Source organism: Diplotaxodon limnothrissa, linkage group LG23 (assembly GCF_057381915.1).
Source record: "Diplotaxodon limnothrissa isolate DT_005_m linkage group LG23, D_limnothrissa_male_GT1.1, whole genome shotgun sequence".
Classification (NCBI taxonomy): Eukaryota; Metazoa; Chordata; class Actinopteri; order Cichliformes; family Cichlidae; genus Diplotaxodon; species Diplotaxodon limnothrissa.
Window position 1 is genome coordinate 89,884 of NC_140617.1, and position 60,117 is coordinate 150,000.

The 60,117-nt window shown below is 42.6% G+C and overlaps 6 protein-coding genes across 6 annotated transcripts in view; 3 read left to right on the forward strand and 3 right to left on the reverse strand.

Moving 5' to 3' along the window:
- Window positions 1–4,387: 4,387 nt before the first annotated feature.
- Window positions 4,388–17,736, forward strand: mfn1b (mitofusin 1b). Its single transcript, XM_085347495.1, has 18 exons — window positions 4,388–4,519; window positions 4,946–5,103; window positions 5,217–5,352; window positions 6,012–6,174; window positions 7,560–7,684; window positions 7,766–7,874; window positions 9,866–9,973; window positions 10,083–10,236; window positions 10,472–10,539; window positions 11,964–12,085; window positions 12,340–12,466; window positions 13,674–13,778; window positions 14,158–14,260; window positions 14,857–15,083; window positions 15,164–15,334; window positions 16,036–16,232; window positions 16,474–16,608; window positions 16,833–17,736. Exons 2-18 carry the CDS (start codon window positions 4,956–4,958, stop codon window positions 16,900–16,902), a joined length of 2,268 nt encoding a protein of 755 aa, XP_085203621.1. The 5' UTR covers window positions 4,388–4,519; window positions 4,946–4,955; the 3' UTR covers window positions 16,903–17,736.
- A 1,002-nt stretch (window positions 17,737–18,738) lies between these two features.
- LOC146607119 (guanine nucleotide-binding protein subunit beta-4) lies at window positions 18,739–34,767 on the reverse strand. The gene is made up of 10 exons (XM_085348731.1): window positions 34,586–34,767; window positions 30,187–30,361; window positions 29,857–29,895; window positions 29,401–29,507; window positions 26,210–26,273; window positions 25,699–25,861; window positions 24,852–24,918; window positions 24,423–24,624; window positions 23,578–23,794; window positions 18,739–23,049 (listed from the first exon to the last, which is right to left on the reverse strand). The coding sequence occupies exons 2-10, from the start codon at window positions 30,241–30,243 to the stop codon at window positions 22,943–22,945; spliced, it is 1,023 nt and encodes a 340-aa protein (XP_085204857.1). The 5' UTR covers window positions 30,244–30,361; window positions 34,586–34,767; the 3' UTR covers window positions 18,739–22,942.
- Window positions 34,768–41,775: 7,008 nt separating this feature from the next.
- aldh7a1 (aldehyde dehydrogenase 7 family, member A1) lies at window positions 41,776–45,779 on the reverse strand. The gene is made up of 2 exons (XM_085347933.1): window positions 45,714–45,779; window positions 41,776–44,268 (listed from the first exon to the last, which is right to left on the reverse strand). Exon 2 carries the CDS (start codon window positions 44,261–44,263, stop codon window positions 42,635–42,637), a length of 1,629 nt encoding a protein of 542 aa, XP_085204059.1. The 5' UTR covers window positions 44,264–44,268; window positions 45,714–45,779; the 3' UTR covers window positions 41,776–42,634.
- A 95-nt stretch (window positions 45,780–45,874) lies between these two features.
- actl6a (actin-like 6A) lies at window positions 45,875–55,150 on the forward strand. The gene is made up of 14 exons (XM_085347325.1): window positions 45,875–45,996; window positions 48,835–48,911; window positions 49,572–49,746; window positions 51,646–51,746; window positions 51,967–52,064; window positions 52,204–52,298; window positions 53,021–53,127; window positions 53,289–53,378; window positions 53,452–53,513; window positions 53,666–53,780; window positions 53,901–53,981; window positions 54,110–54,205; window positions 54,365–54,451; window positions 54,545–55,150. The coding sequence occupies exons 1-14, from the start codon at window positions 45,972–45,974 to the stop codon at window positions 54,623–54,625; spliced, it is 1,290 nt and encodes a 429-aa protein (XP_085203451.1). The 5' UTR covers window positions 45,875–45,971; the 3' UTR covers window positions 54,626–55,150.
- Window positions 55,151–55,241: 91 nt separating this feature from the next.
- On the reverse strand, window positions 55,242–58,358 carry mrpl47 (mitochondrial ribosomal protein L47). Its single transcript, XM_085348166.1, has 7 exons — window positions 58,204–58,358; window positions 57,447–57,595; window positions 57,123–57,183; window positions 56,946–57,042; window positions 56,741–56,871; window positions 55,613–55,708; window positions 55,242–55,527 (listed from the first exon to the last, which is right to left on the reverse strand). Exons 1-7 carry the CDS (start codon window positions 58,356–58,358, stop codon window positions 55,416–55,418), a joined length of 801 nt encoding a protein of 266 aa, XP_085204292.1. The 3' UTR covers window positions 55,242–55,415.
- A 222-nt stretch (window positions 58,359–58,580) lies between these two features.
- ndufb5 (NADH:ubiquinone oxidoreductase subunit B5) overlaps window positions 58,581–60,117 on the forward strand; it is a 9,965-nt gene continuing 8,428 nt past the window's right edge. The window contains exon 1 of the mRNA XM_085347584.1: window positions 58,581–58,720. Within this exon, the coding sequence (XP_085203710.1) occupies window positions 58,603–58,720 (118 nt within the window). The 5' untranslated portion in view covers window positions 58,581–58,602. The remainder of the gene's footprint in view (window positions 58,721–60,117) is intronic.

The following is a 60,117-nucleotide window of genomic DNA, read 5'->3' on the forward strand; positions in this document are numbered from 1 at the left end:
ACATCCAGAAATGCATATACTATTATATATTGTACATATATTTATTAGTTTCAGATGTAGCCATTCTTGTATTTTGCTTGTTTACATTATTGTATTTTGCACAACTCTGTTGCTTGTGAAGCTCGCACACAAGAATTTCACTCACATGTGCTGTACCAATGTACCTGCACATGTGATGTGACAATAAAAGTGATTTGATTTGATTTGAACCGATCAGTATCTGGTGTGACCACCATTTGCCTCATGCAGTGCAACACATCGTCGCATGGAGTCTATCAGATTGTCAATTGTGGCCTGTGGAATGTTGGTCCACTCCACTTCAATGGCTGTGCGAGGTTGTTGGATATTCGTGGGAACTGGTACACGCTGTCGTATACGCCGGTCAAGCACATCCCGAACATGCTCAATGGGTGACATGTCCGGTGAGTATGCTGGCCATGCAAGAACTGGGACATTCTCAGCTGCCATCTGCCCTGAACAATGTGAACCATGATTCATCCGTGAAGCGCACACCTCTCCAACGTGCCAGACGCCATCGGATGTGAGCATTTGCCCACACAAGTCTGTTACGGCGACGAGCTGGAGTCAGGTCAAGACCCCGATGAGGACGACGGGCATGCAGTTGAGCGTCCCTGAGACGGTTTCTGACAGTTTGTGCAGAAATTGTTTGGTTGTGCAAACCAATTGTTCCAGCAGCTGTCTGGGTGGCTGGTCTCAGACGATCTTGGAGGTGAACCTGCTGGATGTGGAGGTCCTGGGCTGGTGTGGTTACACGAGGTCTGCGGTTGTGAGGCCGGTTGGATGTGCTGCCATATTCTCTGAAACGCCTATGGAGACGGCTTATGGTTGAGAAATGAACATTCAATGCACGGGCGACAGATCTGGTTGACATTCCTGCTGTCAGCATGCCAATTGCATGCGTCCTCATTGCTTGTGGCATCTGTGGCATTTGCTGTGAGACAAAACTGCACATTCCAGGGTGGCCTTTTGTTGTGGGCAGTCTGAGGTACACCTGTGCACTACTCATGATGTCAGATCAGCATCCTGATGTGGCACACCTGTGAGGTGGGATGGATTATCTCAATATAGCAGATGTGCCCACTACCACACATTTGGACTGATTTGTGACCACTGTTTGGGAGGGATGGTTATATTGTGTATCTGGAATGAATTTTAGGTCTCTACGTCCATCCCATGGGGAATGGGAGCAAAAACAAAAGTGTTGCGTTTATATTTTTGTTCAGTGTAGTACCTTTTTATCCCTTAATTTTATTATTTATTTGTAATTCCTAGTTTTATATCTCTTGGAGATATATCCTTTATATATGTATAAATGCACCATGGGGGGCTTAGGGTGAAACAGCATTGCGGTACACTGTATACTGTGTATACTACTGTATTGACAATAAAGCTCTTGAATCTTTACTTTAGTAACCAAACTGCTGCTGGGATTACCAGTTTGGCTGTATACAGTACTGTAAAAAAGTCGTTAACTCTTACTTTTGTAAATCGTAAATTAACTGTGATTAACGACTTTTTTGTGTGTTTGTTTGGAAAGCTGAATTTAATGTCACTATTCACACTCAGGCCTGATTACTGGCAGATATAATGAATCAAAAAATCAATAAAACAGATCCTGTCTGACAAAGTGAAGCTGGCAAGAAGACCTCAAAAATCAGCACATCATGCCACGGTCTAAAGAAACTCAACAGATGAGAAACAAAGTCATTGACATCTATCAGTCTGGAAGGGTTAGGGTCATTTCTAAAGCTTTTCTAAAGACTCCAGTGAACAACAGTGAGAAAACCTGGGATAGTGACGAACCTTCCCGACCAAAATTGCAAGAGGACAGTAACGACTTATTCAAAAGGTCACAAAAGAACCCAGAACATCTAAAGACCTGCAGGCCTCACTTGCCCTAGTTAAGGTCAGATTTCATGATTCAACAATAAGAAAGAGACTGGAAAAATGGCATCCATGAGAGAGCTCTAAAGAGGAAACCACTGCTGACCAAAAGGAACATAAAGGCTTGACTGCCAAAATTTGCCAAAAAAACATCTTGACGATCCTCAAGAGTTTTAGGAAACTATTCTGTGGATTGATGAGACAAAAGCTGAAGCTTTTCCATAAAGGAACATCATACTAACAATCAAACATGGTGGTGGTAGTGTGATGGTCTGGTGGTGCTTTACTGCTTCAGGACTTGGACAACTTCCAGTAAGTGATGAAACCATGAATTCTGCTTTCTACCAGAAAATACAGACAAAGTATGTCCGCCCCGTTCGTTCCCTGAATTTGGCTGATTTAAAAATGTTCTGCAAAGAAGGTAGGCAAAAATTTCTCCACACTGATGTGAAAGACTCATTGCCAATTACCAAAATGATTGCTTGATTATAGGTCTTGCTGCCAAGACTGGCACAACCAGTTATTAGGTTTCAAATGACCTTTTTCACATAGAGCCAAGCGTGGATAGCTTTTTTCCCCACTCTTGATCATGATCTAAAAAGTGCATTTTGTATTTACTCTGGTTATCTTTGTCTAATGCTAAAATTTGTTTGATGATCTGAAAAAGATCTGAAAGTGTGACAAATAAACACACACAGAAGAAAAAGAAAACAGAAAGGGCAAATACTTGTTCACAGCACTGTATGTATTCTAAAAATGGTGTGTAACCTCTATCAAACTGGGATAGGGCACAAACATCAACCTGGGTTGAGTTGCTGTCTTATTTTCATTTTTCAAAGGTTTTTACCTTTGGTTTCGTTTTAAATTTGATTTTAGTTTAATTTGGTTTTAATAACAGGTTTACCGGGTTTAGTGCTTATTTTTTTCAGTTTCACTGGGTGTTTTTTTTTGTTTGTTTTACTTTCACTTCACTTTCACTAAATGCTTAGACGTTTTTTGCAGAAACATGTGCAGAGAGTCTGTTTTTTAAATCGTATATCCTGGACAGGCGTTTACAGTAAAGGAGAGCTCCGGGTCGGACACATTCTTTGCTCATTGTTTGGCTGTTTCCGGACAACCGTTTCGTCACTTATCTCCGCCCCCTGTCCTGAGACTGGAGCTGACGCTGGCGGGGGCTGCGTCAAATGGAAGAACAGGAAGACTAGACACTTAAAGTTTGAAAATAAAAGAACGGTCAGGACAATTGGCCGCTAAAGCGGTTTCAAAGAGAAAAAATATATAGAGTCGATATTGTTTCTCAAGGGTGACACGTTTAAGTTCTAAAAACAATGGCAGCGGTAAAACAGTAAAACACACATAGTTTAACAGCAATTAAACTAAAGCGACATCAGTTAGCAGCGGTCACATTTACAGTACTGTACTTTCTAGTAGGGGTGGGTTTTGATAATCGATTTATCGATTAAAATCGATTCTGGCTTGGATAACGTGATATCGATTCATTAAAATTTATTTTGCCCGAAACGCCAGAATCTCAGGTTAAACCTCACAAAATTTCAAGAACCCCCAAACAGCTAAAACAGTAAATGAGAGCAGGAACACAGATTCTGCACAAAGATGTAAACACAAAGCTCGGACCCGCCGACGGATCAGAATCAGTGAGATGTTGCCTTTCTCTCACATGACGGCACGGACACGGTCGGGGCTGAAAGCTGACAGCTCGCTGATTCCGAAGTTTCGGCGGGTCTGCGCTTTGTGTTTACGCCCTTTTGCGGTGAAGCTAAAGCTGTTAGTTTGATCTCTCTCCAAACATTATTGACCAAACCAGCAGCAAAAGAAGATCCAAACTACGCTTCATAAAAACATCGTCATGAATTCCCTCTGACTTTTGCTGTTTTGCTTCCACCACACTTCATGCACATCTCTCTTTCTTTCTCTCTCTCTCAGTATACTTCAACAACAGTTTCCCGTCTAAAAATCTGTTTTCTGCATTATTCGCTTGCTTGTTACGCACAAGTCTACCGTTGTTTACAGCGCTGTCGGTCGCTGTTTAACTTCAGAGGTAATGTTCATATGTTGATTAATGGTTTTCTTTTGTTTCTGATGTACTGCAGAATATTTTTATAAAATTCCAGTCCAGGAAAATCCCCTTTATGTTTTTCTGTGTTTTATCTTCAGCTACTTTGACACAAAGGCATCTGCTGTGATGCTCACACCTTTGATAAAGTCTGGAAAGTGTCAGCTTCCTTTTTATAGATAGAAAAATATGTAAATGTAATGATCTGAATTATAATATTTCTGACTGTCTGAGGCAAAATTTCCCAGATTTAAATCGAATCGAATTGAATCGAATCGGAATCAAATCGATTCTTGAAATCAGTGAGATACCCAGCCCTACTTTCTAGTGTTTCTGTCAAAGCTGCATTTTATTTTGAAAAGTTGTTTCGGAAGCATACTTCTTCCTCTAACTAACTTGGCGCTGTGACATTACAGTGAACACACGGGCCAGTCTGACAGCAATCAATCTTCCAGTAAGCAAAGGAGATCTCTGCATTGTCCACCCGGGTCTATATTATTTGTGTTATGAGAAGAGGACGCGGGCTCTCTTTGGACAGCGGTGAGGAAAAAAAGTAGCACCGGGGCTAATGCTAGCTTACGGCTGCCTGTAACATGACCTAGCTTAATCGGTTAGCCTCCAGGACAGCACTCACCGTGAGAGATTTTCAAGTGTGACAGCTGCTAATAACTAACCAAGAAAAGCCGGACATATGTGTGTACAGCTACCTATCTGAACACCGTGTGTAGCAATGTGTAGGAAGATGCACGGCGTCACTGCTAACTCTTGTTCGATAACTTTGCTAAAACACTTTTAATAAACAATCCATCTTCCATCCACTGCAGTTTGATACTTTGATACTTAAGTTATGTAACTGTAATATTAAGATCAACAGAAGTGTTTCGGCTCGATCCAAACTGTGTTTGCGGTGTTGTTCGTGCCCGCTGATACGAGTGTGTTTGTCCTTGCTGACGCCTCCGGTTTCAGATTGACCAGCATGGCTGCGGCGCCTCCACTCAGACGGACAGACTCGGCCCGGGGCGAGTTTTCCCCTCTCAAGCACTTTGTTGTGGCCAAGAAGACGATAAGCGATGTGTTCGAGCAGCTACTCCACTACGTGAAGGAGACTTCAGAGTTTGTGGAAGGTGAGAGAAGTTTGCCTGGGAGCTTCTAACACCGACTTCTTGTCAATCAGGAGTGTTGGTGCAGGAGGCGCACAGCACTTGCTTTTCTTCATGCTGTGTTTTTGTGCTGACAGACATCAGCGGGAATAAAGTTTTGGAGAACATCGCAACTCAGGATCAGAAGGAGCAGATTAAGGCATATAGAGACAAACTGGCTGTCATCAAGGAGGTGCTGGCACGCAGGCACATGAAAGTGGCCTTTTTTGGCAGGTTAGTCTACCTGTTGACCAGATTTATTTTTATTTAATGACATTTTATTAATAAAAAGTTTTTATTATCGGTTTACTTCAGTTATGTGTTTGTGAGATTTAAGAAGATCAGAACAGGTATTACAATATAAACGGTGTAATGAGGTGTTTTCACATCCAGTTTTACTTTTTATGTTTACTTTCGTTGAACTATAATAACCATGATGCTTTACACATGCTCTACCAAAAGCGGTGCTATTCTTAAATGGTATTTTCCAGAGTGGGTTTTTTTTTTGTGACGCTCTCAGTCGTGGGAATGTAAAGCACTCTTTTCCCTGTTGTGTGGATAGGTGTGTCTTTACTTTCATTTTCTTTAACTATGAGTCACGTGCCTCGAGTAGTTACTTGACCGTGAAACTAATGTGTTACAGCAAAACAAGCATGTCCTATATTAAAGTAATTCAGTCAGATGGCAATAAATTGCACCATACAGCAGCTGGACTAGCTGAAAATAACAGGAACTTTGTACATAACACTTTCATTTCTTTATGAGTTTTTAAAATTATGAGCACACTGAGCAACAACAGGTCTCACTTGCAAATGAGACCTCGAGTGTCAGTGGGACCGCCTGTGTGAATAAAGGTTAAATAAGTAAGTAAAGAATCTGTTTGTTGATCTCAGGACCAGTAATGGTAAAAGCACAGTGATTAATGCCATGCTGAGGGATCGAGTGCTGCCAAGTGGTATCGGCCACACCACCAACTGCTTCTTGAGTGTGGAGGGCACCGATGACGATAAGGCCTACCTCAAGACAGACGGCTCAGATGAAAAGAAGAGTGTCAAGGTAAGTTTAATTCAGAGGCAGCAGAATGTTTTTGGAAGTTTGCGAGCTCTGTCTAGTAATTATGTGCAGCTGATCCCCTCCAGAGAAACCGAGGACAAAGTTTATGTGAACACACGCACCAGAATGCCACCGTGGTCGTTAATCAGAGCATCTGCTCACACTGCTTGCCGCTCTTTCTATCATACTATACATTCTTATTCTTGTTGGTTTTTCACAGTTGCAGATAAATGTAGAACTTGAGTAGCTAAATGGACTGGTTCTTCTATGGCGCTTTCACACCAGCACTTATTTCTGTGTAAGTGCTTTCTGTCTAACTTCACACACATTCATACTCCGATGTGTCTGCAAGCATGCAGAATGGAGCAGCCAGGGATTGAACCACAAACCTTTCAGGTAGTCGATGGCTTCAACATTATGCACTCCACACTGTATATAAATGCCACTTGTTCTGCACATATTCAACTCTGTATATTTTATATATTTTATTATTATTATTATTATTAATTTTTTTTTTTTTTTTTTTTTTACTATTTAATTTGTAAAAATGTGTATGTATACACACACACACACACACACACACACACACACACACACACACACACACACACACGTAGGAAAATATTTAGTATACACATCCAGAAATGCATACACTATTATATATTGTACATATATTTATTAGTTTCAGGTTGGCCATTCTTGTATTTTGCTCGTTTGTGTTGTTGTGTTTGCACATCTCTGTTGCTTGTGGGGCTCGCACACAAGAATTTCACTTGCATGTGCTGTGCCAGTGTGCCTGCACATGTGATGTGACAATAAAAGTGATTTGATTTGATTTGATTTGGCTTGCTCTACCTCGTGAGCTACAGCCACGTAAATAGTCAGTTGAATGCAAATTGAACTGGGCAAAGGCTGAACTTGTAGCCATGTAAGAACATGTGACATGAAGGCAGGCTGTTTACTGCAGTGTCAGGTGTCTGAAATTTAAAGGAGACCCTACAGTCTTGTTTACTGTGTGGAGCTGAGCGGCTTCGTCTCACCTTCCTAATAATCAGTCCGGTGTTTTTACGTGTTATAACTCAAGTGATTAAAGCTAGGTGGGTTTCCAAGTGGTAAATTTACTCATATTTATAAATAATGCGCTTCTACTCGAATCAAGCACTCAAAGCACTTTTCACTACAAGCCACTTTTCTTCCAGTCATACAGACCTAAGGTGCTTTGTTAACACTCTCTCACACTCTGATGGATTCTTGGGACAATTCAGCACCCTTCGGTGGTTTTTAACACATTTTGGTGGCTGCAAAATGTGCTATAATTTTCATTTGCATTACTATAAACTTTTTGTGTAAATATTCCTAAGATCAGTGGATTTCCTCCCTGTCTGCAGACCGTGAACCAGCTGGCTCACGCGCTTCTCATGGATGAAAGCCTGGATGCCGGCTGCCTAGTACGTGTCTTCTGGCCAAAGACAAAATGTGCTCTGCTGCGAGATGACCTGGTGCTTGTAGACAGGTAACAGGATCAGATCTTCGCATCTGAAAAGTCCACCTATCTCGTACATTTGGTGTATTTGACCTCCCTTCTGACTTCCAGCCCCGGAACAGACGTCACGTTAGAGCTGGACAGCTGGATAGACAAGTTTTGCCTGGATGCTGATGTTTTTGTGCTGGTGGCAAACTCGGAGTCTACACTCATGAACACGGTAAAGTGTCTCACACACATCAAACTCATGTTTGGCTGCTGTCCTGGTGTCACTCTGTTTCAATAATTAGTTGCAGCGGCACTTTCATGCGTAGATAGGGAATAACCCGAGCTGGGGAAAAGGCCGGATAACGTTTTAAATCATCGAAACAGCTCCATGGGTGAGCGCCACTCACTTAAGGATTGATCAAAGAAATTCCCTCATTGTTCCCGCTTGTAATTCAGCTCTGAATTTTGTCATCGTATTGCCAGCACCTGTCATCTTATCTGATCTGTCTAGTCAGCTTTTTTCAGATTGCCTATATGCTTGTGTCAGTCATTAAAACCATTATTAGGCTTGTTAGTTACTGATATTTTATCTGCTCTTTCTTTGTCAGTTACTTGTTTAAATGTATTCAAAGGAGCTTGCAAAGAAAATTTAAATGTATATTAATGCATATATTGATAGCTATTAGATGATAGGGTCGCTGTGTCCGTCGGCCCGTTGTCACCCGTCATTGCTCTATAAGCCTCTAAGTTTTTAATTTAAGTGGATGGTGTCCTCCAAAGGCCTATCTCCCCTCACCACACTCCCTGCCGGTAACTGATGCCCTCAGGGGTCGGTGCGTTGGTGGTTCTTGGTGTCCGGGGCTGGGCGCTCAGGCATGTACCAGCTCACTCCCGGTGACTACTTGGCGGGGCCTGGTGCCTGTTGGTCGGTCAGGTCTCTTCCGGGGCAAAGGGGGGCCTCCGGCCTCTGGGCCTGCGGCTCGGTTCACTCTGGCACAGCTGGCTGCCGGCAGAGCCGGCGGGCACGCCACCGCAGCCCCCTCTGGCTTCTGCTCCGTGGCTACTGGGTGACCCCTCATCTAGGGCTCTCCTCAGCTCTTCCCACACTCCAGTGGTCCTCCTTGGACTCTCGTACTCTGGGGCCTCTGGATGTCTGGGGCCTGGATCTCTTCCATGCCTGCTTCATGCCTTGGGGGACGGGGCTATGGCCCTCTACATCCTCTAGCAGACCGTTACATGGGGAAACCTTTTGAATACAAGCGCGCTGATCCACACAGGTGTGCATGCAGGTGTTCACTGTTCATAGACACAAACTACACCTCTATTGGCTGCTATTTCCAAGCACATTGTGCACTGTCGTTCCTATGTGCTGCACAACAACATTCAATATTTAGTATTTACTGCTGTTTACACTTGGCTAGATTAACGTGATGGTGTTGTGTTTAGTATGTTGCTTTTTTTTTTTTTTGCTTGTTTTCTCTTTTTCCTCTCAACAGGTGATCCGGGAGATTTTTTTTCTTCTTTCTCTTTTTAAGTGCCCTTTCTCACTGTCCCGCTTCCCTTCTGTTTTTCTTTTCCTTCATCTTTCTTTCTCCCTTTCCTATCCCTCAGTCATGTCTGTCCCATCTGTAACAACTGAAAATAAAATAAATAATAACAACAAAGGTCGATCAAATGGACCAATACGGCAAGGCCGTGATGATCCATTGGGCAAAGTAAATCCATTGGGTATCCTTGTTGGTCTTCAGACAACAATTCTGACGGCTAAAGAACTCCAAGTTTCCAGTTCTGTGAGTGCCAGAGGGGCCGTGTGGATGTTCTCTATGCTGAGCTGATAAGAGTGCAACCAGCCAGTGTTTATGCCTGACCACAAACAGACCCCACTCTTCTTTCTGTCTGCACATTCATGCAGCGTGAAGCTAAACACAGCCAGTCACAGAGATCTTTAGCGCAGCTGCAGTTCTTAAAGGCAAAGCAGACTTGCATTCCACTCTGGGCTTTTCTGTAGATATAAATCGAGGATTTATGTAAATAACTTTGATGGCTGAGTAGCAAACATAAAGCTACCATTTCTGCATAAGTGTGGAAACCATGAGGATTTTTACCCCTGCAGTCTGCACCCTGTCAAATCAAGCAGGAGCTTTGTTTTGGAAAGAAAGAAATGACTTCCTGTCTTTACTGTTCTGCACTACTCAGACTGTCCTTTAACTTCTTTGCTTCTAGGAAAAGCACTTTTTCCACAAAGTGAATGAGCGTCTTTCAAAGCCGAACATCTTCATCCTCAACAATCGCTGGGACGCCTCAGCAAATGAACCAGAATACATGGAGGACGTGAGTATGGGATTGCTGTGTCATCAGCCTCCAATGAAAGAGATTGTTACTTTGAGAATACATAATGTAAAAAACCTCATACGTGAAGGTGGCGTGTCTTCTTTTTCAGGTGAGGAAGCAGCACACAGACCGTTGTGTGAACTTCTTGGTGGATGAGCTCAAAGTTTTGGACAGTGATAAGGCACCCAACCACATTTTCTTTGTCTCTGCAAAGGAGGTGCTCAATTCCCGTATGCAGCGTGCACAAGGCATGCCTGAATCAGGTGAGGATACAGGGAAGGTCGGACTAACAAAGTGTACTACCCAGATTTCATACACGTGTGTTCACCAGTGTTACGCAGAAGCCTTGATATCAATATAAAGCAGAACTATGAATGAATATTAAATTAGAGGTTTAGATGTTTACATCCGATGTGAGTCAAAGTATTGTACGCGTGCATTTTTGCAGTCATGTTCAGAACTTTATGATCTTTCTAATGTGATTAAATTGTCCAACAGGTGGCGCTCTTGCTGAGGGCTTCCAGGAGAGACTGAAGGAGTTTCAGTGCTTTGAAAGGAGGTTTGAGGTGTGTTTGTGTGCGTTTAGGAAAACGAATACATTGAAGCGTATATTCCAATGTTTACTAACAAACTGAGTGTTGGATGGATGTTTCAGTCGTTACAAATATAGGATTCAAAGAAACGTTAGGTTGCATGGATGCCTGCTGAGAGCTGCAGTTAGCGCATCGTCAGAAATTACCGCTGAAGAAAGAAGGGAACTCACCGCTAAGCTAACTGAGATTGTTTCCTCATTCATTGTGAGCAGGAGAAGAAAAGAGTGGCTGCTCTACAAGAAGCAGAACTTAGCTTGTTGCATAAGTCTGCTAACATTTGTGGAACAAATAAGAAATCTTCAGATGTTCCTTTGCCAGCTCAAAGTAGTAGTAGTCTGTGTGTTTCGATGTTTAAAAAAAAAAAACCAAGAGTCGGCGTGAGTCTTCCCTCGAGCAGTAACAGCTGACAGAAGCAGCCAGCTGCTCAGACTTTGACTCCCGCAGAGCCGTCCACTCGCTGCGCCTTTTTTACATCAACCTGCGTCTTCATTGCTGAAATCTAGATTCACTTAGGTGAGGGCAGCCGTTTGTTTTATTCCACATTTTTTTCATTGAGTTTTCTATTGCTGCTTTTTTTATTTATTTTTTTTAATTTTGCATCTTATTGTGGTATTTTGTTTTTTGTTGTATTTTACTGTATAGATCCTGGGAATAAAAGCACATAGAATAAGAGACATTTGGCTTCACTGGCAGCTTGGTCTGGCTGTTGGGGTTGTTAGTGATGGATGCTGGAACATCAGATTACATCCAACATAGGAAAATGTTAAAGTAGGCAGTTAGCAAGTTAGCATACACTTCTCCTCCTCCTTTACACCTGAAATAGCCCAATAAAGGAGGAATTGTTTGGAAGAGAGCATATCAGACAAATCATCATACAGCTGGGAAAGGGGAAACAAAAAGTGCTCTGTGAGAAAAACAAAGAAAGCACAGTTCTGATGACGTAGATTTACTATATCGTTAGAGAGCTGCTTCTGTCAGGGTCAGGAATCTGTTTCCAGTAAGTCATCGCGATACTCTTTACTTAACTTAAAATGAAGAACAGCTACTTTAAATCCCAACATGACATAAATTCCTACTTATCTATGTTGCACTTCCTCCTTCATTCTGTTGCGTTTGTGTTTAAATTCACTTAATATGTTGATTTTTATTTCTTAATTTTGTTGTGAGATCACCAACACACTACTGTGACCAAATGTGGGCTGCGTGACACAAGATACGCACTCTGCTGCTGTCGTTTCCACACCTGTGTTTCCATTTCTTTTCTTCTTCTTTTAAGTCAAACGTAGCAGGTGTTTATCTTGTCCTACATTCGTCCCTGGTGGCGTGCAAGTTCCCGCACGGCGTCCAGCAGCAGCCACAGTAAATGTCACAGTAACTTGTGTGTTATGGCCTCGCAGGAGTGTATCTCGCAGTCAGCAGTGAAAACAAAGTTTGAGCAGCACACTATCAGGGCCAAGCAGATCACAGAACAAGTCAAGAGCATAATGGATGCCATCCACATCGAGGCCGCGGAGAAGAGGTGAGCGCCCACTACGTTTTCTTTACTTATAATGTCTGATCTTCCTCCAGCTGAAGGGTTTCTAGAGATAAAACATCAGCATGCTGAAAAATTATGTGATCATTTGAGTTGTCAACATGTGTTTTTTTTGTTTTTTGTTTTTTGTTTTGCTTCTTTCTGCTGTGCAGGTCTAATCAACGTTTTACTGTCAAGTTATTTACCTGCTAGTTTGCATGTGTGACAGCATTTCCTGTTTGGGGGGTGGGGGTCTTCAGAGTGGCGGCACTGGAGGACAGAGAGTATCAGATGGATCGGCTGGAGTTTGTCAAGAATCAACTCAACCTGCTAGTCGATGAAATTAAAAAGAAGATCAAGGCGATCAGTGAGGACGTGGAGTCCAAGGTAACACTGACAAAAGGAGAAATTGATTTTTTTCTACCCTGAAGGATCTCCAACCTCAGATATTTACTTTGTGATTACACCAACACATGCAGTGCTAATTATCTGCTGATCACTTAGGTGTTTCATCTCATCATAGTTTTTAAGGAGCCAGATAATACTATATATCAGCTAAGAGGTTTTTTTTCTGCTTATAAAACAGATTTCTCGTTTATTTATGAACTTGGTCACGCTGTCTGCTTTTATTAGCAAACACGTTGCCAACAGCAGATGGCAGGGTGCCCTCTGGTGGCCAAATTATGCATAATCAACACCTGATTGAAGGGTGTTTCACCTGTCTCTTCTTTAGATCAGCTGATAAATTTATCAGATGTTATAAATGCCAGTAGGTCAGCAAATAGCAAATATTATATCAATCAATCAATCAATCAATTTGTAAGCAACATTTAAAAACCACACATGTTGACCAAAGTGCTGTACATAGTAACAAAAGTAACAAGTAGAACAAACGCGCACAGAGAATAAAACACTCAGTCATGAGTAAAAGCTAGAGAGTAAAAATGTGTTTTGAGACAGGCTTTAAAAATGTCAAGTGTTGGAGAGATCCTAATCTGAAGAGGCAGACTGATCCAAAGTCTGCTCTGTGTGTAGCCTGCTGCTAGGGACAATCAGAAGCAACTTATCAGCTGACCTGAGAGATCTGTTTGCAGTATTTTTAGTTAAAAGGTCAGAGAGGTATGACAGAGCTAATCCATTTAGAGACTTAAAAACAAGCAATAACATCAATTCTACAATGCACTGGAAGCCAGTGTAAACGAGCCTGGAGAGATATGGTCATGTTTACGAGCGCCTGTCAGGAGTCGGACTGCAGCATCCTGAACTAGCTGAAGAGCAGAGCCTGGCTGGTACCGAAATAAAGACTATTACAGTCGTCAAGCCTGGATGAAATAAACGCATGGATCACTTTCTCAGAGTCAGCAGGTGACAAGCTGATTAACAGAGCTTTTGTCTGTTTCCTTTCTCCTTTAAATGAAAGTAACTTAATTACCTCTATATGCAAAAATAAAACTGTAATTGGTTTTTTTTTCTTCTTTATTTCGCTGATATTGAAATTGGAAAAACTTCTTGATGCCTGGACAGAAACCAGAGGAAGCTCCATTGTGTGTCACTGACTAGATCAACTTGAGCTCCCATGTTGCGTTTTATCCAGGTTTCCACCGCCATGGGGGAGGAGATCTGTCGCCTTCATTTAATTGTTGATGAGTTCCACTGTGACTTCCACCCCTCACCTCAGGTCCTCAAAATGTACAAGTCTGTAAGTAAAGGCAGCATAAAAACACCTCAGACGAAATAAAAGCCAATAAAATGATGTTCTGCTTAGCCGGCTGTAAGGGTCAACAATCGATGCTCATTAAAGTTGTCTGCTACACATTGAGTCACCAAGCAGATAAACTGCCTGTACATACTACTTGCTGAAGTTTCTCTCTGCTACACTGTGTACTACACACATTTAGTTTAACTTTATCTGACAGGCCTCTGAAAGCATTTAGCATCTGCTAGCTTTAGCACTACAGTGTTCCAGTTTCAGTTTTAGTGGAATAACAGATGCAAAGTCTGCATAAACACTGTGACAGTGCCATGCGTGCAAAGATCCTTTTTTCCATCTGACCTCTGACCCCTGTTGCTGTTGGCAGGAGCTGCTGGGTCACGTGGAGGAGGGGATGGGCAAGAATTTGGCTTTCCGCTGCTCCAATGCTGTCAACGCCTCTGTTCAGTCCACCCAGGAATACATGATAGGTAATTCACGTAACACGGATGCTAATGAATAAGAGCTCCTTTGCAATGTTGCAATATAAAAGCTGAAGTCGTTAACGCAATTTCTGAAAATGGTTTCATCTCTTAAGAAATGGGTATTTTTTATTAGAAAATGGCTTCAGGGCAGCATTTTTTCGCTCCGTCACTCATTCGCAGCATTGCTAAACTTGGTCAGAACCTTTTTGCCTTCAGGCTGATGTCTGCTACACCCTGATCACTGCTATATTTACCCTCCTCGCTGAATGCCGTCATTCCATGCCCCATTATGCGACAAATGCGTCACTGTCATGCACGCATGCAAGCTGTGCTCGGTGACAGTGATGTTGTAAAGGTGTTAATGTGCCCTCTGATGAAAAGACTTCCGGAGCTGTTCTATAAATCGGTTTCTCTTTTTCCTTGTAAGGAAAAGTGCAACACAAACGTGTCATATTTGGTTCTTAACTTTGAGCCCAGCAGGTCCCTAAAATTATACCAGCTCCAAATGTGTCCAAATGTGAATGTCCTCATTTTGAAGGGCTGCCCACTTAGTGTCCAAATATGCCTTCTCTTCATTTTATGCTGGGATTCTCCCTTTCCAGAGAGCATGCTCCCTCTGCTTCCCTCTTCAACCCAGAGCCAGGTGTCCATGCTGATGAACAGCAGGAAGTTTGACATGAGTTACGACCTAAACTGCGCCACACTTTGCAGCGACTTCCAGGAAGACATTGAGTTTAAGTTTTCGCTGGGCTGGAAAGCGTTAGTCCACCGCTTTCTGGGATCTGCCAATGCAGAGAGAGCTCTTAGACTGGTGGACCAGAACTTTCAGGTGCGCACCAATCAAGAATTATTATTGTAATGAGACTTTTTCACATCCTATTCTGAAAAACTCTGCTTGTCATTCCTTAGACACCTCTCCCAGCACTGCCTCAGACCCAAACACCCTCCTCCTCTGCGCCCCCCACGACCGTGGCAGTGCCCAACCAGCAGACAGCCCTCATGACCCAGGAGGACCTGATAGTAGCCATCGCTTCCCTCAATTCCCGCACTTCAATGGGCGTACTGGTCGTTGGAGGAGTGGTATGTTGTGTCTGAGGTCGTTTTTAATTCCAACATATGAAATATGGTGTGTGAGTAAGGAAGACAGTAAGTCCATTTTTTTTATCTAGCACATTTCAAACAAAAGTGATTTACAATAAAAAGAAGAAAGAAATAGAAGAAGCTGCTCTTAACCACAGCACTGGTTTCACTGTCAAAGATGTTTGAACCTGTTTTAATAAAAGGAGCCCGAGAACCCAGGTCTCATTTTAACCTCTCAGTTAATAGTGGACAGTCGAACAATATGAACTCTGATTGGACATATTTAACTGTAAGAAACTGTCTTGACATTGAGTTTTTATTTGTTGCACTCCCTGAGCTTTGTTATGGACCAGGGCGTTCCAGTATTCAGAAATCAAAAGTAATGTAAAGTTCAGCTAAATGTCCAAAACTGTGTGTCCAACGAAATTCAGGCCTTATGTTTGCCACCACTGAACTAACATGTACCATGTACTCCCAACTTTGTGATGTGCATTTTAGCCTGTTTAACATTTTCCTGTTAAAAATGGTTGATATTTGTTCCATTGTAGCTCAAAAGGATTGTTTAGACGACCGTCTTTGTAAACCTATAGAGAGAAGAGTAGTATTTGCAAATACATGGTGCTGAACTCGACATGTTTAATCTAAGCTTCCACCACTGAAACAGCAAAATAAGCATGCTTCACCTGCCTACTCTCTCTCAGGTGTGGAGAACCGTTGGCTGGAGGCTGATCGCCCTGTCAGCCTCTCTCTATGGCCTGCTGTACCTATACGAGAGACTCACTTGGACCACGAAGGCAAAGGAGCGTGCTCTGAAGCGGCAGTTTGTGGACTATGCATCCGATAAAATGCAGCTCATGGTCAGCCTTACGAGTGCAAACTGTAGCAAACAAGTCCAACAGTAAGTGTGCTGCCTTTCATATCATCTGTCTATCCAGTGAGCTGACGGTGTGCACTGTGAACCATCTAAAAATCATTTCTGCCACTTGCTCTTCTGTGTGCATGAACAGGTTATAGCCTCATGGTTTTTGCTTCCCTCCTCCTGCCTCCTTTCCTAATTTAAACCTACACAGCTCAGCCCCGCCCTCTGTAACAGAGCTAAATAAATAAGCAGTGCCACACTGTGCCCTCTGTGTTACCAGGGAGATGGCAACCACCTTTGCTAGGCTCTGTCAGCAGGTGGACCAGACGCAGAAAGAGCTGGAGGCAGAAATCCGTCAACTGACAGCGAAGATCGATCAGCTGGAGAGCATCCAGAGCCGCTCCAAGAGCCTGCGGTCAGTCCAGCTCCCTCTCTTATCGGGAATAACGGGAAAAGTAAAGTGTCTGTCTGGGAATTTATCAGGAACCAGTGTGGGGAACGTTAACGTCTCAGATCAAATGAATGATAACAGTAATTGGAAACGTGTAGTTGAGTTCTACATGACAGATATCACAAAATGTTATCTCAACCCAAGAAGGTAATAAGTCAAGTATTTCTCTTTATACACGATGTGTGCAGACATAAAGCCACTGACCTGGAGAAACAGCTGGAGGAGTTCACCAAGCAGTATTTGCAGCCTGAGCAGTGAAGATCCTGTTCTTCATCGCTCCACAGTTCAGCTCTCACGGAGTCAGTCATTCCTCAGTTCGGTGCCACGTCACTGCAAGATCGCGCAAACTACAGCCGAGGTTTATGCGCCGATGTTTTGATAATCAGCTTCTCAATTATTCATTTATAATTGTGTTGGTACCCCGGGAACAGTTTTCAATCTGAATAGCCACTTGTAATTTTTTCCCTTCTTTTTGTGATTTTGTAGATTTGACTGTTAATCTAAAAAAAAAAAAAAAGACGATTCTTCATGATTAGCAGAGAGACGTGCAAAGGCCCAGACACAACAGGGTCTGCTGTATGTCAGGCTCTTCTAAAAGCAGTGAACACACCTGAATCCTGTGGTGCAGATATGCTCCACGGGTCACGGTTATCGGTCGGCGTGCACACCACCGGTCGGGTGCTGTATTTGGACACTAATGTGCTTCTGACTGTGAATATTTCAGTAACCTCTATGGAGCAAATCAGTACGACTGTACGTGCATCTGTTTGGTCACATCTACATTGTGTGAAAAACAAATTAATTTAATAATGAAAGAAAACATTTTCACAGTTACAGGAAGCTCAGTAAATTCACTCAATCGTTTGAGTACGATTGAAAAGCTGAAGCCTTGTCGGCTATTTTCTAATACTTCAAACTGTATAGAACAAAAGCTTTCAAAATATTCATATATATATTTTATAATACCCTATTTTATTTATACCCATTACCCGATGATGACTACACCAGTGTGCACTTTGTAAACTTTTTTTTCCTCAAATGTGTCCTGAAGTATGTGTAGATTTTCCAAATTGCATTAAAACTGCAACGATCTAAAACGAGATTTTGTGTGTTTCTTTTTGGACACTTACAGAAAAAAGGTCAAATGTGTTCAATATTGCAATAAATTAGAGTCACTCTGCTGCTAGTTTACGATTGAATGGCGTGAAGTCGACAATAACATGCCGTCTGCTGCTGATAATGACTACTGACTGTAAAATGAACAGCAAAAATCAAAAGCCCAACCTGTGGCTGTCTACATGCACAGAAATCTCCAGCCAGACCTACATCAATTTGAAAGAGGAATTCCTCCACTGATAGTGATGTAGTTGCTGCACCCGAGGTTTATGTAGGAGCATAACCAGAAAACAGCCAGTTTAGTGGAGTCCGCTGTTGTACTGAGACACTGCAGACATGTTGCACAGAGTGACTCGGATATGCTTTGGCAATCGGCCGCATTTGGGAATTAGCAAATATTTGCAAGCCTTAGCAAATCTGAGAGTGAATGCAGTGCGGTTATTAGGATACACATTGCTTCCAACCAGCAATTTGGTTACCACAACTACTTGTAATCTGTCACTGAATTAGGAGGCTGGTTTGGTGTGACTAGAGCCATAAAAGCAAAACAAAAAACAGCTTGGCATAGGAACTGTGCAGGATTTCGTTTTTCTTTTAAGGACGGAGGTTCTCCGAGTATGTTTGCAGTTCCCTAAGAATACAGACTCATTTTATATTAGTGGTTTATAGCTTGATGACTTGATTCACTTGTTAGCAAGACATTTGCTACGAGTCTCCACAGCAACTCCTGACGAAGGCACCTGCGCGTTGTTTTAACTTCTAAGTAAATAACGATCAAATGACTCGTATGTGCTTTACATAATAGTTAAAAAGAGCATTTTGAGCTCAAACTACCTCACTGACTGACTTTGTGTGTAGATGTGTTTCACAGTTATATGGGCGGGAAAGTTTGCGTGAGTGTGCGCTGTGTATTTGTTTGCAAAGACCATCCATGTTTTCTTGGTTAAAAGCTTTTTATTGGTTACAATAATTCATGGCAACATATCAGTATCACCACGCCACTGTACAAATACAAAAAAAAAAAAAAAGGTCTGGTGTGAAAAAAAGACTATAAAAATTATTCCATAACAAGTGATTATAATTTCACACAATAGCACTGTAAGAGAATTATCATGGCACCAAGTCCCTGGTCTTTACTGGCTTAAAACATAATAAATAAAAATCAAACGAAGGAAGTTTCAGAACAGTAAGTCAAAGTAGATTTGAAGGGCAGTGCATTTTCTTGTGACCATGCGGTGGCGGCGGTGGTCCTGTAATGCTAATGGGGAATACTTTTTTCCTCCGATGAGCGACTTTCAGAAACAACTTTTCCATTTTCTGATGAACTTGCACGGCCTTTGCCAAAAATACTGCGAACGCGTGCAGCAATGACGTTTGCAAGCCTGCTCTGAGGTTCAACATCTGCACTGCATGCGCCAAAGCTGCTGAAAAACAACAGCGTGCAGTCAAGTCTACTTCAATAATGAACACACTGCGGTTTTTGGTACTTTTGGACTCTAAAAGTATCAAATAAGGACATCACGTAGGGCTGCGGGGATGGAAAAGACTTCAGGTAAATACAACAGTTAGATGAAGTCAAGCACCTGTATTTGTTTGTTTTTTTTGACTGAAGAATTTCCTGCTCTACTTGCATGAGCGAACGGCACAGGCACATAAAAGGATTACTGTTCCCGGGTTCCAGCTGCTAATAGTGCTGAATTACAGAGCGACACGATGGTTGTCTGCTAAGTCACTGTCAGTAATGCAGACAACACCCCCCCCCCCCACACACACACACACACACTCCCTTCCTTTTAAGCTGTTAAGGGCTGAGGTGTTTTTTTTTTTTCACAGCTAATGTTGGCAAATGAAAGTGAAAAAACTAAAGGAACAGCTCAACATTGTGGGAAAGGTGTCTACTCACTTCCTGGCACGGGGACTCGCACGCTAAGATGGCAGAGATGGATCCTATTTATTCTTTAAAAGCGCCGAAAGGAAGGCAAAATCTCACAACAATATTTAGAGGCTGCATATTTCTGTACAGTCATCGTTTGCCTCTCTAGGAAACCCTGCCTTTCATTATTCTTCATTGTGTGGATCTCAGAATAAAGCGCTATGGCTGAATGCAGCTCAGGTAGTATGAATACGAGTCCATTTAATCTTGAAGTTGTTTCTGTTTTTACAGGAAAAATGTTGAGAAAAGTGTTTTTCCTCATTAAGAGAAGCACTTTTAATTGTGACAAAGGCCGTTATGAAGCTGAACACAAACACGCAGCATCTAGTTACTGTCAGGCATCACAGACAATGCACCTCTACCAGTTTACAGACTCAGCTGCTCAGAGTCACACTAGATTAATAAATAAAGTCTAATTTGTACATTTTGGTCACGTTATGCTAATGACACACGAGTGTCAAGTAATTAACCCACGATCGTGCAGTTTGAAGGCCACACTCTTATCACAAACACCAGGATGGAGGCTTTGGATGTTCCTGGTGATGAATTGGCTGTTTAACCCTGATGCATCACGTCTGATATGTGTGGTTTTGTGAGTTTGAGACTTGCACATCGTTACTGTGAATTTTTCCCAGTGAAAGAAATGTCTCAATACATTTTTAAGCAATAAATTGGAAAAACAAACCCATTCATGTATTATGTTGTCTGGTTTCTGTGACAGTCTGAATATTAGTTTGTATTTACAGTGGCATCCAGTGACATTTTAATTAACTTTAATATTCTGATACGACTGCAAGAAAGCACATTTCCTAAAATTTCATACTGCTTCTTTAAATTCAAGCTGAGGACCCGTGAACACCTTATGTCCACCGACCTGAATAGAAAAATGAGCTCTGTCAGCACTCTGGGAAAACTCATCGTCCTCTCCTCATCATCACCATCACATGTAAGCAGCCGCCCTGTTTGATCATCAAACACCAGACTGGATTTAAAATCAGACGCTGAGGTGACTTTTGATTTGATGGAGGAAGAGGAGGAGGCTGCCACTGGAGTACAGTGAGCTAACGTGTAGTTTTCAGTTCACAGCTCAAGGTCTGTGGGTAACTTTGGCACCAGTCTAACACTTGGATCTATACGTTATCCACAAACGTCATCAGATTACACCCCACACACACCTCACAAAGATATTCTCAGGTTCAAAAACTAGAACTGCTTTTTAACATTTGCTGAAAAAGGACTTTCATGATGCAAAGCTGTGACGAAGCAGCGGGTCAGTAGACTGACACGGGGGCAAACGGGCATCTCACACATACTACAAACTGATCTGCAGTAGTAATATTAGAAAGCAGAGTTGTATAAAAGGTGCTGCTGAGCACTCGTTCTAAGCCGTCTGTGGTGTTGCGGTGGGTTTTCTGCAGGCACGCCTTCGTTTTGTAGTGTTCTACGGGGAAAACGTTCTTATTGATCAGCGCCTAAACAGGAAGCGTGAGAGAAAAACATTACGGTAGCTGAAGCTAGTTTAACCTCCGATTATGAATGATATCGTAAGGCAGAATGGAGACACGATAGCTCCACATCCACAGGTGCACCAACCCTCGTTATCCAGCCGTGCGGCTCAATGTTTACATCTATAAATAGGCACCTGAGACAGCTGATGGATAGGTCCAACTCACACACGTCACATGTGTGAGTGTTTAAAGCCTTTTAAGGAGCTGAGAATAATGGAAGATGCACGATAAGAAAATACTTAAATCAGAATTACCACGTCTATGTGTAAATAAGTCACGTGTGCTCGACGGTTTAACATTTGTACTACAGTTCATGAGTGCTTTTCTAGCTCTCTACTAAGTGTACATTTCACTTGCCATATGTAACAGTTCATAATGTTTCTGTTGAAAACAGTGAAAGTGTTAAACCCTTAAAAATGTGTAGTTTTGTTTTTTCTTCTTGTTACAGGCCTGTGGTGGCACTGCTGTGACTTTGGGAGTGGCTGCCATGGTTCCAGTCACACACCTTGTTAATGACAAACAACCCATCCTTCATTGAAAAGAAACGTCACGGTGAGCTGTGGAAGTCATCCCTCCTTCTGATGGACTCACTAATGTCCTTGGCGGTCCTGACATGAAGCTCCTCCTTTAAAAGGCCGCTCGGGGATAAGGTGTCCACTTGCAGCGCAAGGACACCGGCGTCATTTGAAGGGCGGTGCGTGATCTCAGATTGCGTAGGCCGCACGAAACAGGGATGCAACGACCTCCTTCAATCCTATCATTGCGACCGAAGCGGCCCCCTGAGCATCCACAGTCTACTCAAGCAGGGCCTCGGATAAAATAAAGTTTTCTATCTGAGTCTACAATTCACCAGTTTCTACGTTGGGGTTAAAGCTGGATCCAGACTTAAACCACAGCACTCCAATCACTTCCTTCCAAAATAAAAGACTGGTGGGAACGCTGGGATTCAGGCTTTTTTTGTTGGTTTTTGTTCTTTTTTTAAAAAGAGAGCGATCACAGCCATCATTGACATGAATGCAACATTTACAGGTACAGGGTGCATGAATGATGTCACCACCTGTAACCATGACACAGAGATACAGGTGAATAAGGTGAGTTTGATTTTTGGTTTAGGTGTCAGATCCTGTTTTCCTGCACGATGAATCGGTGCCACTAAATCAACGGGAAAATTTGGAAACATTACACTGCTTTGTATCCGTTTAAACTCCCACACGATTTGGCATCTTGTTGCATTACATGAGTATGTCCATTCAAAATAAAATACAATATCAAAAATGATATTTATAAAAAAAAAAAAACAACTCAAGGGCTGGAAATAATCTAAAAAAATATATACATACACATTATATATGCATATATGATGCATATATACACACACAATGCTATACATATATATGTATATACTGTCTTTATATATAAATGTACATGTTAGACACCGATGCTAATCGTGTTGTTAGTCATGGTAACACATACCTTTGGAAAATTATTCGTGTGAGGACCAAATCTTCTTTTCTGTAACATTTTTCCTGGACGCTCTGACTTCTGCTGCTGAGCAACAGCTCGGTGAACAAAACTAAACATCTGGTGCTTTCTCACAGGTCACCAGCAGAGATGATAACTGGGGGCTGAGTTAAGGAGAGTCAGCTAACACAGTGTGTGCACCCGCCCAGTGATGAGTTGGGATATGCCGGGTGGGGTTGTGGAGGGAGGAGGGGGTAGTTTTTGAGTATGACAGGCTCGTTTAATTCCAGATCCGGAGGAAACTGTCCCAGGAGCCGGTGGCCACAGCCATGCCGTCGCCCGTCACTCCTAAGCAGCTCACTCTGTTGTCGTGGCCCGCTAACACACCTGGAGGGTGAAAAACAAACCACAGTCACAGGTAGGGTCAAAACAAACCTCCATCCCACTGAGAATCGAGACTGCAGGTCAGCAGTGACTTTAAAACATCAGCTGTATAAGTGATGCAGGCCTTCATGATGTCTGTATTTATCAGCTCGTGTTTTACATCTGTTATCTCGTCGAAAACAAAAGTCCACTGGTTTCGCTGGTTTGAATTTAAATAAACACACTTCAGAAGAGTTGAATTCAGTTTGCGTGCATTTCCCTCACTTCATCTGAGTCCTTCAACTCTAAATAATACCACAACCTTAATGGGACCAGTCGGACCCTGCTGTTGAACAATAAGAAATCTGAAATGCTGTATTTGCACAAGCAGCAAGGTTCACTGACGTGCACGTCATTAGCTGACAGACGCCACCGATCGTTAAAAAGTCACATGGGCGTCTTCATGAACACAAACTGTTTACAGGAGCTGAATAAGTTCTTGACATTTGTCAGTAGTAGAGAACCCACAATCAGAGTTCAGGTGTGACTCACCTGCACGCTCGCCCTTCAGCGTGTCCCAGACGTTGCAGTTGAAGTCATCATAGCCGGCCAGGAGCAGGCGGCCGCTCTTGGAGAACGCCACGGAGGTGATGCCACAGATAATGTTGTCGTGGCTGTACGTCATCAGCTCCTGGTCTGCACGCAGATCAAACAGCCTGCAGGTGGCGTCATCAGAGCCCGTCCCAAAGGCATTCCCATTGGGGAAAAACTGTCGGGGGGGGGACATGGATCGCGCAGATAAGTGATGAATTGTACGTTTTCAGGGTTTTGTCTCTAAGGAAGTCGTTTCTATGACGATGCCTGTTTTACACTGCCAGGAAAAGATTATAATACAGGAAGCATGACAACCAACACACTGATGATTATTGTTGTCAAACACTGACGTCACTGCTCCTCCACAGGAAGGTGCTCAGCTTCAGTCTGTCACTCGCTCTGCTTTCATCATGCTGACATAAAGGCCGTGAACTTTAACCAGGCTTCACGTCGTCTTCAGGTTTTTAAAATGAGCCTTTTTCATTTGACTAAATGATAACTTTATTAATACATTTCAGTCAGACTTCACCCTCCACCCTCTTTGGCTGGGTGCTCTTCCTGCTCAACATTTGCTCCAGTATTATCCCGGTTCTCTGTCAGGCTACGGTGACAGCCGTTTGTTTGGAATAAACACAGGATCAGCCCACAATTTTCCTAGAAGTCTGCTACGCGGAAGCGCTCATAAAAAAGATAAACACCAGGTCACATTTACTTCTAAAATGCTGAGACATAATCAATCTGCAATAGTCTTTGTGATCGCCGACGCTCCCACGTCTCCTTGCGATTAAATCTCGGGTACTCACGCTGACGGCATTGATGTCAGACACGTGGCCGGTGAACGACTGCCTGCACATGCCGTCGCGGATGTCCCACAGCTTGGAAGTGGCGTCGCAGGCTCCCGACACAAAGGTCTTGTAGTCCGGGCTCAAAGACAAGCTCATCACATCGCCTGTATGGCCAGAGAAGCTTGTAGTTTGCTGGCCCGTCTCTATGTCCCACAATGCACTGCAACAAGGAAGCAGGAAAGACATATGAATTCTTTATGAAAAATATGCTTTATTAGACTTTCTCATTCATGGATCGTATTGCAATATCATCGCAGTGATCAAAGGCTCTGCACGCAGCTTTACAAACCTCCTGTGATGACAACATGCACGTTACGCAGCTCGTAAGAGCGTCCGCAGTCTACTGCGAAACATCACTGGAATATTTGAATGGTTTAAACTGCTCACCAGGTGGTGTCTCCAGAGCTGGTGAGTATCTGGTTATCATCCAAGAAACGGCAGCAGGACAAATAACCTGGAGGCAAACAGAAGGTTCCAGATGAGACGAGGACTCCTGTGTGCTCCCCACTCACACTGTGTACTTCCTCTCTCCTACTGTCAGCTCTTCCACATGTTTCACACTGGCTGTGCTTCCTAATGCAACCCTAAAGGGATTAATGTCTCCTCCTGAAATCAAACTGGGGAGGTGTGAGCCACTACACTGTAGAAAAGCCCTTATGGCCCCCGTCAGCCAGGACATGCAGGATCTACAGCTACAGTACAGAAGTCAGATTGGATTCAAATGTTTAATATGAAAACAGAATAAATAAATATAAGGGTCGCTGGTCTCTCCCTCCCCCAGACTCACCTGTCTAATCTTCACTCTCCGATAAAAGCAACAAATAATAAAAAAGAAAGAAATATGAAAGATCTTATTGAGGGTCTGTGAATTATGACAGAGTATCAGGGCCACATTAAGAAAAATATTATTCATTCTGAGAATAAAGTTGAAATGTGAAGATTGATGAATCAAACGACTGCACGCCAGCCTCTAAACCGGCTCATGTAGATGAGTTAGTGAGACGACTCAAACGTTTCGGATCAGTTCTGGTTTTCCTTCTGATCGCTGCAGCTTTCTGCAGAGCTCCCCAACATCCTCACACTTATCCCCACCCTGTGTTTACGAGCTAAAACACAAACGATGACTTTCTGAGACTCTGACGGACAGTTTCACTAACTTTTCCCCTTCATGTGGCTCTAGTGCTCGTTTGTAATTAACCGTCTGTATTTGTTTCTTGGCTGAGCGTGTGCTTACCTGTGTGTCCAGGTAGCTCTCTGGTGACGCGCACGTTGCCTTCGCGGGTCTTCAGGCTGTATATGGAGCAGATGTTGTCCAAACCTCCACAGGCCACGTAGTTTCCAGAAGGGGCGTAGGCGCACGTCATCACCCATGAAGAGCGCAGAGGGATGGCGTGCATCTGATTAAAAGGAAAGTGATTTCGTTATTAAATACAGTGAAAGCGCTTCATGTGGCGCCTTAGTTTGACTAAAAGCTTCAAGGCTGAGTTCAACTGATGAAAATTAGATCAAAACATTATTTTCACTTATAGGAACTTAAGTAAAAAGGAAATGAAAGGATGGATTCTTCTATTTCTTCATCTGGTGCTGTTGCAAACAAAATAAAATAAAGAAAGTAGAAGCCATAATTAACTGATGCATACGTGAGAGATGAGGGTCTGAAATCACTATTTTACGTTGCACTGGGTTGGATCTTAATGCAGGTGCAGTTGTAGATGTTACAAAAATCACAACAAAAATAATCAAACCTTATTTGTTGTGTAGCTGTCCCAGATGATTAGCTTCCCATCTTGTGATGCACTGACAAGTAACCTAAAAACGAGGTGAGAAGAGCAGCGTGACTCTGAGCTCGTGGTGAAAAGCCTACACGAGCTAAGCTGCATGCACCCAGTTTCATTAAAAGCAATGAGAGCCAGCCTTGCAAGTTACTGCGCTGCACTGTCAGCCTGGTTACAACGCTCTCACTTCTTCTCCCGCTGGAAGCCTCTTCGTCCCAGGTAATGTCCCACTCTGTGGAATATTTATTACCCCAGTTACATAAAAGTCTACTGTCGGGTGGGAAAGCGCTAGAAAGAAGCAGAGGTGGGGCGGCTAAATGTATCGGCAGCAAAAATAGCCCCGAGAAAAGGTGGAGTCAGAGATGGGTACGATAGGGCGAGATCTACAGATGGTGCAGATGCACAAACAGCTGGAACCCCTCCCTCCTATCCTGACTGGGTGTTTCCATCTCTCCGGGGACAGGAAGTAGCTTGTTGGTGCTGCGGTACAAATCAAGAGGAGAGCTATCATGCTCAAATGTCAGTAGCTGTATACAAAACAAACAGTGGCCACCTGCAGGGTCACCTGGAGGGTGCGAGGCACACCCAGGCACACATTCACACCTACACACCAACGAGGACACACCTGTGCATCTGAGCAGAACCTTCTAATGAAACTGCATCTTATGTTAATAAAAACTACTAACTACAAAAACAGAGACACTTATTAATCTGTATCTACCAACGTATTGCCTAAGGATTAGTGATGTGCATGCACACTCATGGTGACATTAACTGCTCCGTCTCAGTGCTCATAACTGCAGCAAACCGTTAAAAAGGCAGTTTGTAAGCTTGAATTCATCGAGCACTCAGTGCATGTAGCGACAGCTGAAGATTTCCTCACTGGTAAAATTTGAAATATATTAATTATTTTTAAAAATGTTCTGATTTTAGGAACTTACAAACTGCATCCTTAAGAAGATTATTAAATAAGCTGTGGTAGCTGCGATTACTATTGTGCTCACAGTAAAACGGTGCTCGTCCCATGTATGGTGGTATTAGTCATATTAATAGACAGGTAGCAGTAAAAACATGAACAGCAGTAGTGGTAGTAGTTTAGCCCCACACCTGGGACTGTCGTCACTGCACCAGTGCATTGCATTGGAAGACAGACACAAAGAAAGAGAGTGACACACACACACAAAGATACAATTTTTAACAGCAATAAATACGAGAGGTTGTGAACCTCACGACTGTAAATTCATTTTTGCTGTGCAGCACACTTTCACCTGGAGCTTGTGTTGGTCTACAAACTGTTAATAAATGTTGTATAAATGAAGCATCAACAGAGATTAACCCAGGATGTGACTGAGGATTTATGGTTATGACTGCTTTCTAAAGGTGTGTTCATATTTGATTTCAATAAAAAGCAGACCATCAGCCCCACAGGCAGACTCCATGTAGTCTGACCACGGTCATTCTGTTACTGACCAACCAGAACTCAAATTCAGTGCCAGCACTGCCAGCTAGAGACAAAGCAGATCAACTACTGCCAATTCAGAAAAGATGCCATCAGGCGAAGCAGCATCTCAGTGAATACAAGTCCAACATTCACTGCTCTGGACTCCTCCAGCAGAAAACAGCTGAGTGATTAATGTACGAATGCTCCAATACAACAAAAACCAAAGCCGTAGTAAGTAGAGATGGACCGATCCGATATTAAGTATCGGTATTGGTCCGATACAGACCTAAATTACTGGATCGGATATTGGAGAAAAATAAAAAATGTAATCCGATCCATTAAATATCACGAAAGCACCTCACAAAACTTGCAACGTGCCGTAACTCACCTCAGAACGTTAGCACTCGGAGCAGTATGCATCACGTGATAGAGCGGCTGTGGCATGCGGGACCTGTCGGTGGTCTGGATAGCATGTGGAGCTTCGCTAGCAACCCGGCATTTCATCTCCGACAAAGTTATCCCCGAGAGAAGTAAAGCAAGTGTGTAAGTCCATCTCTGAATGTTTGTAAAGCATTCCCACGTTAAGCTTAACAAGCGATATATGGAGCGACTGCCTCTTCTTGCTGCTACTTCAATCATGAAACTGCTTAATGATCAGCTGATCGGCTTTTCTGTCGCGAGTCCATCTCTCTGGTTTGTTTTTGGCCCACTTTGCACCAGAAAGAGGAAACCAGCGGCTGAACAACAGCAGCACGTTTAAGCTTGATCAGCTGTTGTTAGAATGTATTTAATATTACTTTCTACTCGAGGATCTTTTTCTACGTAGCTGACGCTGGTAACTGTGCAGGGGCGGATCTAGCAAAGTTTAGCCAGGGGGGCCGATAGGGCATGAACAGGGAAAAGGGGGCACAAAGACATACTTTTCTTTCTTATTCTCATTTAAAATGTCTAGCTTTTAATAAATAATTATCTGACACCCAAAGTTTTAATTTGATGCAAAATGAATAGAAGTCCATTACTGTATATAGTGACTATTAAGTCTAATATATATACCCTAGTAAGCTATAGTACTTTTTCCTTTGGGAAGGTACCATCTGTGCAGTCTGCAATTTTGTTGAAGAAAGATGTTGAATCTATTTAATATTTCTTGTAAAATAATTGATTTCTGTGCATTTTTTTTCACACTGCATCAAATTAAGGTTGATTACGTCGATTAAGCATCATGAGGTGGAGCGTGAGGGGTGGTTCCCTATTTTTTATTTATTTATTTTTGTTGCTGGGAGTTGGAACCCTATTAGTTAGGTTGCTTAATATTTACGCTAAGTACTCTTTAAAATACCAGAATAGGGAGGATGGTGTAGGTTTAAGTTTATTAGATTGATCAGTATTGCTGAACTATGAAATATTTTTTTTTGCATACAGGTATAACAGAATAGCTTTAGTGTAGTTGTTGTTTTAAACTTGAGTATGAACTTATACAAAATGCAGCAAGATATTTAAAAAACAGTTTTGTTGATTAAAAAACACTATATCGGATTCATATCGGTATCGGCAGATATCCAAATTTATGATATCGTATCGGACATAAAAAAGTGGTATCGTGCCATCTCTAGTAGTAAGCAGACGCTCAATGAAAGAGCAGAAAAAGAACATTGCTCGAGTGAATTTCACATCCTGGCTGCAGTTAATAATTCTGTTGTCTGTATAACCAGCACACTACCTGGAGTCACTCCCCCAGTGCATTGCATAGATCTTGGCCAGGTGGCCCCTGAGAGTGCGTCGCGTCCGCATCTGTATCCGGCCCACCGAGTCCAGACCAGCTGTGATCTGCCAAAACACAGGAAGAAGTGTCAGCGGTTACACTAGAAGGCTCACACACACTCATCAGTGGACACCAAAAACAGGCCATTATCTGTCGACGAGGCAGCGGGGCGAACGTTAGACGAGCTCACGCTGCTGCACGTCTGTGGGATATTTATATGGATCCAATGACAGCATGTGTAAATACTGACACACTGAGATCCCCGGTTTTTATTCTGATTTACATGAGATATAATTGATCAAATTTATGTAATTTTTCACACATTATTCACAAGTAACACGTGTGGCAAAAAGATCTACCAATGAACCGAATGGTAAATGCATTTATAGATATATAGTAACCTTAAACTCGTACCTGTGACAGAGTGGAGTCACTGCAGGCTTTTCTGGCATCCTGCAACGTAACAAAACGGGAAATGTTAGCGTATTCAACCACCACGTAGCAAACGGCTCATCAATGTGTTTAAACCTGCTGTGATTCACCGCCAGTCGCAGAGATGATCAAACAGCAATCACACAGACCGACTGATGTTTATTCAAGTGACGGTCTGACAAAAGTTACACACATCACAGTGTCGCTGCATGCAGTGAACACACAGAGGCGCACGTGTGATGTATGCACACACACAAAAACAACAACAACAACAATATAAACAAAAAAAGCACAAACAGCATGTCGTCGTACCCGAATCTGATTGCGTAGTTGCTCAGCTTCCTGTCGCAATTGTTCCAGCTCGCTCATTGTTTCGCTGATGGGCCACGCTCTGCTCCAAACACCGACTACGCTGGGAAAACACACGCATGCAAACTCACACGCACACACACACACACGCACTCACGCACACTTTACCAGCTGACGCCTGCAAGAAAGACAGAAGAAACACTTTTAGGTTGAAGGATGGGAAACAAACACAAGTATCCTGTTTGGGTTCACACCAAAGAAGAAGGTGCTGCAGAGGGTGGGGCCGGGCGGAGCTCCAAGGGTGGTCTGGCTCTTCAAACACCCTCCTCAGTCTGGTTCAAAAGGCCATCTGAGCCAGGCTCTGACCTTTACTGGCTCAATCAGCCTTTTGTGTTGCTGCATTGCACTGGCTGCTCCGCCCGCAGTCTGTGTTTTTGTGTTGAATGTGCTCTGTTGTGTACTGTGGGCAGATCTGGATTGTCTATTTGATAACATGTCCAAGTGGGGAAAGAAAGCATATATTTTTTAGTTTGTGTGTGAGTGTCTATCTAAATGTGTGTGTCAGGGTTAAGTGCGTCATCCCTTTGCAGATGCATGCGCACAAACATGCACGCGCACATGCCGGTTGCCACTTCCTTTACCTTGGGGAGTCTGAATGTGGGTCACAGAGCACTTACACACTCCTTGGAAATGTTTGGACAGCAACCCCCCCTCCACACGGCTCCAACATACCTCGCCCCGCCCCCTGACTTTCCACTCTGTTTCACAGTCCAGAAGACAAACTCAGGGAGATTACATTTTTAGTCCCGTTTTCTAAAATTCAACAGTTAAACCAAGTTCAGTCTTTCCTCTTCACAGGAAACAGTGCAGATATAACGAGGAGGATGTTTGTGTTTCAGCTTCAGTTTTGCAGATGCTTTAAAGCCGTGGTACACGAGGTAATTCATGAGCACAATCGTGGAAAAAAAGGCAGGTAAACAACATAAGATAATGATAAGATGTTTATACAGTTCAGATGACTTTTATCTCGACATCACTTGAGCTGGTTTTGGCCCGTTTTTCCACTGCACTGACACAACAGAGACCTCGACTGCTCGTCGTGGCCTTGGCTCAGCCAACGGGGTCTTTGACAGGCACTGCAACGCTCTCAGCGCTTCTCCAGCTGACGCAACCCCCACTAAGAAGGGTCTGGGCGTCAGCTCTCCAGTGATGTGCACCCACGCTATCACTGCTTTGGATCCACTACCCTGTACCTCTCTGCCACGTCACCATGTGCCTCTCGTGGAGGACCATAACACCCAGTTTGACCTTCTCCACCTCCTGGTTATGCTGGGAGATGACGTGAGAAATAATTCAGCTTCATAATGCTGACAGACAGAAGGATATCCAACCAGAATAAAACTGCAAGCACTGATTTATGGGAGTGTCACATGAATGTTCATATTCCAGTAGTGATTATTATTCATTCAGCAGCTAAAACAGAACACATGAAAGTGCTGTCGTAAGCACAAAGACAGGCAAAACACACGCTCATACAACATTTACGTGTAGTGACTTACAGTTGTGAAACTCGGGTCGTTTGTGTATGTGTGTATTTTTTCCCTCCACTTGTGTGATTTGAGTCATGCGTGCAGCCAGTGAGCTGGCCTACAAAGACCTAGATCATGGCCCAGGATCAGCCGCAACAAAAGCGGAGCTGTGTGTTGCAGCTGCCCATTGTTTAGTATGTGGTGCCAGTATAGCAGATAGGTCTGCTTGGCACCGCCGCCACATTTGGGGCCTCTGCGATAGGCCACGGGAGGCCACAATTGCTACTTCTCTGCACAACATCCAAGCACACAGCCCTCCGTGCATTCATTCATCTTGTTCAGCCTGGTGCTCCCAGTGGCCGACAGGACACCGCGGTGCCTAAACTGGGATAAAACATCTGCTGCCTGCTTCAAACTGTGGACATGTAAGACAGAAAGGCACTGGTGGAAATAATCACAAACGCTACATTTTATTTTGAAAACTGACCACAGGCATTTTCGGCTGCTCCCTTATTTCCCAAAGGATCAGGACAGCGGACAGATGTGCATCTTTGATCGTGCAAAGACTCCAGGCCTGGGCCCAGCACTAGCTGCTGATGCCCCGAGCCCGGGTGTGTCTCCTCCTGGTCTCATACCGCAGAGCTTTCACATTACAGGTGAATGTGTCACCTGGTAAATCACTGAGAATAATCTCAACAAACAGCTTAAGCATCACTCAGTGTTTGTGCACAAAATGTTTAGCTATAAAGCCAAAGTGACTTTTATCTAATAACTTCTCATTAACAGCAGCAATCAAATGTAAGGAGTAATGACTTAAGTACTGATCAATATAGTTCACAAAGTGTTTCACAAAGCATCAAATCATCAGGACAAAGAACATTTTAATTAAGACACGAGAAATCTATAAAATAAATAAAAACTACAATATATTAAAATGACATTTAGATTTGTTACAGTAACAGAAAAAACACACATGGCCTCAAAGCCTGCAGTATAATAATCTTTTTTTTTTTTTTTAAACTCACTGTTTTTAGTTTCTTTGAATGTTAATTAATAGTTTAATAGTTTGACTATGATACTGGCTGCTGTTGCTGCTTTTATGACTTAATCAATACTGCGAACCTGTCTGTGTTTATCATGTGTGAGGAATACAAACGTTATCTGAACTGTATCCAACTCCAAGACACATAAGTTCACTGCTCGCTCACTAAACTCTACATCCGTGTCAGACTGTTCAGTGTCTGCTCCTGCAGACACACAGACACAGTAGTTCATGTTAAGGCAGAACTACACCTAAGGACAGCATGGGAACTCCAAAGGCAAATCCTATGAGATCTGAATCAGAAAAATCCAACTGTGAGAACACACAGTGGTCTAGTTTGGTTAACAGAGCAGCAGCTTTAGGGGCACGGCAAAATAAAATGAGCAGGAGGTTTACCAACATCCAGGTGTGGACACACTTGGGCCTGCTGTGAGCACCTTATACCAGTGCTTACAGTAAGTTGTCCATATTATGACTTCTGAAATCATATCTTATACCTGTATACAGCACAAATCCTCTTATTATTAAAAAGAATGACTTACACCTTGTGATAAAATTTTAATTACTTGGAATCAATCAGTGCTCTAAACCAACGTTTTTCAGGCTCTTGTCTAGCGAGCACTCAAAGCACTTTATACAATATGCCTTGTTCACACAAGGTCTTTTTGCTTTGTCTAAGTGCTCTATCACCCTCAGATGAAGGCATCAATATCTGGGATCGAACCACCGAGCTTCCGATTACTAGATAAGATTGACTAGTATTAGATTTTTTGTTTGTTTGTCTTCAGCTGATGCCACGTGCTGGGTTATTTGTTAGAAAACACACCAAAAAGACAAAACGTGATTTGTAGTGAATGTGCACCTACTGAAATGAGTAGGAGGCAGCAGGGCAACTCCACAGGTGTGAACTTGTTCAGGTGACCTACAGACTATTCCAGACATCTAGAGAATGAAGCAAATATCTGAAAAATGTCCCGTATGGTGAGGCTTCCTGCAATAACTAGAGCACATATGAAACTGCACAGGAAATATGCGCCATGATTATGATTTCATTGCTTCCACACTTGTTCTGAAGTAGGTTAATGCTTAAATAAAATCCCCCCAAAGCGTCACACTGCTCTGGGTCAAAGCAGAGGCCCAAACCCGAGCATACTCAGTTTATAGTAGGACATGAACCTCTGCGAAACACCGAGCTGCGGACATTTGTGGTCATCCTTCCGATCATCTTATCGACCAATCAGCTAGCCGGTCTAGCTTTCCCCACATTTAAAAGCTTTTTGTTTAAACAGTGAAACACTTTACTATGCAAAGACCAAAAGCAAAATGTATTCCATTTTTACAAACGTGTAAAGACACTGAATACATCCGTGACACACGGACCAAAGAGCAGGAGCCAAACGGCGCGGCACCAGTTGATGCTCAGAGGAAGGCTGTCATGTATATTTAGTAGAAAAGGAAAAGAAAATCTACGCAGCCACATATGAGAGAACCAGATGTATGAAATGGAAATATCTGAACTGCTGTCTGCCCAGTGAAGGGTTTTGCCCCTACAGTTCCGCCTGACAGTGTGTAAAAGGCCGCGTTTGGTGAGCAGAGAAATTTCAACAACGTAAAGCTTTTAGCTTAGAGAAAGAAAACAGCGCAGCCCGGGAACAGTTATTTCAACACTGCTGCCTGGAGCGAACCAGCTAACGGCGGTTTTTGCATATCAGCCGAGCTCAATGTAAAACAAACAAAAACAGCCGCGACCAGAGCAGGAAATAGCGTTTGTAAAAGAAAAATAAAAAAAAAAACGCCACCAAAATATCAAGACTTGAGTGCACGTCCTCACCTGAAAACAGGCGGTTTGGGGCTCCGTCCGTCCTTCAGTCCGAGTCACACCGATCCGTTTTCACACGACAACCATGGCCACAGCTGTGAGGGAATCGCAAAGGGAGCCGTGCTAATTTTAAGCCCGTTTTAATCGGTTTAAATGGTCAGAAGCGAGCGCGACTCGTGTCGGATTTGACTAAAATTTTCACCAAGCAGGCTAATCACCACACCCATGAAAGTGGGAACATAGCAACAGCCTACGCTGAGGGGTGCCCGCTACATGACACATTCATATTCATGTTTCCTTGTTAATACAACAACTTGTAGTGTAACAATGTCGTACTAAATTAGTTATAATTACGTCAATAATCTCGAGGAATCATTAACAACACTTTAACTAGCTCTAAAAATATCTATAATGACTCGTACACCCTACGGGCGAAATGGTACCGTCTGGCAGCTCCCTCTACAAAAAGGAACCGAATGGGATACAGGAAACAAATATTAGACCTAAAAAGCCAGTCATTGTAGTGATTCAAACGACAGTCATCTAAGGTTTGCAAACTCCACCTTTGCCCTCTCATTCAAATACAAACTGAGTAAATAACGCAGACACTGCAGTAGAAGTGAAAGGTGAGGAGACTGCAGTGTTTTTAACAACTTCACGAATGTAGTCTGTCAACAGCAACAGTTGTGACCACATAGACTAGCGATGGCTGAGACGTGAAGGTACCTGCAGGTCTGCTGTAGAGCTTCGCACCGTGAAAGGCCAGACAAGAAATGAACCGATTAATCAAAATCAAAAATGAGTGGTAAGTGCAGCTCTAAAATGTGTATGACAAACATAGCTCGCTCTTCATCATCAAAGTAGCAGAAATATTTGTCTACTTTCTCTAGTCATCCTTTGGTTTCTTGACAGTTTAATGGATTTCGTTGCTTTACTATTCAGACAAATCTAATGAGTGAGTTAGAATTATAAATCTGTCTAAAACAAACTGAAATCCCTCAGGAGACAGCTGTGCCAAGTCTCACCCTGGCACACAGCAGTTGGCCTGCAGTGGGTTCATTGAAAACGATCTCTCTCCATTAGGACAGGATGAATATTTAATGGGGCCAATGAAAGGGAGCAGTGGGATAGGCTTTTCCATATCTCTGCACGAGCCATAATCAATGGAAAGGAGATGAAAGTTTTCCAGCGCCTGGTTTCCTTTCGGAGTTGCATGGGGGCAGATTAAGTCTAATTTAATTCATACACACAGCAGTAGTATGAGGATTAGGATTACCATGATAGCAGAGACATATGCCTTGGATGGTTTGCCATTAGTGCCAATGGGATTACATTTTCTTTATTTTACAGTGTTAATTTGCACAGCCTCGGAACAGGATATTATTCACAGTATGTTTTATTCATTAGCCTGTATTCATACATTAAAACCACACATTCTACAGCATTTAGCAAAATAGAAATTCGATCCGTAGGATGACACCTGCCAAAACCACAATCAATAATTTGCCCATGTGTTATAGAAAATACATCTTATCAGTCATAATAAAGATAATCAGAACATTTAAGTGGATTTAGTATTACTGTTTCATTTATAGCGTGCTTGTAAAGTTGTACTAACAAGTTTAAGCCAGCCGGTTTCACAGATGACATAATACTGGGTCACCCTTTAGCGTTTTGTCAGATCATGTCTGAAGTTATGCAAAAATAGACTCCTAATTGCACAAGGTAGAGCTAAATCATGCAGCCTGAACACCGCTACAGCTCAGCTCTAGTCATGTGCTACATTAGTCAACACTGAGTGCTGTCGTTTTTTTTGTTTTGTGTTTTTGTAGTGTTTTGGATCAGAGATTGGTTTTAAATGGAAGATAACTGCCTAAGAAGAAGTCAGCTTGTGTTCTCTCTGTATAGTGAGCAAAAAAGACTGAATTCATTAACCAGCTGAGAATCGCAGTCAGTGTGTCCAAAAGCACATCCTAGGCCAATCAGGTCCCTTGGTCCATTGCTTAGCAACCAGGAAGGAAGAAGCAGGGTTGGGTTGGGGGGAGCAAATTGACACTGTAAAAATAGAACATCAATAGCCTGGTGTGTGAAAAAAAGAAAGACACACATGTTGCCGAGGCTATAAATAGTTTCCTGGAGCCTGGAACAGGTATTGTGTACAGTAGCTTTGTCGTGTTGTTGTACATTTTTGCATTTATTCGAATTTAGCAACACAGCTCAAAGCATAGCAGTCATGCAAGTGAATAACATCATTTGAATTTTACGATGATTTTATGGCATAGGAGAAACAGCAAGAACTGACGTACCTGTATACTGCTGACTACAAGTCATCCCAAAACCATCAACAGGTCGGCACAATTTAGATTTTTCTGTTTGTCAGCGTGGATACAAAATTCTCAGCATGCTGTAATAATACATTTCAGCGTATTATCACTGACGTTTTTGGAAATCCATAAGGGGAGGGGGTTAGGGTTTGTTTTTCATTTTAGTTAATAAATAATAAATAATAATAATATAAAATCACCAGGATAATATCTGATCTTTCTGCCTCATATCATAAATCTGTGTGCATATTGTTCAGGGGAATTCCAGTGATCTTTTCTCATATTACACCACCTTTATATATGACATTTTTAAACTGGGTAATGCATGTGTCTTGTGTAGAACAGTGTGCTCAAAAATAGATCTATCATATCCAATTCAGTTTCACAGGACTGCTCAATAATGACCCCAAAACGTGGGGGATCCGATCGAGTGGAGATAACGGGACGTCAATCCCCCACCTCCTAAATGTTGGTTTTTTTTAATCCCGATGTTTCGATTTTAGGCCACATGCCATCACACCCCCATGTAATACTTTCACAGTATCAGAGGCAATTAAAATGTGTAGCAACAGTAAAAGGCTTTATCGGGGCCGTCTTATCCACCAGACATCTCCCGGGGAGGCAGGCCGTTGTCAGGGTAACCCTCACAAATGGCAACTGACGTCAAAAAGGTAGGAGAAATACCAGGGAGAGCCAGAGCTGCTATGCATAATGGATTATTGAAAAAAAGGCCCTCTTGAAGAGTGCAAAGTGACTTAAAATATGCGTGCCTTGCTGAGCTCACCAGTCCTGTCTCACTCTGTGTGATGAGGGAAATAGATGTTGGCAAATTCTGGGTTTACTTGCAGACTGCCACAGCTTAGCCTTCATTGGCTCTTGTTAAATTATGTATTTTGAGTAAAAGCTTGATGGAGAACAATCTCTGCATTTGGACACATAATGGTCTATATCCTGTCCTGTGACCTCTGTGTCATTTGTCAAAGTGCTGTGCCACTCCTCATTCCGTTATGTTTTGCTTCCAAAGAGCCAGGCTGCTTTCTGGAGCAGTGGGTCCAGGCTTCCCGAAGGTCTTTCAAACTTTTTCTTTGGACATTGTCTGCTTTGGGTGCAATACGTGGTGCAAAAACATGGCATATCTCAGCATAGTGTGCAGTGCGTTATTAAAAAAAATGTAGGAGACTGGCCTACAAAAACTATCTACAGCAGAGGATCAGTATGCGAATCAAATCTAGGAAAGACCTGACACATGATGCATTTGAGAGATGCATCTTATGTTCAAGTCTCACAAATGGTCTCAGAGGAAAGGTGTCTGTCAAGAGCCATTCTTAAGGAAGGGAAACAGAGAGAGGTGAAGGCTGAGGTTTGCCAAATTACACAAGAACTGGACAGAAAATCAGTAACAACAGGCTTCTGGAGTGAATCCTAATTCGAAAGTTTATGTTCAAATTGTTGTCAATATTTACAGAAGAGGTGAGGAGACACTGTGTCTTCAGCTCTGCCATGGTTTTGACGCTTCGGGGGTCTTGGCAATTGATGTCATTATGAACTCATAAAAATAACATGAAGGGTTTAGGTTCTTGTCTAATCTCAGTGCTATTCCTGGGCCATGAGAGTGTCACACAGCAGCAGCTTGGCGAAGAACCCTTCTGTGATCATGCCTCGCGTGTTGTGCTGGGAATCACACTCTCCTCGATCAACGACTGTGAAGTCATGTACTGCTGCTGTCCACATTGGTAGAGCAAAACAGAAGTATGGACATGTAATACAGAAGTGACACTGTGTCCATTTTGGAGAAGATAATACATCTATATGCATAGATCTGTGCGATGCCATTATTATGACATCATTGACTTTCTCACATAGAATAAAATCAGGTTTAATTTTTTTTTTTTGCCCACGAAGCTTTATGTCTCCAGCACACAACATTAAATTACAAGAAGAAAAATTTAGAGCAAAAGTGTTTTTCTATAATGTGAATATCCATGTTAAAATCAAATAAATGTACTAGTGTCCAAAAATTTATCTATTTGTTGAAAAGCCGCATATTTTTTGATGCTATATTTTCACTGTGGGTTTCAAAAGTACACAATTTCCACATTTATTAATCAAACGACACCCTCAATTACATTAAGGAAGAGCAACCCTTAATCTTTTGATTTAGGGAGAAGCTGCGGAGGAAATGTGCAAACAGAAGAAGTGAGAGTGTTTCGGTCCAGGGGAATCCCAGACACTTCTGTAAACCAGGGGTGCAACAAGCAGCACAAAGCATGAACCAACATGCTATGAGTTTCCAAAGAAGTCGATCACACATCAGTATTGGGGGAGTGAGGAATAACCTTGGTGTGCTAATACCACCCTTTGCAGAGGCCGCCAAACAGCTTCAACCCTCCAACGCCACATGATCATTAATTTATTACCACGAGCACACTATTTCTTTCCCTTTTTTTTTGACTTGACATTTTGGTGCACCACAGATTTTTAACATGAGATAAGATCTACAGTTCACCTCTGCACTGCCTCAAAACCAACTTTATACCAGGTACAAAGTCTGAGTTCACAACCTCACTAAACACCACAGTCACCAGCGTTTCCTCTATTACACTGCAAACACCAAAAGGTGAGTTAAGTGCCAGAAAAATATCTGAGTTTTAGTAAGGTTTATACTGCAGACTTTAGCCTTGGAAACATAATTTTTCTATGTAAAAAAATATTTAAATATTATATTAAAACAGTAGGAATATTCTCATTTGTACTTAAATGTATACAGTATTCCTGAGTAAGTACATTTTCCCTGGTAAATATAGAGGTTACTGCGCCAATACATCATTGCTGTGAATCAAAAAGCTTGACATTAAAAAAAAAAAAGAATGAAAGCTTTTCTACCTTTTCCAATGCAGATGAGGAGGGGAAGTGGCTGTTTCTGCATATGTCCTAAATGGCATGGATTATGAGTCGCACAGAGCGCCGTGGTTTCAGTTCTTCCTTTCAGCCGTGAGTGTAGATGCTGCCAGGAGGAGCAGCAAATGGAGAGCTAGAGGATGGAGAGCTACTGAGTGGGAGGGTGATGATATATGGGGGGGAGACAAAGGATAGCCGATGGAGTAATTTTTCTATTAAAGGGACAGAGTTGATTTCTTCAGTACTAGTTGAAGAAGGTAAATAAATAGAAATGAAAGAATAATCCCAGTTTTTTTTACTTTCCCACCAAAAAACTTGTTGCAGGTCCCTTGGCAGGTGGCCACACGTGTTTTCATACAGGGCTTCCTAGAAGAACAGCATAAACAAAATTGGCTCCAAAATACTCATCAACCTTTGACATGATTCTGACGCGCATCTTCAAACATGAGCATTTATAGTTTGAGACATCTGTGTGACTTCTTATTTTACCATTCCTGTATATGAAAACTTGTTTCTGTCACCGAAAAAAACCCATTTTTTTTCCATTTGTGAGTCAAAATTTTGAGTTAATTTCTTAGAATTTCAATTTAAAAATATCCAACACAATAACTCAAAACTGAGAAAATTACTGCTTAATTGCTTTACCTGGTAAATTTTTTAAGATTTATTTTTAATGGCAGAAACGCGCTTCTATTCATACACAGCCTGTATATACTTGCTTATACACTGCCTCATGTCTACACCATTTTTGTAAATGATCCATTCCCACAGTAACACTTTTGTCCAGTATGTGCTTCCTTTCTGTAACGGTTTAGAATATTCTAAGACAAAAATGAAATGGGTCGATTCAACAGCATCCTTCTGAGATTGTGGTCCATTTTTACATAATAGCAGCAAATGCGTGACGTCTGTTCCACTAAATCTCACAGGTGCTCTAATGGATTGAGATCTGGTGACTTGAGGTCATTTGAGTACAGTGAACTCATTGTCATGTTCAAAAACCCAGTTTGAGATTACCCGAGCTTTGTGCCACAGCTCACTCTCCTGCTGGAAGCAGAAGACGGCTACACTGTGCTAATACAGGCGAGCTATTTCCTTTAGCAACCGCTGAGTGTTGTTGCTGATGGACACGGTCAGCAACAGCACTCAGGTAGGGTGTGGTTAAATGATGATCAGTTGGTACTGAGGGGTCCAAAGTGTGCCATAAAAACATCCCTCCCACTATTAGAGTACCAGCAGACTGAAGCATTAATAGAAAGCACAGTGGATCCATGCTTTCATGTCATTCACCCCAACATCTGACCCCACCATCTGGATGTCACACAGAAGACTCATCGGACCAGCTAGCATCTTTCCAATATTCCGTTGCCAGTTATGGTGAGGCTGAGTTGTTACCTGTTCTTGCCGAGAGTAGCATCAGGTGTAGCATCAGGTGTAGCATCAGGGGTGCTGGTTGTTCAGAGATGCTCTTCTGCCTACCTTAGTGATATTTGAGTTGCTTCTTATTAGATTAAAACAGTCTGGCTCAGTCGCTCAAAATTACCTTTCTTCCCCATTCTGATGCTTGGATGTGTCTACATGCCTAAATAGAGCTGCTGCCTTGTGACTGTCTGATATTTGCATTAACGAGCAGTTCAACAGATGTCCCTTTGTTGTACCTAACAACGTGACAGTATTTAAACAGTGCTCAGAGCATATCATACCATGTCGACTGAATCATCGCAGTAATCAGCAGCTGCAAAGTTCCATAAAATTAAACCATGTCAAATATAATAAATATGTACGCTGCTTGTTTATATATGATTTTTATCTTCTCGTCCCTCTGTGTACATCTTAACTAAAATCCAGGATTGTAATTCTAAAAAAAATAAGATGGAGCAGAGCTCAACTAAAAACTTTCATTTTCAAAGTCAGTCACATTAAAATGCAACAGGCTAATAACTTTGATCATCTCTTTCCAACTTTTTCACAAAACCTGGCCTTTATTGGACATTACACTGATGTGTACCTGCAGAGAGATTTTCCCAGTCACCTTTTCGCCCAGCGTGGGAAAAATGCACCGACAACGCTTTTTCCACTGAAGAACAATTTCATGGTTGTTTATTATAAACCAAAGAGCCAAAAAGGCACTGACCTGGCCTCTAACCCCCCATCCAAATCTAACTGAGCGTCTGTGTTCCAGGACAGGCCCAAGTCACGGGAGTAACTTCCTTGTCAGTGCATGTCGAACATGGAAATTATTACAGCACACATTATTTGTTTAAAGAAGAAGATATATGTTCATGATCCAAATTTTACTGGGATTTGACTATTGCACTTGGGTTCTCTCAGTGAAAGCATTAAAATACGAAATATCCACAGACAGTACACATGTCAACCCATTGCCTTTTATTGTTGTTTGGTTGCCTGGAAAATACTGTGTATTATAGAAATTACAGTATATTCATGTGTTAACTGGGTGCAAAACAGCCAGTGTTGACTACGCAACCTTTCTGTTAATGGTGAACTGCAACGATCGACACATTTACAACTTTGTCTAGTTTTTCTTCCAAAATGTAACGATTGTAATTGATCGATTAGCCAAACTTCATTAAGTGCTTGTAGAAAGGTGCACACATTTGGGGGAAAATTTAACCTTGAACAAAAACTCCTGAAACTGTTTTAAATCCAGAATATTTTTAAACTACATTCATACAGATACACTTATCCTATGTGACTGAGACAGATCTAAACACAAGCTGACCTTTCTGAATGCAAATGCATTACCATGCATTTCACTTGGCCATTCAAACTATTTAGTGTTGTCCTCGGGGCTCATCGACGCTTAAAGCCGGCTGGCTCACTCAAACTTGATTCCCTGGGCCAGAGGAAGATCCTTGCTGTAATTGATTGTGCATGTCGAGCGCCTCATGTACTGCTTCCATGAATCACTGCCTGACTCTCTTCCACCGCCTGTATGTTTCTCCCCACCAAAAGCTCCTCCGATCTCTGCTCCGCTCGTGGGAATGTTGACATTTACGATGCCACAATCTGACCCTCTGGGGCCAAGCCAACGGAAAACCCGGCCTAGATCTTTGGTAAAGATGCTGCTGGACAGACCCTGCTTCACCTCATTGTTCCAGGCAAATGCCTCCTCCTCTGTCTTGAACTTCAGGACATACAGGATGGGGACAAAGGTTTCGGTGTGGACAATAGAGGCATCATGAGCCAGTCCTGTAATGATGGTGGGCTCCACATAATTTCCAGGACGGTCCATCACCTTTCCTCCACACACCACAGTGCCGCCCTGCTGCTTTGCCTGCTCGATGGCAGCCAGGTACTGCTCGACAGCTTGCTTGGTGTGCAGAGGACCATAGAGGGTGCTGGGGTCCCAGGGGTCTCCGATGCGGACTTGTTTATAGGCCTTGGCGAGGCTTTCAACCACTGTGTCATGAACGCTCTCGTGCAGCATCAACCTCCTGGTTGTGGTGCAGCGCTGGCCAGCGGTTCCGACGGAAGCGAAGACGGCAGAGGGCACCACGAGATTCAGGTCAGCATCTTCAAACACGATAATGGCGTTGTTGCCACCGAGCTCCAGCAGCTTGCGCCCAAACCTTTCTTGCACCATCATGGCCACCATCTTGCCAACATAAGTGCTGCCAGTAAAGGACAACAGATCCACACGCTCATCCTTTGCCATGGCCGTGCCGATATCTGCTCCGCCACAGGTCATGGAGCAGATTGAGCCAGGGAGATTGTTCTGCTCCAGCACCTCAGCCATGATCTTGGTAACTGCAACACTTGTGAGAGGAGTGGTCGGAGCTCCTTTCCAGAGGCAGACGTTGCCGCAGGTCAGAGCGATGGCGTTGTTCCAGCCGTAGACAGCTACGGGGAAGTTGAAGGCGGTGATAATGCCGACCAGGCCGACTGGGTTCCACTGTTCAATGAGGGCGTGACCCGGTCTCTCTGAAGGCAGGATGGGCCCGCCGATCATTCTAGACAGACCAACTGCATAATCACAGACGTCAACGTACTCCTGAACTTCACCAACTCCCTCAACATAGATTTTGCCCATTTCCAGTGACACCAGACTTCCAAGTACTTTAATCTTTTTTCTCAATGCATCCCCAATCTGTCTCACAATCTCCGCTCTTTTAGGAGCGGGAATGTCTGCCCACAACTTCCAAGCCTCCTTCGTCTTCTGAACAGTCTCTTCATACTCCGCCAAAGTAGCCTGGGTAACTCTGGCAATCGGCTCATTGTTGGCAGGGCAGTATGACGTGATAACCTCCCCACTACCTCCCCAGCTACCGTTGTAAACACCTGGGTTGTCCTCAGACAAACCCAGCTCTTTGAGCCACGCGTATTTGGGCTGGTTGATCAGGAGACTTGACATAGCTGCTGACTGCTGGCACTGGGCAAGTGCAAATTTACTTCTTAAGAGGAGCCTGCTGTGCCGAGCAAGGGTCAGTGTGGTGCAGCGCTGCATGAGTGCTGGAAGGAAGCAAAGTTAAAAATTTATTTTGCACTAAAGAGAATTCAGAAATAATTATTGACATTTCAGCTTTAAAGTGAAAAAAGGAATGAAAACTACATTCTAGACCTAAAAGAGATGTCTTAAATCCTCCATACAACAATGGAGCTTAAAGTTATATAAAGGCAGCAAAAAACCTAAACTACATTTGAAAGGCTGAAAAGACCCAAAAAGGTTTGATATTTTTCCCCTACAGGGTGATGAGCCACCAGCTTCACTGCAACATTTAACATTTGGCTTTAAATATTTAGATCTAATAAAATGAGCTATTTTTCATAACTTTCCACAAAAATAAAAATGTGAACATAATGTAGGTCTTGTAATGCAAGACGTTATTATTAACGAAGCGACCTTCAGCTGCTCCCTGTATTCACAAAGGGTCACCACAGCAGGCAGTGCTGGCTGTCGGATTTTTGTAAAGAGTGGCCTTTCTGACGAAGTCTCAGAGAGACTCTGTTAGGTGAATGTGTAACCCACCGGACTGTGTTGACTTTGTTACTACAACTAATTCAACTCATTAATTAATCTATAAATCAACCAATGAACCTATAGCTAACATTAAGGCAAAAAAAAATTAACAAGTGCTAAGTTTCATACTCTTTAAAAAGTAAACATAATCTTATTGATGTGTCATTATTAGCCAAAGGAACATTTTGATGATACCACCTTGAAACAACAGAGCTATCTCCAATTTTCTGATGTTTTATGGATGGAAAAAAAAAAAAAGCAAATTGATTTAAATTAATCAATAACAAAAATACATGCTTTTTATCGCACAACCAGTGTTACTGTCTTGGTCTAATATTGCAGGTTGTTAACAAACAAGAGCCAACTGGGCCTCATAAGTAATCCATAAAAAGATAAAACTTTCAAAGATATATTCATATTAACTTTGAATTAATAACATGGTAAACATCACTATTGCGACATGTATGAACCTACATATTACATAAAAAGTGTATTTTAGTAATTAGAAATCGAGAAGAGGCACAGTTATATAAACACCTTTCCTGAGGCTACTCTGCTACTGTCCAGCAAGTTCCTTAACCATTTCCACCGTGCGCTTGCGCAATTAACCCAACACCGGACAAACACGAGGCTGGAAAACTTGGATTGAGCTGCAAAAGCTGGACAATGATGACGCATAACGTGTAATCTAAGGATTGCATTTCCGATTTTCTAATATAAGCGTGTCCGTACAACAGCGCTGCTGCTTTTTCAGCGTGGACATGCTCGCTTAGAACAGTCAATGTTTTGAGTCTGACCGTGACCGTGACTCAAGGTCCTCCACTTTTCATTCACCAACACCAGCGTGTACTCATCAAGTCTGCACGTGCACGATCCGTGCATCGATTTTTAATCTTTAAAGTTACATTTGAGACACTTATGACGAGTTTTAACTCACGTCGATATGAAATCCTCAGGGCCACGTCCACTCCAAAGCATGGAAGTACTCGCAGTCACTTCCGACTATCACCGTGGAAACGGAAGTACTGAGAATTGCTGCTCTCTGATTGGACAGCTGTCTCGAAGCACTGTGGAGCCCGCTTTGTTGGACTGATGCATGCTAGCAGATTTCCTTTGTTGTGATTAATCGCTTTGTGGTTGTGTTTCTCCTGTAATAACATATATTGTTAAAGTTACTGTCGTTATAACTTAGAGGATGAGTGGTGGAGTGTACGGTGGTGGTGAGTATGATAATATGCTGATTTTATACACAACTGTCGTCCACGTTGTCCCTGGTTGGAGCTAGCCAGCTTTGTAGCTAGTTAGCTCGTTATGCTAGCTATGCTAAAGTTCTGCTTCGTAGTTGGTCAGCGATATAGTCTTGTGTCCATTTTAATTCTCATGTGTTTAGGGCTGTTCAAATATATAGATATCACAGGTGCTTAGTCGTGCAGACGTGAAGTGTTATACAAGTCACTCAGCCGGTGTCGTCTAGCTAGCAAGGAAATGAATGAAAATGGGCTTGCCGAGCTCACGAACAAATACCGTTTATGTTATGTAACGGTAAAAATAACGGTAGTTATGACGATACCGAGGCTCTCATCGCGATAAACCCAATACAAAGACCCTGCAAAGACATACTGATGACCCATCCTGTCGTTCCTGTGTTTTACAGAGAATAACTTCATAGTTCCTCCGGGTAGCCGGTGTCAGTTGTTATAAACGTGTAGGTACCGAATAGACCTTTTCATTAGTGACGCATGCGGCTTATAGTAAGATGCTTAGAAAGGATTCAAGGAGCTAATAAGACAATACAATAAATAATATTATAAGTAGAGTGCAACAAGCTGAGTACCAGTATAGAGTGTGGGTATAAATATAGGTGTAAATAAATACTTTAGCAGCAAAGGGCATGATGACCAGCATTGATAAAGTGACAGTGTCAGTAGTGGTTAAGGTGCTACAATAACAGTTCTTGTCCATTATGCATGGAGAAGTTTCCCAGCTTCTGGAATGAAGCTGTTTCTCAGTCTGCTGGTTTTGTATTTAATGCTCCTCAGCCTCCTGCCTGAGGGGACAAAGAATGTATGTGCTGGGTGAGTGGGGTCCTTCATTCATCTGGAGGTGTATATGTCTGTGACGGTTGGGAGGCTGCCTCCGACAACTCTCTGTGCAGCCTTCACCACCCTCTGTAGAGCTTTCCTCTCTGCCACAGTGCAGTTTCTGTGCCACACGTTGATGCCAGAGCACAGAACATTTTCCACCGCACATCTGTAGAAGGAGATGAGGACTGAGCTCTCCATTCCCGCACGCTTCAACCTCCTCAGGAAGTAGAGGCTCTGGTGAGCCTTCCTGATCAGGCTGGAAGTGTTTTTTTTCAAGGTGAGGTTGCTATCCAGGTACGTACCCAGGTACTTGTAGCTGGGTACTACTTCGACTGCAGATCCTCCAACGTGCAGGGGTGTGTGTCTTCCCCTCCTGAAATCCACAACCATCTCCTTCGTCTTCTTCTCATTTAAGCAGAGATTGTTTTTCCTGCAAAAGTCCTCCAAGTGTTCCACCTCCTTCCTGTAGCTGGTCTCATCATTGTTTGTGATGCAACCAGCCACAGCTGTGTCGTCCTCAAACTTTATAATAACACAGCTTGGATGGATGGGTGAGCAGTCATATGTAAGCAGCGTGAACAGGAGGGGACTTAGCACACAGCCCTGAGGGGAGCCAGTGCTGAGGACTCTGGAAGATGAGGAGACGTTGTGGATCCTCACAGACTGCGGTCTGTTGGTCAGGAAGTCCAGGACCCAGTTACAAAGAGAGGAGCTCAGTCCCAGGGTCAGTAATTTGTCAACAAGTGTCTGCGGGATAATTGTATTGCAAGCGGAGAAGAAGTCCATGAAGAGCAAACAGACGTAGGAATTCTTCTGCTCCAGGTGGGTGAGGGTGGTGTGAACCACAGAAGAGATGGCATCTTCTGTGGATCGATTCTTCCGGTAGGCGTACTGGTGTGGGTCTGAAGTGACTCTGATGGTGGCTTTGATGTGGGCCATAATCAGCCTCTCAAAGCATTTCGTGACGATCGGCATGATGGCTACTGGCTGTCACAGCAGAGCTCTTGGGGACTGGGATGATGGTGGCAGTCTTCATACAGGTGGGGACAGCTGCCTGGGTGAGGGAGGAGAAAAGAACAGAAGCAACAACAAACAATGCACATGCACGCATATACACATATAAGTAATATAATTTGTATTTGATACCTCACTTTATAGATAGCTTCAATGTATTTAACCTCTTAGGACCTGGCGTCCACATATGAAGACATCACATTTTGGGTTATTTAGACCAAAATACTCAATTTTGCTCTACAAGGGCCTGAAATCCACTCATGAGGACATTATACTGCTACTGTTCTGTCGAAATTTTAAACAAATATCCTCATATATGGTTCTCATTTTTCTTAGAAACAAAAAATCAGGTAAAAAAAAATTCTAGTAATTTATATATATTTTTTACATTCATTGGATCCCAATCAGCCCAAATATCAAAGAGAAATCAAAAATGCATGCCGTGGAAGAGTTCGGGTCTTAGGAGGTTAATGATTATTTAAGATTGATACAGCATAGTATTGCGATGTTTTGCGTGGGGATATTGTATCGATCCAGTGACACTAAATATAAATCTTTTATTAAATAAATTAAAATATTCTGGGAATACTATCAATAAGGAGGCACATCTCACCTTGTTGGTGGCAACCTTTCTGCAAACAGTTGCAGTCTGATGTGCATTGACTGCAATCACTCTGGGAGAGATTGTTGAACGTCTCAAATAATTTGCTGTCTAATTTATCAATAAGTTCTTTACAAAGACCCATTTTTTTTTTACAGATTTTATGAAGGCTGCATGGCTGGGAGCTTGATGTTATAAACCTGTGGCAGTGAAAATGCATGAACTCAAAGATTAAGATGTGTAGCCCAATACTTTTGCCCGCATTGTGTACAAATTACAGGAATAAAATGTTCCCCCATATTTTGTGCATAACTTCATTCGAAAAATGTTCAATCGCAGCCCTTCCCTTATTTCTGCAGATGAGGTGGGAGCATTGGTGTTTGACATTGGCTCTTATTCTGTAAGAGCTGGCTACGCAGGAGAAGACTGTCCCAAGGTAAGTGGCTCACTCGAATGACCTTATTAACAACGTGTCTTTTCTTCCTCTGTGCATCTTCAACATCCCTCTGGGGGAACGGCAATGATGAGAAATCAGGGTTGGAGTCACCTTGGAGGCAGGAGGCATAAATTGAGTTCAGATTATTCCAGAATACTTCCTTTTTCTGTTTCCTCTGGTTTACGTGCAAGTCCTGAGGGATAAAATGAATCTTGTGTGAATAAATGTAAGACATTACAGATGGACACTAATCGCCTATCAGCAGATTATATGCAAGCACAAATTCTACCATTTAAAAGATGTTTTTTCTTTCTGCTTTTGACATAACCCTCTTCTTCTGAAAATCCTCTCAGCATTTAGCTAGACACTGTAAATACAGTTTTTGCATAATAAACTGGTCAAAAACGGCCAGATTCAAATCAGGTACTTTTGAAAATTTCCCAACTGTTTGTCTTCATAATTCAGGAGGGATTGCATCACATTATGGCACCTCAGTGTTCCACAAAAATGTCAATTCATTCACTCACTGCAAAGGAGGATGACTAACTTTGTGAAAGGAGTTTTTGTGAATTTCTGTTGTTATGATGGTCCGAAATCAGGCTCTTGCAAACAGCCTTAACCTGTAATTTGGTGTGTTTTGTTTCTTTTGTCCCATCTCAGGCGGACTTTCCCACAGTAATAGGTGTGACTCTTGACCGAGAGGATGGCAGCACACCCATGGAGACTGATGGTGACAAGGGCAAGCAGAGCGGCACCACCTACTATATTGATACCAATCAGCTGAGGGTACCCAGAGAGAACATGGAGGTCATGTCTCCGCTCAAGAATGGCATGAGTAAGCGTTTAGTCCAAGTGATTGGAGAATAGGACTTTTTTCACCTGTACATAAAAGACTGGCCTTGATCTTTTCATATGTATGTTGTAAAAAAGGATTTAAATAAATGGGAAGAAGAGCTGTTGGAAAACACGGAACAGGTTTTGATCTCTGATGCAAATGTGAATGTGTATAATCTGGCCTGCTTGATCCAAATCCATAATTAGTCTGTTTTGGTCTGACAACGACTTCATTGGCGAGCTCGTTAAACCCTGGCTGACGTATATATATATATATATATGACTGGAGCGCATCATGAATATTAATGAGATTATTTGAAGCTCAAGGCAGCTCATCAGCATCAGCTGTGGTGTGCAGTGTTCTCCTGATGGAAGCCAAGCCCTCTGCAATCTGTGGTTTACTGCAGTGTCTGTGTCATAACGGGGCATGTGCGGAATAACCCAAACTGTGTTTGGGCTTATTTTGAAAAACTTTGGATTTCAGTTTAACGGTCACCAACCAGGACTGTTGCTGCTGCTGTTGGTCTGGTTCCCCAGTGAGCAGCAGGGCTGTAAATGAACTAAACTGGTTTAAAAAAGACTAAATTGGTGATTTGGCTCTTCTGCGATGGTGTTTGTATGCTGGAGCGGACTAAGCTTTAGAGGTTCGTTTTTATGTTCTGGTCAGCTGAACAGTTTTCTTTCCTTATTAGAAATTTCAGATATTTGCAGTTTATGGTTGTTCACGTCATCGACTGATCTTTTGATTGTTCTTTGGGTGAAACAATTATTCATTTGCCCTAAATGCCCTTTACTTAGTTTTCAGATTTACTTACTTGAACATTTATTAGTATCAGAAGTGACATAAAGTTACTGTTAGTTTTTTTTCATATAATTCATTTAACTAAGCCATTTCAGGCTCTAACATCGCAGCAGTTTGCTTCTATATTTGGGTTTTGGACTGTTGGACAACTAAAAATTGTAATGGCCATGTTTGTTTGTAGTGGCTTGATTCACAGATAATAAATGGCTTTTGCCAGTTAAAGTATTAAGTGATTGCAGTCCACTGATGGTGTTGACACTTTTTAAAGCATTTACCCAAAGTATTAGTGATGGCAAGTGCCCCAGTGCACTGACCTAGCTGCTGATGCTCATCAGAATCTGGTCCACTGGAGTTTCTCAGGCTATTTAGAGATGAGTGTGACACAAATCTTAATTGCAGCAGAAGAGCACAGTGGGACCAGAGTCTCCCTTAGAGGGCTAACCTGGAAAAATGGTGCCTGGTGCTCAAATTATTATCTAAAAAAAATTATAATTGCTCCAATTTCTCCACCATCTGACCCAACACACATGATAGTGTTGATGAAGGGGCTTTTTGAGGTCTGTATCCACAGAGACTGCAAAGCCTTAGCATGACAACGTTGCTGTTATTTGCTTATGGTAAATGGTCTGTATTTGTATAGTGCTTTACTTAGTCCCTATGGACCCCAAAGCGCTTCACACTACACCCAGTCATCCACCCATTCACACACACATTCACACACTGGTGATGGCACAGGCACCCTGGGGCGCACTGACAGAGGCGAGGCTGCCGGACACTGGCGCCACCAGCCCCTCTGACCAGGCAACGGGTGAAGTGTCTTGCCCAAGGACACAACGACCGAGACTGCCCGATTACAAGACGAACTGCCAACTCTTGAGCCACGATTGATATTCACGTCTTTTAATTTAAACTAGTAAATGTTAACAAAAAGCTGCAGCTCTTCATATGAAATGTAAATGGTTTTGGCTACCTTATTCTATGCACAAGTGATTGCTTTGTCATATGTTTTAATGTAGGTACGGTGACATAAAAAAAGATTTCAGAGGTGTTTGGCAGTTACCAGGCCCTTCATTTGTTTTCTCTTAACTCTGCCTCTAGTTGAGGACTGGGACAGTTTCCAGGCTATTCTGGATCACACGTACAAGATGCACTTCAAGTCTGAACCCAGCCTGCACCCCGTGCTCATGTCAGAGGCGTCGGTGAGTTAACTTTTGAGTCTCAAAAAATTAATCGGTTTGATTTGCTGCTCTGTTTAAAAATAAATATGTGACACATTGATGTTAACATCTGAGCTATTTGAGCTCAGCGCCATGTGAAGAGTGTGTTTCCTGTCCTTGCCCTCATCACCATCTGCAGGTATCTGTGTGTATCTGGCAGTGATTTGTTGTAAGTGGGCTAACTTCTGTTCTGTGTTTGCAGTGGAACACACGAGCAAAGAGAGAGAAACTAACAGAGCTGATGTTTGAGCATTACAACATTCCTGCCTTCTTCCTTTGCAAGTCAGCCGTGCTCTCTGCGTATCCTTTACTGTTTCACGTCATCCAGGACGGACACTAAAGCAGTGCGTTCAGTTAATCATCACAGACAGCTCTGATGAAATTTCATGCCATCTGCTGGACTTTAAACCACATATTTCTTTAACTTTAAACATACAAGCTTTGCCAATGGGCGGTCTACAGGCCTGGTTCTAGACAGTGGTGCAACACACACTACTGCAATTCCAGTGCACGACGGCTATGTTCTGCAGCAAGGTGAGAAGCTATTGTAACATACACATCATAAAATCATAAAGGGACTGCAGTTTGACCAGAAGAGCTCAGCTTGCTGTGATGAGCCAATCCCAGCTGCCGTAACGCAGGAGGCGGGTACACCTTGGACAAGTTACCAGCCTGTCGCAGGGCTGATGGATGGACCGTTAACATAACATGCATGTTTTTGAACTGTGGGAGATTATTTTGCAAAGGTATCGTGAGACTGGGAGCAGGATTTACTGTGAACGTTTCTGATTGGTCAAGTACTTGCCCTCCTCCTCCTTTGGGCTCCTTCCTTCAGGGATTGCTGCAGCGGATCGTGTGTCCATCTAACGTTTTCCTAAGCAGCATTGTTTTCTGTCACAGCAGCACTCTGCGTGTCCTCTTTCACTACATCCACAAAAATTTTCTGTGGCCTTTTTTGTTTACTGTCTTTCTAAAGATAAATGAAGAACAGGATATCTGACAAATAGAAAAGCAAAGTCAGGTTTTATTCATTAGTTAATAAGACCAGATTTATTAATTATGCTGAGGACAAAATCCAGCAGGAATGGGAGTGATCCATTCAGGGTCACTGTTACTGTGCAGTCTTTGTAGAAAATGATAAATGGGGTGTTACTGAAGTCACATTACGGTCTTTGAGTGCTTTTAAATGATATGTGTTACGGTGCCTACAAAGTTACCGTGTCATTGAAGTTGCGTTACTCTTTCACTCTCAACAGGCATCGTCAAGTCGCCCCTGGCTGGAGACTTCATGAGCATGCAGTGCAGGGAGCTGTTTCAGGAGCTAAATGTGGAGATAATCCCTCCCTACATGATTGCATCGAAGGTACGATCTGTGGGAGTGATTGTTTCATTTGATGAATGTTAAATGATTAACTTTGCTCAACATTTACCACGCCTGGCTTTTCTACACATCATTGCCACATTACTGGGTTCAAGCCCTTATTGCCATGAGTCTAACCACAGTGGGGGGGTTTGTCCATACAGGATCCAGTGCGGGAGGGAGCCCAAGCCAGTTGGAAGAAAAAGGAGAAACTACCTCAAGTCACCCGCTCTTGGCACAACTACATGTGTAATGTAAGCAGCAAACTCGGCAGCACAGTAATAATAATTACATGTTTGGTAATGAAAGTGTGTCTTTTTCTTCCAGTGTGTAATCCAGGACTTCCAGGCATCAGTGCTGCAGGTGTCAGACTCTCCATATGATGAACAGTGAGAGTGGTTTGATCCTGTACTTCAGTTTAACAGATTCACTCTAACGCTGTACTAGAAAAAGAGTCACATTAGAACCAGAGATGTTTACTCACACATAGATCGATATGATACATTTCAGTACTTTCCCCCCCTTTTCTTTTGTTCATCAGGGTTGCTGCCCAGATGCCCACAGTGCACTATGAGCTGCCCAATGGCTACAACTGTGACTTTGGAGCAGAGAGGCTGAAGATCCCAGAGGGGCTGTTTGACCCCTCCAATGCTAAGGTGAGTTTTACTCAGCAGGTCCCGGATGAATGAACGGCGCTGGTGATTAAATGTATATTGCTCTGAGGTGGTCAAATGTTTTTATTTATGAATGTAACATTTGTGTTTGATCGCTTTTAGGGACTGTCTGGGAACACCATGCTAGGAGTTGGCCACGTCGTGACAACAAGTGTGGGAATGTGCGACATCGACATCCGGCCTGTAAGCACCTCGTTCAACTGGATTTTCTTTTCAGAAACACCGTTTTATGTAATCTGAGTAGTTTTTGTGCTTCGTATCTGTGCCTAAACCCTACAACCCCACTTACTGACCTGTGACTGTTATCCAAGGGTCTGTATGGCAGTGTGGTGGTGACTGGTGGAAACACACTCATTCAGGGCTTCACTGACCGACTGAACAGAGAACTCTCCCAGAAAACCCCTCCGGTGAGTATCAGCCAGTGCCAGCATGTCACTAAATATGTTTTTATCAGTACCATCTTTAGCTTTAGTCAGTGATGTACTGCAATGTTTGTCTTTCCATTTTAAATTTGCTACATTTTGTTCATCATTTTTTGAGAGATCTTTAATCGCGTGCTTTTGCAGAGTATGAGGTTGAAGCTGATAGCAAACAGCACTACAGTGGAGCGCCGGTTCAGCGCCTGGATAGGAGGCTCCATCCTGGCATCTCTGGTAAGGACACACAAAATGACTTCATGTCTGTACCACATTAAAGGCACTAAAGTGTTTTCAGAGTCTTTTAAACATTTTTCTTGCATCCTCCAGGGAACCTTCCAGCAGATGTGGATCTCCAAACAGGAGTATGAGGAGGGAGGAAAGCAGTGCGTGGACAGGAAGTGCCCTTGATTTGACCCCCGATCCTCATCGTCTTTTTCACTGCAAGCTCAACGTCGTGAATGGTTCCCCCCTCTGACCCAGACTCAGGAACACCTCGCTGTTTTATTTTTGTACGACTTGTTTTTAAAACAGAGTTTGTCCATACACCTGTCTGGGATTTGCTGTAGAAAACAAACATCTGCAATTTCAGCTCCTCTGAGAGCTCCCTGAAAGTCGGCCGGTTGCCTTATCTGTAAGTTGTTGGTGGGAACCTCGAATCAAAAAGTCAAGTTTCTGATCAAAACGACAGAGTACAGAAGCCAAAATGATTTGTGCAGAATGCTGATATGGTAAACTTGGGATGATTAGGATGTATTTGGAAAAACAACCTGTTAGTTTGACGTGAATATCGTCTCGTTCATGAACCTTTTTTTTTTTCTTCCTATGTAGCAGGTCAAGTCGTCACAGGTAAAGGCCAGTCCGTTCCTACCTGTGCTTACTGGTATTAACTCAAATCTGTATTTAATTTTCAGTCTTGCTTGTCATTGGCTTCATGTGGTCTTTTACAAATAAAGTTGTTTTTTTTTTAATGATTAACTGAGTGCTGTAGTCTCAATAGCCCACTGGTTACTTAAGTTCTGAGGGTTTTCATACAGGAGCGTAAAGAACACCGGAGTCGGGGTCAAATAGAGAGAGCGGCACACTTTAGAGCCATCTTACATAATTTATCTTTGAGATCACATGAAAGGTGGTCATACAACAGTTTCAGTCCATCCATGGCTATTTGATGAGCTGATTCACACTAGTCAGATCCACATTTTCAGGATGCAGGAGCTTTAATCTGGGGGAACCTCTCCTGTAACTTGGTGAGACGTCTCTTCTTTAAGTTTTCATTCCTTGCCCTTTCCCGAAGGTAATTCTCAATACGCAGCCTGAAGGAGAAAGGAAGTAAAATCCTTTGTAAGAAAAATATCACGTACTTAAAAATGTACATGATATTGCATACACTGGTCTTACCTTATATGTGGTTCAACAAACTTGGGTGTGTAGAACCTCTTGCGCTTGTATCGTCTGTTCATGTACCAGGGAATAGCATACTCTTTGAATCGATACCTGTGGAGGAAATAAATCAATGAGATTACAGGGCGTCCAATAAAAGTCTCAAATTAGCTTTGCCAAGGATGAATCGGTTCAGCTGCTCATTACCACAACTATGGACGGGTGCTTACGTGGTGCTTTTCTACTCTGAGCACTCGAAGCGCTTTAAGCCAATCGCATTGCGGCAAGGTTAAGATGAACGTGACGTGGTTGTTAGTGCCAGATTGGCTGCTCCAAGTAGTTCAAAACTGCTGAAAATTTGTCCAATGAGTGGCAGTTCTCTGTCCAAACAATAGCCTGGTGGTTTCAGGGGAGAACTGATAGGCTGTTTCAAGCCAATAGGAAGGAAACAGTAACTCAAATCACCACATGTTAGAACCAAGGCATACAGAAGAGCATATCTGAACACGCAATATGTCGAACCTAGGATCAGGTGGGCCACAGCAGCAGCAGACCGCATGGATTGCCGCTCCTGTCAGACAGGAAACTGAGGCTACAATTCACAAGGGCTCACCAGCACCGGGCAACAGAAGATTGGAAAAAGATTGTTTGGTCTGATGAGATTTCATTTCTGCTGCAACATTCAGACAATAGTCCAAATTTGGTATAAACAACATGAAATCCTGGATCCATCCTGCCTCGGATCAACAGTTCAGGCTGATGGTGGTGGTGGTATGATGTGTGGGGGCTATTTAAATGCCACAGCCTAGCTGAGTATAGTTGTTGATCATTTCATCCCTTTATAACAACAATATGCTGATCTTCTGATGACTGCTTCCAGCAGGATCAAGCAGCATATCGCAGAGCTGAAAGCAGCTTAAACTGGTTTCTTGGTAAATACTCTTTATTTTATTTTTCAATCCAAGAAAACACTGATAATATTTTTCAGGCTCAATCTGAGAATGAAATATGTGTAACAAAGCTTGGACCACATGTGTTTATATGGACCTACTATGTCCTGCAAACAGGCCGTTTCCCCATCACCATATGATAAAGGTATGACATATCTTTTTCCCATGTAGGTCTGATATGCAAGACTGCCCTCACCAGTACACATATCCAAATATGTTCCTCCTCCAGGCTCCTGGTCGGCCTTTCTCTTGTCCTGTTTGCAGCAGACGCAGTGCACTCTCTCTCTCCTTCGCCACCGTCTCTAGCCTGATCATGGACCGCTCAACCTGGGAGGGGAGAAAGCCTCATATAATCATTGGCACCTACATCGTGTCAGCTATCAGCTCAGCATGAGACAAACCTTTCTTAGTCTTTCTGGACTTGGCATCTGGACCCTCTGCCTTTTTGCTTCCTGTTCAAGTGTGAGCAGCATGTTCTTTTCTTTCAGCAGGACATACCTGAGACACAATCAGAGGGTTACACGCCGCTAAATGTTTTAAATGTTTCCACTGAGACGCTTCATTTCCACACAGCTCACCAGAGTTTGTGCAAGTCCTCGTTGCTCTTTGTTCTCAGTTGTTTGGCAGTCCACGGTGCGCCTAATAGTGCAAGAAGTTATAACAACCTCGTTAGTGCAATAGTAAAATGATCATGTCACTCTAAACTCACACATCTGACCACAAACAATTTGTTAAACAGTATTTACTATACTTTTTAACAAATTGTGCTGATAAATAGTGTTTAGCAGATTGTGTTTACACTGATCTACATTCAGGTGCAAATAAAATGAACATATTCAGGTTGATTCAAACTACAATCAAACCTGCAGACAATGTTCTCTTTGCGTGCTGTAATATTTTACCTGACTTCACATTGGCCTCTCCCCAGTTCTCAGGTGAATCAAAGAACTCCTCTAGTCCTCTCCTGCTGATGGTTGTGTGCAGAGCTCGATACTGACCTGGAGAGCTGATGGGATTGCTCCAGGATGGGGTGACAATGGGAGACTTCTCCCTGTTGAACATGAAGAAAGTGCACACAGTAAGCCTGATAACAAATGCCGAAGCAGGTAAATTATTTTTCCGCAATTAAAAAAACCCCCAAACAACAAAAACTGAATTCAGGGAATTCCATCTTGAAATTTAAGTGTTACATTTCAGCACTTTCTGGTTTAATCCCAGGCAGATATTTTTGGTGTTAAGCTCTTTAACGTCAAATAAGACTTTGGATCATTTGAAGTTCTTTGGAGCCTCTTCTGTCCTAAAACATCACTGACCTGTCAGTTGGTCTTTAGGCTGTGACTTACTTTTCACACGTATAGTTAACAGCTGTGTATTGATGGGACATAATGGAGACCCCACGATCACAGCAGTCAAAATCTCACTTCAGTCTTAAATACAGCCATAAAACCATAAATGTCCACTGAGTACATCAACATGGGAACTCGGGGTTTCTACCTCACCGTAATAAAGAAAACCTGTCTCTTTGACTTTGCTGTAAACAATCACTGGCATCTTTGCGCAAACAGGGACTGCTGAGCTGTTGACCGACAGCTTTGAATGTGTCGTTGTTAACCCACATTATTGTTCCGTTTTGGGGAATGCATTAAACTGATCTCTTACCTGAGAAGAGAAGTCTGGCATTTGGCCGAACTAACAGCGCCCTGTCGCGCGTTTGTCGCTGAGGATATCCTAAAGACATTTTGAAACTGCTTGCAAAGAGTCAAAACGCGTCCTGCGGATGAGGACGCCGCCATTTTTGATGTAGCGCTTCCCATATTACCCAGAATGCATTTTGTCTCTTTTTCTTAAAAAGAAAAAGAAAGAAAAAAGAAGAAAGATATATTTTTAAATAATTTTATGGTGCTAAATACATTATTATAATATTAATTTAATAATAAAACCCCGTATAACATTTCAGTTGAAAATAAATTACACCTGTGCTCTTATCAAATATGATTCGCTTATTCGCTTAACGGCCAATCACAGTTCGTGTTGCTGGGCCGTCCTCCCAAAGTAACGATGGTGGGCACGAGCGTTCTCAGGTCTGTTGCTGCTTTTGCAGCCAGACTGAGTCCTCTGAAATCTGGAAATACTGCGGCTAATTTACTCACTCGAGCAATCCCCCGCACAGATAAAGGTAAGACACACCCCAGTCGTTTAAAAAATTAGACGACTGACCGGAAGGCTGCTTGTCTTTTCTCATGACCTTGTTAGCTTGCTAACATGAGCTAGCTGTTAACGTGTGTCCTGGTGTCAATAAAGGAAGACAGTGACTTTATTATAGCTCCGTATACATATGTACTGTTTATATACGCCACTGTTTATCCTCCAGTTTCAACCTCTGCCTTTTCATTGCAGTAAGCGGTGCGTATTTAGTAAACATTAGTTGGGTTACAGGGTTTGAATGATAGTTTGTCATCTCTGTGTCAACGCTTAACATAAATCTGCTTGTTGCATGCAGTGCTATGGTCTGCAGTTTTATCTAAAGGCGTTTCACCATGTTTTTAATAGCGATATGTTCTTTAATATCCTTAAATTATAAGGTTTCAGTAAAGCCACCTGACTCAGTGGGACACCCTTTAAACCAGGGGTAGGGACCGTCAGTCCTCGAGAGCTGGTGTCCTGCAGGTTTTAGATCTCACCCTGGGTCACCACACTTGAATCAAATGATTAGTTCATTACCAGGCCTCTGCAGAACTTCAAGACATGTTGAGGAGCTAATTTAGCCCTTTAAATCAGCTTTGTTGGCTCAAGGACACATCTAAAACCTGCCGGACACCGGTTCTCGAGGCCTGGAGTTCCCTACCCCTGTTTTAAACAGTTCATGCAATACTTTGCAAGAGCGAAAATAAATGTTTACAAGGCTGTAGTGAGGTCTGCTATTATGTATGGACAAAAAGACAGAAGGCAGATTTGCAGGTGGCACAGTTAAAGATGCTCAGACTTTCATTGGGAGTGACCATGATGGACAAGGTTAGAAATGAGCACATGAGCTCAGGCTGAGCGCTTTGGAGACAAAGTTAGAGAAGCAAGGCTGAGATGGTTTGGACAATTACAGAGGAGAGGTAGTGGATTTGTTTTGCAAAGGCAGATAAAAGGGAAGGCCGCTGAGAAGATTTGTGGATGTAGTGAAGGAGGGAGACGATCTGCTGTGGCAACCTCTAAAGGGAACAGCCACACGAATACACATTTGAAGAGCTGCAGTGATGGTCATTCTTGATTTTTGCCCATATGGTCAAACCAAAGATTATTACTAAGAAGATGTCCGCAGTAATGGATGACTGCCATTATTGCAAAAATAATCTGGGATTATTTATTGTTGAAGTGAAACGTAATCATAATCTGAGTTTTTGTAGTCCAATTATATGAATATGTAATTATAGCACTAAACTCAATCGGGCAGCCACCATTAGAAACAACGTCTCTTCAACAAGGGAGATGGGGCAAACGTGTCAACCATGTAAAACATCTAAGCGGAATATTAATTAATGACATCAGTGATCACCTACCAGTTTTTGCAGTTTATGACACTAA

Bases quoted from the DNA above. Each gene is read 5' to 3' on its own strand.
- mfn1b (XM_085347495.1), top strand. From the start codon at position 4,956: ATGGCTGCGGCGCCTCCACTCAGACGGACAGACTCGGCCCGGGGCGAG. The intron at 5,353-6,011 runs GTTAGTCTACCT...TGTTGATCTCAG, and splicing joins AAAGTGGCCTTTTTTGGCAG to GACCAGTAATGGTAAAAGCA. The intron at 15,084-15,163 runs GTGCGCACCAAT...GTCATTCCTTAG, and splicing joins TGGTGGACCAGAACTTTCAG to ACACCTCTCCCAGCACTGCC.
- mrpl47 (XM_085348166.1), bottom strand. From the start codon at position 58,358: ATGGGAAGCGCTACATCAAAAATGGCGGCGTCCTCATCCGCAGGACGC. The intron at 57,184-57,446 runs GTAAAATATTAC...TTGCACTATTAG, and splicing joins AGAGGCCAATGTGAAGTCAG to GCGCACCGTGGACTGCCAAA. The intron at 56,872-56,945 runs GTTTGTCTCATG...CTCCCCTCCCAG, and splicing joins GTCCAGAAAGACTAAGAAAG to GTTGAGCGGTCCATGATCAG.
- actl6a (XM_085347325.1), top strand. From the start codon at position 45,972: ATGAGTGGTGGAGTGTACGGTGGTG. The intron at 53,781-53,900 runs GTGAGTTTTACT...GATCGCTTTTAG, and splicing joins TTGACCCCTCCAATGCTAAG to GGACTGTCTGGGAACACCAT. The intron at 54,452-54,544 runs GTAAGGACACAC...TGCATCCTCCAG, and splicing joins GCTCCATCCTGGCATCTCTG to GGAACCTTCCAGCAGATGTG.
- LOC146607119 (XM_085348731.1), bottom strand. From the start codon at position 30,243: ATGAGCGAGCTGGAACAATTGCGACAGGAAGCTGAGCAACTACGCAAT. The intron at 24,919-25,698 runs GTAAGCACACGC...GTTTGCCTCCAG, and splicing joins AGAGCTACCTGGACACACAG to GTTATTTGTCCTGCTGCCGT. The intron at 24,625-24,851 runs GTGAGCAGTTTA...TCCTTGTTGCAG, and splicing joins AGCTCTGGAGACACCACCTG to TGCATTGTGGGACATAGAGA.
- aldh7a1 (XM_085347933.1), bottom strand. From the start codon at position 44,263: ATGCAGCGCTGCACCACACTGACCCTTGCTCGGCACAGCAGGCTCCTC.